At 45.9% G+C, this 70,990-nt stretch overlaps 1 protein-coding gene across 1 annotated transcript; it reads left to right on the forward strand.

The window, feature by feature from the left end:
* Positions 1-19,115: 19,115 nt before the first annotated feature.
* BCAS1 (brain enriched myelin associated protein 1) lies at positions 19,116-54,615 on the forward strand. The gene is made up of 13 exons (XM_062505081.1): positions 19,116-19,187; positions 19,278-19,359; positions 27,268-27,758; positions 32,616-32,768; positions 33,467-33,511; positions 35,179-35,319; positions 39,434-39,469; positions 39,723-39,923; positions 44,299-44,463; positions 47,220-47,288; positions 50,592-50,729; positions 50,849-51,097; positions 54,541-54,615. Exons 1-13 carry the CDS (start codon positions 19,119-19,121, stop codon positions 54,613-54,615), a joined length of 1,914 nt encoding a protein of 637 aa, XP_062361065.1. The 5' UTR covers positions 19,116-19,118.
* Positions 54,616-70,990: the final 16,375 nt, after the last annotated feature.

Raw genomic sequence — 70,990 nt, forward strand, 5'->3', positions numbered from 1 at the left:
TGGTTGGGTTTTAAATGCGTTATCACTTATCGGAAAAGGAGAAAGTTGGGCAATTTTCAGTCCTTTGTGGCATACATCTTGAAAATTCATGGAAGAGTTCTAGATTTAGCAGAAAATGCTGGTTTTGGGCTTCAGATAATTGAAACAAGAGGTTTATTGAGATTGAAGCTACCAGCAGCTCATTAATCCCTTGCCCTGGATGTGTGAATTCCTCTGAGAACTTGAGCATTGATAGCTCAAGGTGTGGGTGGCTGCATTCAAAAATTTTTTTAATGTCTCCTTTCAGGCAAGGCTTGGAGAAAAGTGTGAATATTAATATTATATTATGAAATTGAGCATTGTGCTTATTCACTTATTCTTGGGTATTTTTGAGTATCAGAGTTGAAGAGAGGGAAAACCAGAGAGTTTTTCTTTCTTGTCTGTCTGTTCTCCTAGAACTTCATTAATGCCTCATGCAACTCCTGTATGGATTCGATCCCCTATATTCCCATATGCTTTGCTAGCAGAGGACAGACTACATTGAATTTCAACTCTTGCCCAAGGTTTTTATCTCAGTTCTGTGATCTTTGAGGCTTTGGAACAACCTAACAAGTTAAAGTTCAGCTGTAGGACTCGGATGCAGAAGGAATTTCAGACAACTTTACATTGTAGGGTTTGGATGGAGCTGAGCACTCATGGAGCAATAATTCCTGACAGGAAAAGCAACAACGAGGCCTCTCCATAAAACAAAATATTTTTCTCTGAGAGACAATGTCAAAACAAGTGTGGAATGGAATGCATTTAATAATCAGGGAAAATAATCCGGTGCTTTCTTGGGCATGTTCCTCTCAACAAGTTGGAACTCTTTGCCTCTAATTCTCCATGTGTTGAGTGAACTGCAGGCAGTGGGAAGGGAAGGGAGAAGGGAAGGGAAAGCGCTGGAGTCAGCTGCTGGCAGGGACAACAGCAGGGCAATAAAGGGCAGCCAGGAGTACAAAAATTACCCCAAATTGGAATCTGCGTGTTCGTGGTACTTTACCCTCCACTATCAACTCAGGCGTCCCGAAAGTGGAATGGAAATCAGGTTTTCATCTGATTCATGCTGCTGCTGAACTGTGCTCCACATAAAAACAGGAGATAGGACAGAAGCAGGGGAGTTCTCCAGGTCTTGTTGCATGTGGATGTGCAGCAGTTGGCTCAAGGTGAAGAAAGGCAAAAAGTTCTCCAGATTTAATGGAAATAATGGAAGGTGATGCTTGAGAATCCTCAGGCAGAATGGACTGCACTTATTCAGGATTCCAAGCTCCCTCAAAAAAATCCCTTCTTGTTATCTCAGTTCCACCAGTGGGAACCACAGGGAGTTCTGCAGGTGGGGTCAGTGCCTGATCAGGCTCTGTCCCATTTTTCTCCAGGGCAAAGGTACCCAGATATCTGCTCGGGGGTCAGCCAGGAGCCAGCGGAGCCATGGGCAAAGGCCACCCCCTGCCCAGAGCTGGGAGCTGCTCTGGTGGCTGGCAGGGACATCCAACCTCAGCCTGCAGGCACCAAACACGGTGCTCAGACTGCTGGGGTCAATGTCCGTGCACCAAAAAAGCACAGGAGAAAACCTCAGCTGGGAACCAAATTTTGGCCATTTTGAATGGGAGCAGAAGAACAAGGAAGAGTTTGGGAGCAAGATCCTGGTCAGTACTGCAGGATAATTTGGATCATCCACACCTTTTGCTCTGTTCAGGAGGTGCCAAGTTTTGGTGCTCTGGAAGAATCCTGTGTTCCCTCTGGCTGTGATTGAAAGCCAGAGCAGCAGGAAGGAAAAGCTTTAATGCACGTTGCTCCTTGTAGCATTCAGTATTTCAACACGAGTGAGAAGCTTCAAAGCAGGCTCCACTAAAATAAAATAAATCAACAGAAGAAAACTGGAGATATTTTCTGTGCAGTCAATGACGTAAAGTTCTCAAGTGGTTGGGCACCCTGGACATTGTCATTGGGAGCTTCCACTGGGGGTGGCTCTCAGTGCACTGGTTTAGGTGACAAGGTAGAGATTGGGCAGAGGTTGGAGCCTTGGAGATCTTTTCCAATCTAAATGAATCTGTGTTTCTGGGATTCAAGACATACAAAGGGAAGCTGGCTCCATAAGGGGTCAGGCATTCGGTTTTCCTACGAAAATTTAGTATTTCAAAGTTCACCTCTACGTGCTCACTCCTGGAAGGGCTGATAAGAAGTGCAGACTGAGGGAAACATTTTTAAGGTAGTGAAATATCATTTTATGAGATTTATTAATTCCAGAATGAGTGGTGCATCCTACCTGTCTATCAAATACCTATTTGTGTGCAGCTTGGAAAAGATTTTTGGGGACAGAAAGAGCCATAGAGTTACAAGAAGAATTCAAGCCCATAATTGTAAGGATATTTGATTTATTGACCTCTTTATAGATGATGCTTTCATTCAGACCCCACGGGAAGCAGTCAATGGCAGCTAAATTCTGAACTGGAGAGAACTGGTCCCTGAACTGGAGAGAACTGGTCCCTGAAATGTAGAGAACTGGGGGAGCTGGGGGAATTTTTGAGGTGTGGTTCGCTGCCCTGCAATAAAAGCCCTGTGGAGATTGCACCCCAAGGAACTCTGTGGTTCTCAGAGTGATTATGAGCCCTTGTCCTTCACCCCCTTTCGTGAGCAGGGATCCTGGGACTTTGATCCAGACAAAAACCTTTTTGTGCAGGGTTGGTTTTAGCAGGATCACAGGGCTGCTCTGACTCACCTCTTGGCTGCAGAGCTGCTGGAATCAACAGTGGCACTGGTTTGGATCTGGGATGAGACCCTGGAGCTGCAAAGGGCAAGACCACCTCTGTGTGTAGCCAAAGGAACCAGGAAAATCCCCAAGGTCTCTCTTAAGGTGCTGAATCATTTAGTTTGAGAAAAAGTCCCTCAGGTCCTTAAATATTTAAAGTGAAATTAGGCCACCTAAAACCAGCAGGTTTTAATTTTTTTTTTTTAATGTTCTAAGCACTAAAATTTCACCTTGGATACACAAGAACCTCTCAGGGACTTCTCGTCTTGTTTGGAGGAGAAAAGAGCTAATTCAAAAAGTATTTTTGTTGCTGAACAGTGGCAAAACAACTTCCCAAGCTCTGAGGGAAGCCTGGCAAGGAAAGCAGGGGAAGGTGTGCCCCAAGACATTTTCCAGACAGGACAGAAGTTCCAAATGCAGTTGATTCATAACTCTTGCAAAGTTCTTCTTGCCCAAAGGCAAGAATTGAAAGGGAAACTCATTGCTTAAAGAATCAGAGTCAGCTGAGAGCCAACAGATAAGCACTGCAGTGGGGGAAGTGGATCCAAATGAATGGAATAAAGGTTTAAAAATAGCACATTATGCTGCCTGCAGGAGGAGTTGTTCAGGGAAGGACGTGGCTGGTGCCAAATGTTTGATCCGTGCTTTGATCCAGCAGCAGGGCTCTGGCAGGTGCCCTCAGAAACGCAGAGCACAGAGGGGATTTTTGAATATTCAACATCCCTTGGGGAAGCTGCTGCTTCCTCTGAACCCCTCTGGGGTTGTGCTTGGCACCCAAAGTGTGCCAGACTGGAAAACATTTGGGGTTTTTTTTGTCAAAACATTTGTCAAGGAAAGATTTGTGACTTTTCTATTTATAGAAATCAATAGCACCCAGGGGGGGAAAAAAAAAAAACAACAAAAAAACAACAAACCAACAGTAGGAGCAACTGGAATTTCTGGAGGGAATCAGAGCCCCTGGGCAAACAGAGATGTGGAAATCCCATTTTCCTGAGGAAGGCTAAAGCAGGGGGGTCACACAGTGTCAGAGCCACGTGCCCCACACTGGCCGTGGTGAAGGACAATGACAACCAGGTTTGCCATTTTTCTAAACAATCCTGAAATTTAAAATTCTCCTGCGCTTCAAAACCTGATCGAAGCAAAGGCGTTTCCTTAGAAAAAGTTTGGGAGAGAGAAAACACATCAGCTGGATGCCAACCTTATGGGAAGGAATATTTTGGGAGAGTTGGAGCTGTTTTTAAGATTAGCTGGGCTGTTACAAGATCTTCCTCCAGGACAAAGGTTTTTCTCCCAGTCAAGATCCAAACCCGTAGTTTTCAACATAATTATATCAACAGCTCCTCATTTTCAATTTGAAAGGGCATTTCGTGAAAACCACCGCAGTCTCATGGCATGTTTTGATTTTTAGAAAGCAGCTCCACCCAAACACCTTGAGGCACAGCATCATCAGGCCCATGTCAGCACCATTAAATGGCGTGAAAACCTTGGACAATCTTGGTCTGAGCAGGAAAACTTCACTTCTGCCAAAAGCTGAACCTTTTTGGTGTGTGGATAGCACTTAAATTTTCAGAAATATGCAGCCATTTCTACCTTGCCGTGCAGCCAGAGTCAACTGATTTGTTTTCAGTTGTTGATGCAGAGATAGAGCTTTGCTTGTCTGGCGTGAGAGCCAGACTGTAATCAGGGCAGGGTCAGTCCTGGGGACACCTGCTCCTGAGCCACTCCAGCAGTCTGGGCAGGGCTTTATCATCCTTTCAGAAATCATAAATACTGCATTCATAGTAAAAGCTTTAAAAGTTCATGGAGCAGCACACAACTCAAAGTTAATTCTGTCACTATCAAAAGCAGGGGGACTTCACCTCCTCTGCTTCCTCTCAGAGTTCTCTCATTTCCTGCTGCACCTTTCTGGATTTTCCTGGTACATTGGTTAGGAATTGAGGATCCGTGGGTTCTCACCCTCGGGGCTCATCTCAGCCTGGCAGAATCCTGACCCTTCCCTCCTGGAATCCCCCACCCACCCAATTTCTGTCATTCATTCCCTGGGCTGTTTCCTCAGCCTGCCCCCAGTGCAGATGGACACTGCCCTCCAGCTCGTGTCCATCACCAGCCCACCCTGGATTAGAGTCAATAAAATACATTGAAACATCCTTGAGCTTCATTTCACTTCTTCAGATGAAAAGTAAGGGAAAAAAAATATATATATTAATTTGGAAATACAGCCAAATGAGATTTTGTAAATATAACAGATGATGTGTTTTTAAACTCATTTGTTCCGTGGCTTCTGAGGAATTTGATCGTGAGTGTCAGGGATCAGTTAGTTAGTATAGTATGTGGGTTTTTTACTGAAAGTAGTTAAAGTTTCATCAGGGTTGGACTTTTGTGTGTCTATTTTTGGCATCCTTTGGTAGGAGAATGCACTGGCTGAACCTGCGCTCCCACCCTGTGCTCTGCTATTAATAGCAGGGGGTTTAATGAGTAACCAGTGCCAGGGCATGGGGTGAGGGGGAAACCTTCAACCAGAGACCTTTCCAACACAAAAACCAGCACAGGGCAAGAGGGACATGGCCTGGGCTGGCTGCTCCTGCAGGGGAAATGTCCCCAGCTGGGGACAGAGCAAAGCCAGCCCCAGTGCCAGGACTGTGCTAACACTGGCAATGCCCCCAGCTGTGAGGAAAAGTTGGAAAAAATGGGATTGCTCATCCTGGAGAAGCTTTGGGGTGACCTCATTGTGGCCTGAAGGAGCTGCAGGAAAGATGGAGAGAGACAAACAAATGTGTTCAAAACAAATGTGTTCAAAACAAATGTATTTGAAATATATGGGGATGGAGTGGCAGGACACAGGGAATGGCTTCCCACTGCCAGAGGGCAGGGTTGGATGGGATACTGGGATGAAATTCCTCCCTAGGAGGGTGGGGAGGTGATGCCACAGGGTGCCCAGAGAAGCTGTGGGTGCCCCTGGATCACTGGCAGTGCCCGAGGCCAGGTTGGAGCAGCCTGGGACAGTGGAAGTTGTCCCTGCCCATGGCAGGGGTGCAATGGGATCAGCTTTAAGGTTCCTTCCACCCAAACCATTCTGGGATGAACCGTGGCCAATCTGCCCCCAGATTTCTGCCGCGAGCCTCCAGGGGATGTAGGAAAAGGGCAGCACAGGGCTCAGGGCATCTCCCAGGATGCAGGCTCACAGCTTTTAGCTGCGCTTTTCATTTTCTCACATTTTCCCAGATTTCCCAAATATTACCGTGTAAGGAACTTCTCCAAGTCTGAAAAAGCAGGACAGAATGATGGTGTCAGAAGAAATAAAAGATCCAGGCCATTTTAAGATACTTTGCAAAGATAATGAGGGTCAAGATGTGACCCAAAAATGCCAGCACAGGGCAGGAGGTGGGAGTCAGTGTCAGGGTGGGTAACCAGCACATTTCAGCCTCGGGACCTCAGGACAGAGCAGGAAAAGCAGCAGGGAAAGCAGGAGAGCTGCAGAGCAGCGTGCGACCCTCTCCTGAGCAATAGGACTCTTACTGAGAGGTTAAGTAAGAACCAGAACGGAGTGGTCGTGGCTCTGTTCCAAGGATAATGTTTGAGCTAATGCAGCAGCTTTGATCATCCCACTACACGTCGTGTTTATTGGTGAAAAATGCCGGCTTTTCTCTGAGCTCATGAGGATTTCCTCTCTTTTTGATCTCACAGCACCCTCAGCTTTCCTTCAAGGCTCGAAGGATTAATCCATATTTATGATAACATGAGAAGTAAAGTGTTCTTTGTTTTTACATTTCCCAAACTGGACGGGATTGAGACAAATAACAAAACCAAACTGCTTGCTCTTCCCTGCTGTCACAAGTTAAAGTTTCTTTGCCATGGGCACATTCAGAGCAAGATTTCCACCAGCTCTTAGTTCAGAGCACAGCAATATTTCCTGGTTGGGCAGTGATGGTTTAAATGGCAGAATAATGGCTGGCTGTGCTGGAAATGACCATTTCCATTATCCAGAGAGATCATTAAAGATCCATTAGCCATTACCCCGAGGAGTTTGCTCTAGCAGAGAAGCTGTCATTAGTTTTGTGTGTTAATTGCTGGGTTTTTTTCAGCCAGATCTGTCAATAAGGAAATTTTTTTTCCAGCAGGGCTTGAGTCAAGACCACTTTGCTTGCACAGAAGATAGCGAAAATATTCAGAGGTGTAAAAGTCTTTGTAGCCACTGTTTTTCCTTTGCCATGAAAATGCTTAGAGAAATTATCTCCCAAACCCATTTATTCCCTACAATTTCACAGAAAATTTTCATCTAGAACAGATTCTTTCTGTTTTACTCTCCCTCTCTGTCTCACCCAAAGCAGCAGCATCCTAAATCCCATGCTGCAAACCCTGAGTTTGCTTTTGCACTTTCAGTTATTCCCCCACCCACTCATCCCATCTCCACGTTGCACAAACTTTCAAGCCTGGGTTTGTTGCTGCCAACAAAAACATTGGCCAGCCAGCGGTGTGAAAAAGTCTCATTGAATTTTCTTTCATATTCTTGGGCAACCTGGTAGGAAAAAGCAAAGGATGATTGGCTGGGAGGAACGTATTGCAAAAGGTTGTTCCTCCTTCTTACCAGCAATGAACTGTGTGATCTGGGCTGGAATAAATTCCTCTTGGACAATGGATGAGTGAGTTTGCTGGGATTATCAGGCTTGCCCATGAGTAAGAGCACTGCCCTGGCTTTCAGCAATTGCTGATCTGAAGGAAAACAGTTCCCATCTTTTATCTTTTATTGGACACTATTAAGGGAGGGAAAATCTCCAAGCTACTTCCTTGGTAGCGGTATGACCAATTTTAGCAGCTGGGTGATCCACCAGAGCTGCAGAAAGTTCACAAGGAAGTATAAATATATATATTTTATCATGGTGTGGCTTCTCTAAACACCGTTTTCCGCAGAATTCCCTTTGGGACCAGGCTCAGCCCTGAGGAGTGTCATCAGGACAGCCTTGGGAATGCCTTTCCTGGGGAGCAGGGAATGCACAGGGAGCAGGGAATGAAGCCAGGCTGGACCTGACAGCAGCAGGAGCAGCCCAGTCCTGGCTGTGCCTCCTCCAGCCTTTTCCCAGCCCTGAAGGATTTGCCGAGTGAATGAGCTGCATTTCCAAAAACACCTCCAGCTTTGGGGAAAACACGGAATGCAACCACACAGCGTGTGCAGAGCAAACCCAGCTCACCCCGAGCACGCAGAGCAAAGCTCCAGCAGGAACCCCTCCTGTGATAAGGGAGAGGCCAACGAGTGCAGCCCATCCCAGCCCTGCAGTGCCTGACCCACTCTGAAATCGTGGGGCTCAGACACCCCTGCCCTCCTCCTGGGAGCTCCAGCACCAGCAGCAAAAACACATTTTTCGTGTTTTCCCATGAATTGGAAATTTGGAGAGGAATATATGTAGTAGTGGGGCTTTTTTATCTCCCCTAAGAATGGCCTCGAACTGTGTAAACTTTTAGGTTAAGTGCTCAATTAAAAGGTCAAATTATCCAAATAGAAAACTGAAGTGCCAGGCAATAATTGTCTACTGGACTCCGTTACCTGGGGAGTTCACTGCACACTGACCTCCATTACCTATTACCCAAACCAGAGGTACGTGTGGGACTTCCTAGCAGTTATTTATAACTCCTCCAAATCCAGAGCTACGGAAGAGCCAGGATCGCCCTTCGGAAGTGTTTTCATGGGAAATTTGCAGAATACACGAATACAATAAAGATGATTTTAGAATTCCCAACCAATTTTTTTTTTTTTCCTGGGAGGAGAAAATAAATAGTCCCTATTTCTCACCAGTGTTACGAAAAGTGATATTTAAGTAACAGAATATTTAAGCTGTTACTAATACTTGCTGAAGAAGTCTCATTTTATGGAATGCGCCCACAATTTTCCTTTGGGATTTCTGCTCTGACTCAACACTTCAAGCTCATCAATTTTGACCGAAACCTCAGCTTCTGTTGATGCTGTGTCTGCCTCTAGCAGGGGACAGTGACATGTGGAAATCATTCCCTCTGTGATGCCTGCTCAGCACTATTGGGAAGGAATTCCCTTCTGCGAGGGTGGGGAGGGGCTGGGATGGAATTCCCAGAGAAGCTGCGGCTGCCCCTGGATCCCTGGAAGTGTCCAGGAGCACCCTGGAGAGTGGAAGGTGTCGGTGTCCATGGCAGGGCTGGATGGATGAGCTTTAATGTCCCTGCCTACCCACCCCAGCCCTGCCTCTGGCATTCTGCGCCACGTCCAGTGTTCAATCCCTGCACATTAAAGGTGGATCCCAGAGTGACTAAAATGGGTGGGATCCTCTCCCTGGGCTTTGGACGTGTTCAGATGAGGCCTGGAACGGTTCTGCCTCTCGCACTCAGCAACCCCAGCGGTGCCACATGATGCAGAGATCCCCTTCCCTTGTCCCTCTGTGTCCCCTCTGGAGTCACATGCCAGCTGCACAAACATTAACCACGGTGTCCTCTGTCAACCCAGCCCAGGACCTGCTGCTTTCTGGGGGATGTGGGCTATCCCTGATAAGGGCTATCTAATCCCCTCACAGAGTTACAAACAGATAGTAAGAACACACACAAAAAAGAGCTGATAAAATATCTGTTACTCGTCTTTCTGTTAGAATTCTGTGAGCACACATCATCTCAACAAAATGGCAAAAAAACCCTTCCTGAGTCACTTCTGGGTTTGTTGTGAGGCCTGAGTGAGTGAGCCCTGACAGATGAGTCACCTGCAATCATTAACCACACCCGAAAACACCAGCACGGACTCTCTGACCCCAGGGAACAAATTTAACAACACAAAAAACTTGATCTGATGGAGAAAAAAAAAATAAAGCTAACTTTAGAATGAGAGTGGTTCAGAGCAAACACTCGCAGTCTGAGACACAGCCTGAGTCATGTGCTGGCATTTACCTCCCCCTCCACCTCTGCCAGCACTAGAGGCATCTTCAGAAGGTTTTTCGTGCCCAAATTGGGGTTTTTGTACAAAATGGGAACCAAGGGACGAAGCTGGAGAAGGAGTCAGTCATAGCAGCTGGTTCTCTCTAAAGAGAGAAATTTGATAGTTAAAGAAATGTTACTCCTAATTGCCCGAATATCAGTGTTCAAATCTTGGTTGTACTTCTTTATTTAAAAGTCAGTCACAATGATAACCTCATTTTTAAAGGACCTGTGAGTATATCCTTGACCTGTTGACACCCACATGTTATTTTCACAGCTGGGACTTACGATTTTACTCAAGATGCTAAAAACAAACCTGCCCATGAGTTTGTCATGACAAGAACAGCTCTTGTGCAGCCAAACTCTCCCCTCAGTCACCACACTCTGTCTATTTTAACAACACAAGCGCAACACTTGGTGTTGTAGCAGCATGGAGGAAACCCAGAGGGCTTGAAAAGATTATTTTTTTTCCAGAGCTGGCAATTAAAGACTAGAAATGCCACTTCCAGTTTGAGCTGCACAAACCTGCACAGATGGGTGCAGTTCATCATTCAGGTTTGTCCTTGGCTGAAGGTAGAAGAGAACAGACAGAAAATTCCTCTGCAGGAGAGGGGAAGTGGCTGGAAGTACCTGGAAAGGGTTGGGAAGCACAAGGATGCTTGAGAGAACCTCATTTTGAGTCCCAAATGCTCAGAAAATTAGAGCTGAGGTTGATTATCTTAGCACACATTCTACCAGCGAGGAAAAGGGTCAGAAACTTTAAAAAGAGTTTGGGGCTGAGAGAAGTCAGGAGAGGAGCAGGAACAGGGAAGGGAAGGGAAGGGAAGGGAAGGGAAGGGAAGGGAAGGGAAGGGAAGGGAAGGGAAGGGAAGGGAAGGGAAGGGAAGGGAAGGGAAGGGAAGGGAAGGGAAGGGAAGGGAAGGGAAGGGAAGGGAAGGGAAGGGAAGGGAAGGGAAGGGAAGGGAAGGGAAGGGAAGGGAAGGGAAGGGAAGGGAAGGGAAGGGAAGGGAAGGGAAGGGAAGGGAAGGGAAGGATGCTGGGCTCAGCCGAGCTCACTGAGCATCTCCTCGCCGAGCGCGGCTTAACGCCGCCACCTGCTGACAGACTGCCGGGCATCCCGGAGCTTCCATGGGTACCCCTGAGCTTCCCGGAACATCCCTGAGCATCCCAAAACATCCCTGAGCATCCCAGACCTTTCCTGAGCACCCCGGAGCTTCCATGGGTACCCCTGAGCTTCCTGGAACATCCCTGAGCATCCCAAAACATCCCTGAGCATCCCAGACCTTTCCTGAGCATCCCGGAGCTTCCATGGGTACCCCTGAGCTTCCCGGAATATCCCTGAGCATCCCAAAACAACCCTGAGCATCCAGGAGCATCCCAGAACTTCCCTGAGCATTCTGGAACTTCCCTGAGCATCCCCCAGCATCCCTGGCCATCTCTACCAGCTGATGCTGAGAATGTCAGATTTAAAGCTGTAATTGCTTTTTACAAGTGGGTAAAATAAAGGGGGAAATTAAATGTGATATGGGAAGTGCAATTCCCAAGCCTTGGAGCACAGGTCAGGTCCTGCTCAGGAGTGTCACTGCTGGAGAGCTGCACCCACAGGAGCTGAATCTTCTCCATCTGAAGCTCAAAAAGTGACATCTGGGGTTGAATCCAGGAGAAACTGCTCCAAGCTGCATCAGCCCTAAAAATCTGCTAATATTTGATTTTCTTTTAAACTACTTTGAGTTCAGATGTGATTAGTTAAAATGAGGGGTTTTTCAGCTCTTCACCTTCCTAAGCACAGCTCCTACTTCTGCTTTTGAGGATTTCACTTTTAAATATTTAATTGAGTCGCAAAGTTCCTAGTTGGCAATATTATCCCCTTCAAAACTGGATTTGGGTTTTATTGATTTTAGTGCCACTGAATTAGGCTGTAGATCCTCAAATTGCACTATCAATTCTGAATATTTGATATCTCCTCTTTGCCTCTTTTTTGTAATATTGACAATTTTCTCCCTGATCATTATATTTTTGAACCCAAACCTATCAAAACACTTCTAAATGCATTCAAAGCCAGGCACCACTGAATCAATAAAACAACAGAATTCCCAGGGGTTTTTTTTGTTTGTTTGTTTTCCTAAGTTTTTTTTCTTTTCTTGTGTGTGTGTGTGTGTTTTTTTTTGTTTTGGGGTTTTTTTTTGTTGTTGTTGTTTGCGGTTTTTTTGTTTGGTTGGTTTTTTTTGTTTGGTTTTTTTTTTTATTATTTTTTTTCCATGAAACAAGTGGTTTCACGAGCCAGGAGGATTCCCAAGTCTCCCTGTGCTTTCCCTGTGCCAGGCTGGTGTCACCTGAGGATGTGCTGCTGTAATGTCACTGCCCGCCAGGGAGCTGCGCTGAAGGACAGGGCTGCTCAGCAATCCTGGCATTTTCCTGGAATAAAGCTTTGGCTCTCAGCAATGTGGAATTGCTGAGTAATCCAGCCGAGTTCAGCAAGGGAAAGGGACAGAGCTGGCACAGCTCCTGGCTCATATTCCAGTGGCAGCAATGAAATTATGTCAAATTCTTATCTTATCCCTCACTAAGATTAATGTTCCCTCCCATAGCTTTTATCCCTTCCGTGGACTGGATCAGGGAATCTCGATCCTTGCATTTCCACTCGGCTGAAGTTTAGCAAATCAGATTTTTTCCCGGGAGAAAATTTGGCTCCAGCTGCCCTGATCCTGCAGTGACCTGTGGGGCCTCTCCTGAGCTTTAACCCTGAGCTCCAGGGCACCTGCAGGAATTCACAGCTGGAATTGCAGGGAGACTTGTCCCAGGTGATCCTGGTGAGCAGGAAGCATCAGAATAAGGTGCCCGAGTCCATTGATGTCTTTTCTTGGGAGAAATAAAAAATAAGTAGAATAAAATAAAATAAAATAAAATAAAATAAAATAAATGGAGTTTTCCCTCAGCCCAAAGCCACGTGGGTGGGAAACGATGGTTTCAAAGCAGCACCTGAGAGAAGGGCAGGAGTGTGGTCACAGCTTCAGCCACGTCCAGCTGGCACCAGGGGTTTGCAGGACAAACCTCTGCTATTCCCAGCCCTGCACACCCCATCACAGCAGGCTCAGCCTCGTGCCTGGCTCCTTCTCAGAACAGGAGAACATCCTAGACCTGACCCACATGGTCAAACATCCCTCAAAAATCATCACTTCTCTTCCCCTGCTGCAGGCCCATTCTCATGTACCTGCAAAAATTAAATACAGAGTTTACAAGAAGACTTTTTTCACTTCCTTTTCCTTTTAGCAGCTGCAGCTCCTCAAATTTTCCATATTTCAGGCTTGGGATTGGGAAGAGTGAAGCACTGACAGGGGAAAGCAGAACCAGCTGGGGAAAGTCGTGAGCCAGGCTGTGCAGAAGCTGCAGAAGGAAGTGAATGCTTGACATAGTATTGTTATCATCGCTGCATATTTGATAGAGACTTAAAATGCTCCTACAGGAGAATAATTGTGATTCAAATGCCTGTTCCACCCACTGAGGCACCACGTCTACAATAACTCTCTGTCTCAATGCTGACACAGGAACCTTTTATCTGTTCTAGAAGCTCCCACATGGAGAAATAGCTGGTGTAGAGTCTGTAATTCTCCCTCTTTAAAAATAGAAGAATAGTGGCAGCAGGAACCTGGGGGGGTTTTGTGATGGGGGAAGAGACAACCAGATCAGCAGCTCCCTTCCTACATCAACACCGTGACTCACAGCCTGCAGAAACTCGAGGCTGAAATATCATTTAAAAACGCTGTTCAGGCATCCCTGGGAAGCACAATGAGGGAATGTTTCCCATTGAGCTCCAGCTGGAGTGTGCGAGCCAGAGGCTGCTCCCACCCCAGCGTGGATCTGCAGGGATTCCTCTGGGTTTGGTGGAGCTGCTGCAGATCCAGACCACAGGAACGGAGCTGCAGCCTCACCAGGGCCTGCTGAGAGGCACGGGCAGCGTGGTAATAATTAGGGATGCTGCTGCTTCCCCAGGGCTCCTGCACTGCAGCAATTATTGTCTCCTTTTCATTACCCAGCCAGAGCACATTGGTGAAACACGAGACAGATCCAGCCACGAGTGGGAATTCCGTAAGAGACAGCGGGGAAACCCTGACTTGCTGAAAACATCACTCTGGGGCAATCCCCAGGAACCACCAGCTGTAAAGGAGCCAGATTCCATAAAGCTTAGAACTTCAGCAGAACTTAAGCAGAAACAGCTTTCCCTGGAACTCCAGGGAAAAGTCCAGGCTTTTCAGGCTTGCAGGAACACGAGTTCAGATGTGCTTTCCTTTCTCACCTGCTCCCCCAAACAGGAGGATGGATGTTTGTGGTGCTGGGGATGGCTTTACCTCTGCACCAGCTCGTGGCTGTCCCAAGGATTATGGATTTTGTGATGGATATCAGGAATTTAAGAGTGCCAGTGCCTTACTTTGGGGTCTGTCAGATGGAGAAGCCCCAGCTGTGTAACAGCATCAGTCGCTGCACTGCCTCGGATTTTTTGGAAACCTGCTCTAAGTAGGTTGAGCTGACAGTGTGATCCTCAGAGGTGTCGCTCAGAGTTTTAGGAACACAGGCTCCATGTGAAGAGCCAAACCCTGTGGATCCCAGAGGCCCAGGGGCTGGGCTGGCTCTGGGATTCAGATGGCTCCCACAGCTCTCCCTGCTTGGGATCCAGGATCCATCAATCCACGCAAAAGTTGGGAAAGAATCCGTGATTCACTCCATCCATCCTCTTCAGAGTGAGACATCAAAGCTGAGTCAAAACCTCACTTACATTTTGTTCCAAACCGTCAGAATTCCACTGCAGTGATACCTAATTTTGCTTTTTGCTTTTTGAAGGTTCCTCCTGCCCTCCATTTCTTGTGCTGCCAGGGGGGCTTTGCTGCTCATCCCTCGTGCTCTGCTGAATAAACCTCGACAGCAGCAGCAGCCAGATGGAAACTCTCACCTTCCATCCACACACCAGCCCCTCTCCAGACCACGTGTGGCCAAAGCAGATGCAAATATAGACCAGGAGTCATCTGCTCCTCGATTGTCAATATTTGAATGCTCTTGGCTCTCGTTCTGGACAGAAGTAAAAGAAGCTGGTTAATCATTGATAATTGTTGGGAGCTCCGTGCTGTTAATGAACAGGGAGTTTTATGCAGCTGTCAGATGCACGAGCTGAGCATTTCCTGCAGGGGAGGAAGATTTATTTGGTGACAGCTTCTTTGGAGATTTTTAGAAAGAAAAAATAGCATTTTTAACAATCATGAAAGCAGCAGTTTCCTGTGCTTTGGAGATGATTTTCTGTGGCTACCACCCAGCTAAATAATTCCCAGTTTGGCAAAACAAAACTCACCGTGTGCCACACTGGTCTGTCCCTGATGAAAACATGGGATGGCTTCTAAATTCCTGAAAAAGGAAGAAAGGAGAAAACGAGAAAGATGCTTGACCCAGTGCTGGAAGAAATGAAGGAATCAGGATCTCCCCTCCCTCCCCACGCCCTGCTGAGGTGCTGGATGCAGATTCCTGCTCTGCTCCCACCCTTGCAGGTTCCTCACCATCCCTGAAACACCTGGTGCCCTCCACAGCCAGCACAACCCTTGTGACAGATCTGTTTTCCTTCCTTTGTCATGATTAATAACAGAATTACACCCAAACCCATAAAGCCACTCTGAGATGAAAGTGCCAGCTGGATGGTGCAGTCGGGAAACAGATCCCAGGGATTGCCACGGTGCTCCCTTCAAACCCTAACGTTGGGAATTTTCTCTTGGCATTTTGAGCGCCTGTGGAAACCTCCCTTCCCAAAGCCAGCTTTTATTGACTGAGGTGAAAACAGAACGAAAAGCTCTCCCTGCTGCAGACACCCCCAGTGTGAGCGTGGGCTCTGTGACTCACCTGGGGCAGCAGTAACTCGTGACAACGGCTTGGAAATATCAGCACTTAGTCAGTCTGCACACTCTGCAGGGGCATTAGGAACAATGTGACAACAGCAAACAGTCGTGCCAGTAAAACAACTTCGGGTTTTTTCTGCATTTTGAGAAAACTCCACGTTGGGAAGGGGTTTGTGGGTGTCCAGCACAATGTCACCATCCCCAAATCAGTGTGGTGAGGGGCTGCCTGAGAGCCAGGGGTCCAGAAATGCCTTGGAGCAGGTTGGGGTGGCCAGAGAGCTTGGAACAGAAAACAGCTGGAGAGGGCTGGGGAGGGGCACGGGGCTGCTCCACCCTGGCTGTGTTTGCACCCAGTGTTTGTGAGCACTCCCTGGGCTGGTCGGGGGCCGGGACAGGGACAGGGACAGGACACAGGGACAGGGACAGGGGCAGGGACACAGGGACAGGGACAGGGTCAGGGGCAGGGACAGGGACAGGGACAGGGACAGGGACAGGGACAGGGACAGGGTCAGGGTCAGGGTCAGGGACAGGGATAGGGGAAGGGACAGGGACAGGGACGGGGACAGGGCAGAACTGTCGGGGCTGGGTGAGCAGCACCTCGCCTAGACCAGCCCCTCTCCCCCAGGTAAATCCTTCATATTCTCCATATCCTTCTTCTCCTTGATATCCTTCATCTCCTTCCTTCCCTGATGCGCAGCTCTGCTGCTGCTTTAGCTTTTCCTGGGTTTTGCTTTTGCAAAAGCATTTTTTTGCATTTTTGCTGCTCTGCCTCAGCTGTCCTGCCTGTGCTCTCCTGCTCGAGGATTTTGGGAGCTCCTGCAAGTCTTGTTTTCTTGGTTTGGGCTTTAAAGCACCTGCTCTGCCTTTCCCCCAGCAGTGCCCTGGCTTTTCCTGGGAGAGGACAGCAGAAAGAGAAGCAGAGCTTTGGGGCAGAGCCTTGCCCCCAGCCAGACTGGCACTGATTGTTCACCTGGTGCCATTGTGGAGCTGTCCCCTCCCTGAGAGCCCAGGGCGTGAATGTTTGAACTATTTTGCTTCTCCCACTTGGCTCCAGCGTGGAGTGGCCGAAGGAATTGTACAGAAGTGTCCCAAGAGCCTTAAGGACTGAAAGTCAGCCTGTGCTGTATGCCCAGCCCCTGCCAGGCTGGGTTCGAGGTGCTCTCGGGTGTTTCTTGTTTGCTGTAGGTGACTCATCCCAAGCCTTCCTGCTCCTGTCCCTTCTGCTGTCCCTCGTGTGCCCACTGCTCCTGCTCAGCTGTGCCAGGGCTCGGAGCCGCCCGGCCCTGCTCTCATCATCCCCAGCACGTGGCCCAGGAGCCTCTCCCTGCAGGACAAGGCAGAGCTGTGCTCAAGGTAAGTGGAATTTCTCAACTCTGTCCTTTCAGCAGCCCTTTCTTCGCTCGGCATCAATCAGAGCTGAAAATTCTGCTTTTCCACCTGGACGTGGCCGTGTCCTCAAGCTCACCTTGGGTTCCAAGGGCAGGAAAAGGGATTATTTTCTATGATGTTTAAATACAACCTATGGAAAGTCTTAGTGGGGAATTAATTGCGGATTTTTGGCATCAATAGACGTGAGTGATTGCAATATTCCAGGCTGCTCAATGCATCAGGAAGGTGGGGCTTGGCTGCCTTTAGCAGTACACAGCAGATCATAGATTTTGCTGTAATTTTCTCTCATGTTTTCAAAGCTTTTACCATTCCAAAAACCAGACCAATGATTTTGAGAGAGTGAAAAAGGAGGATTTTCCCAAGCCTTGAACTTTGCACACTACAGTTCACATAGCATTAAAACCAATTAAAAATACATTTATTTTCCTTTTGAATTATTTTCTGCATTACAATGGAAGCAGTGAAGCATAATTTGGGAAAGGGATTGTTCCAGAGCTGTAGAATCTGGTAGTTCTTGTTCCTTTTGGAACCAGTTGGGCTGGATTCCAGCTGGCCTGAGGGAGTCCTCACCAGGACAATATCCTTGGGACTTGGTGAAAATCCTGTACCTAGAAAGGAAACCCAAGGACAGGAATTACCCAGCTCCTCCTGAATTTTAAGGGCTTTCCTTTCTTTTTGAAGAATGTTCTTGTATCAGAATCATCTCTTTCTCCCTCTCAAGTCCTCAAAATTTGTCTTCTCCTCTAGAAGTTGTCAAATTTTCTCTCACAATGTGAGGAAGAACTTCTCACAGAGCCCTGGAGCGGCTCCAGGGAGGGCGTGGATCTCCCTCTCTGGAGACATCCCAAAGGCACCTGGATGAGTTCCTGTGTCACCTGCTCCAGGTGGCCGTGCCAGCCAGGGGCTGGACTGGGTGACCTCCAGAGGGCCCTTCCAACCAAATTCTTCTGCAATCCCGTGATTCTCTAACTCACAAACGCGTGAGAGCTCCTTTGTTTTCCAGAAAACCTCTTTGCCTTCACATCGAACAACTCCAGCTTCAATATCAAATGAGAGAAAAATGGATCTGACCATCCAAACAGAGGCCTGAGCACTCCGGGAACAGCAGTTCCAAGGGAATGCCGGGGCTGCAGCCTCCCACGGGGACAATCAGGACTGATTGTGACATCAGCTGCTGCAAACGCTGCCAGCTCCATTCCCTTCTCTGGGTTCGGATCAGCATCGCTGCTGCTCTGCTCTCATTTGTCTATAGGTGGCAGTGACCTGTCATTTTTCTGTAAAATAGGGCAGAAGTAGCACACGTGGATATTTTCTGTATTATGGAGTGGTTTAGTGTGGAAGGGACCTTAAAGCCCACCCAGTGCCACCCCTGCAGTGGCAGGGACACCTCGCACTGTCCCAGGCTGCTCCAAGCCCCCGTGTCCAACCTGGCCTTGGGCACTGCCAGGGATGGAACAGCCACAGCTGCTCTGTTCCATGTGCACAGCAGAGAGCAGAGTTTGATGTTTGGGGGTCATATTTAGGATTGTGCAGCATTTCCTCATTTTTAGCAAAAAAAAAAAAAAAAAGAAAAGAGAAGAGAAGAGAAGAGAAGAGAAGAGAAGAGAAGAGAAGAGAAGAGAAGAGAAGAGAAGAGAAGAGAAGAGAAGAGAAGAGAAGAGAAGAGAAGCCCTCAAATGTATTTGAAATTAAGAAGAAAGAAAAGGCAAACCAAACAAACCCCCAGAAAATTCATGTGAATTTGTACTCAGGCTGCAGTTCAGAGTTTCTGTGTGTGATGCTTTTCCACGCTGCCTCTTTTCCTTCTCTCTGCCTTTTATTAAATCAAAGCTGCTGAAATTTATGCAGAGATTTTAGGTTTGTTCTGCTGCTAACCCCACGCGGCTCTCCCCTGAGCCCTGAGGAATGCTGCAGGTGTGACTGCAGCCAGTTTGCCTCCACAAACAAGAAAAGTTTGTTGCTTTGTGCCATTTTTGGGGAGCAGCTGGGAGCCCTGAGCACGATGGGTTTGGGTCAGACTGGTTGGAGCAGGTGCCTTGGGAAGGCAGGTGGGATTTTAGGGATTTGAGCAGCCTGGCCCCATTGGCTGCCTCTGAGCTCGAATTAGGCAGTGAATTCCTATGAATGACATTAAAAGGGTGATTTGGGGTTTTTCTCCCACAGGAGCTATGGGGAACACCCCGAGCGTGCCAGAGGAAGCTGAGGATGACAACACCTGCACAGTGAAGAGCTACCAGGTGAGCAACCCCATCCCACCTCCCCTGGCTGCTGCCAGTGCCATTTTCACCCCCTCCATGTCCTAAAAACTTGGTTCTTTGTTATTTCAGCCTCTCCCCGGGTCTCCTGACAGTGTTCAAAATGGATCTGTGGTGTTTGCTCAGAGCCCTCCCCTGGCAGTGAATGGTGAAGGTACGGACTGGGAAGGGGTTGGAAGTGCCCTGGGGCAGGTTTGGACCGAAGGAAAAATAAATATTAATGCATGGCTTTCAATTAGGGGATGAAGCCATGTTTCGGCTCTTACTTGTAAATGTGCTTCTTCAGAAGCTGGGGAGTTTAAACACAACAAAAACAAAAATAAGGAATTCTTCCCAAAGTTCTCTGGACTCCGGTTAATAGTTCTGGGGATTTGGTTTTTCCTTGCCCCCCCCCCAAAAAAAGTGATTTATGGAGGAAAGGGTTTTGTGTAGAGCATCACCAGGCAGGGGTGGTCCCTGCCAGGTTTGTGACAAACCCTGCCCAGGCTCTGGGGGAGTTCCTGGTGGAATTTGTGTCCCCAGCAAGCCTTGGGGGAATTGCTGCTACAAGGACCCCAAATTTAGGCTCTTGGAAAGGACAAAATGCAGCAGTGCAGGAGGGGGATTATGGACTCTTAGGGAGGTTTGGGGTTTCTGGGGGACACCAGGAGATGTTTTACAAGAAGAGAGCAGTTCATGTGTTGGAAAGGGATAAAAAATCCATGTCCTGATTACGTGTTCATATCCACAGGATGATAAAGTCTTAGAAACCACCCCTGAATTTTTCTATATGAACCATATTTCTGATCTTTTCAGCAGCAATTTCCAACTGAAATTATAGAAATGTAGAAATTCATGGTAGAATCCTTATCCATCTGAACATTTCTGTCTTATTCTCTCTTTTCTGGTCCTGTTTTCTCGAGCAGGGGCATTGCTTTTACTTGAAAGATACTGAGCAGTTATTTATTAACAATTAAATATATATATATATATATGGGGAAATTTTTCTGTCTTGAGTTTAATTTAAAAATAGTGATTGGCTGGGAAAAGCACCAGAAAGTGGCAGGCATTAAAGCTGCAGTGAAGTTGTTCAATCAGAATTACATTTGGCCCCTTCTGATCCTGAGCTGGGCCTTAGTGAATATTTAATGTACAGGGAAAATCCTTGCTCTCATTTTGGAGGTTGCAGCCCTTCCTGGAGAGAGCAGGTTCTGTCTCAAATCTCCAGTGAGAGCTTCATAACAAAATTCAGCTGTTTAACAAAATTTAACAAAATTCAGCTCCCCAGCTTGAATTCTAGAGAATTTAGAATAAAGCACAGCGAGTTATTCTTTCCTTGCACACTAACAAAATAAACAATCCAGACATTTCATTGTCGAGTTTAAACTGAGGGTATTTATTGAGTGGGTATTGAGGACGATTATTGAGTATAATTATTGAGGATGAACTGAGTACAGGACACTTGATGGCTGTGATGTTTGTCAGATAATCCCAGTTCAGCCCAGTTTGGGTGGGGTCAGAGGGGACTGGGTTTGCAGGTGACCACCCCAGTGTGCAGCTGCACCCTGAGCCCCACTCCCAGTGCTGCCACCTCCAAATCCAGCTGTCAGCTCCATGGCCTGGCCATTAAAAACTCGTTTCCAAGTAGTTTTGAGAAGTTTTCTCCACAAATTCAAGGGCAAATGCTCTCACCCACAGCCACGTGGCTCTTCTTGCTTTTCAGCACCTCCTGAATTCCCTGTTCACAGCTCTGAAACCCAGCCACTCTCGTGGTCACTGCAGTTTCTTTTATTTCCAGAATAATTCAAACCCAACAATTCCTCTTCGCTCTTAGAAGGAAAGAAAATACTTTATAATTCAACGCTGAGAAAAAGACTTTGTGATTTGTTGTTAAGAGAACCCACTCAGTCTGTCACAGGCACTTGAAAAATCTAAATTTAGATTAAAAGAATGAAAAGCTGGTGTGGGGACATGAAGATGGTTCTGATAACAGCTCAGAATCTCTGTTCCATGGCCCAAATTTCAGTGCCCATCCCACCATAAGTCACTTTAAGCAATTATCTACCAGCAAAACCTCTCTCTTTGTGTTTTGTTTTTTTTTTTTCTGGTGTAAGTCAGCAGAGTTCTGAGGAGGAAATAAAAGCCAGATGATTTACACTGCCTGAAGACCTAGAAAATACATGTACATTTTATTCCTCATATGCAAAATGAAGCATATGGGACTGGTTTACTTAAATAGATTATCTAATTAATGTAATTGCTAAATCAGTTTAAGTAGCAAGTTGAAAAATTAGATGTTTCTGTGTCGATGTTTCTTGGATTTTAACTTTTTTTTCCTGTTTGAAAAGCAGTTTAAATCACTGAGATACAACTGAAATCTCCATGTTTGTGCAATGTAATCCAGGTTTTGGAGAAATAAAAGTGATAGAAATTATTACTATGGAAAACATAGTTGGTAGTATTTCTAAAATGAAATACTGCAGTAAATAGCTTTTTATGGGGGGGGGGGGGTAAAGTGAGGATTTTGGGGGAGCCAGAGCTGAAAAAAAAGAAACTTTTTTGTAGGTTCAGTAATAAAAACACTCAGGTGAAGTTTCATGTCTCTGGTTTGCACTGCACAGAGCAGAAATGCAGCGGGAGAACAAAACAGAGCAGTTCTGTGTTCTGTGCGGGGCTTGGGTGGTAATTCCGTGCAGATTGAAGCAACCACCTGCTCCCAAAAAAAGGAATTACAAAGAACTTAAAAAAGATTACAAAGGAGAAAAGTTGAGTGAAGATGCAGCTCCTTTTTCCCAGAGGGTAAATCCCGTTCTGCAAATCCTGCTAGAACCCAACAGAAATCCTGACTGCAGCAGCCCCTGTGCCTGCAAGGCCTGAAATGTGGAATATTTCAGGGGTGTTTTTAGAGAATGATCATTGCTATTCTTGCTGCTGGCTCCTATCCCCCTATCTCCATTAATTAATTCCTGGAAATCTGTAGGTAAAATTAAATTAGTGAAATGAGATGATTCTTGGAGCAAAAAAATTATTTGCGTGGAATAGTGGAGTAAGATAGCAAGAGGACATTAGTGTGTTCTTTATTTTATTTTTTTTTTAAAGGCAGGGGCAATGTTTTATTTTGGATTAGTATTTGCTGCAATAATTCATTTAGGGCAGTTGTACCCACTGTGCTGGCCCGCACTGCTGGAATTCCTGGTGCCAAAATTTGCCAAAATTATCCACCAGAACCCAACAGAAATCCTGATTGCAGCAGCCCCTGTGCCTGCAAGGCCTGAAATGTGGAATATTTCAGGGGTGTTTTTAGAGAATGATCATTGCTATTCTTGCTGCTGGCTCGATCTCCTTTAATTTCAGGAAGTCTGTAGGTAAATAACAATGAAAGTTAAAGTAGTAAACAAGATGATTCTTGGTGCATAAACTTTATTTGCATGGAATAGTGGAGTAAGATAGCAAAAGGATATTAGTGTGTTCTCTATTTTTTTAAGGAAGAAGGAATGTTTTATTTTGGATTAGTACTTGCTGCAGAAATTCATTCAGGGCTCTTGTACCCTGTGCTGCCCTGCACTGCTGGAATTCCTGGTGCCAAATTTTGCCTCGTAGCCCTTAATGGTTTCTTCATGGCAATTAAAATATTTATAAAATATTTTCTCCATGATTATCTGAACACCAGCAGAGAAAAAAATGCTGTGTGGCTCTAATTCCATGGCTAAGCAAAATATTTATTTGTGGCTGGCTTGTACTCAAAACAGAGGAATGAGATGAGCTTCAAAGTCCCTTCCAACCCAAACCATTCCATGATTCTGTGATATTGCATTAACCATTGATCCTCTCTGTTTTTTTGCTTAAGTCAAGGAAAAAATATTGGTCTAATTTGCCAAATTCGAGGAAAAAGAATCTCCTTGAGTGTGCCCTTACAGGGGAGGGACTCTGTGTAGCCACAATTTCCTTTTTAACACACCCTGATGAAGGAAAGGGGAAAGAGAGACAAATCTGGAGTGTGACTGCCTTTCGTTCAAGAGTTGAAAAGCAAAGGGCCGAGCAGGAGTAGCCTGAAATGCAGCCTGTAAATTGTGTATTGATTTTCATTTCAGAGCAGCTTTTCATCTCAGTCACAGCGAGCAGCTTTGATCTGCTCAAAGACCTGGCCTAGAATTTGGGGGGTGTGCTTATCTTTTATCAATTCTGCTTCTGGATTGAGGAATAAATCTGAAAAAAAAAAAGGCACTTGCATGTCTTTAAAAACAAAAATATCACGGGCTTTTCACCCAGACACTGGAATTTCAAGGCTTTTCTCCCTCGGTTTCTGTGCCTGTTCAGCCCAGCCCAGCACTGGTGGTGGGATCTGCTCTGGCTCTGAGACTTTCCTTGGAGCAGCTGGAGCTGGCACAACACACACACACACACACACACACACAGAACCATGGCAGTGATGCTTTCCAGGGCTTCCATTCCCTCCATGATAATCAGAGATAAAAGGAGCTCCATAGGTTCACGGGCTGCTCCTTGTTCAGCTGGTTTCCTTAATGCTGAGCTTATATCCCTATTTTTATACTGAAGCCAGTTTTCTTGTTGTTCATTTGTTATCTGTTACATAAAGCAGAAGTTCAGCATCTCTTACAATTATTTTCCAGTGGATATTCTTTCTCTTTTCATTAGCTGGGGAAGGGTTTTTGATTTTTGCTTCCTTCCCAAGTTTCCAACTATAATTAGAAGTTCTTTTACAAACATTACTACAGGAGGCTCAGGAAACTACTACTAATCCTTAGTGGCCCCAGCTGAGTATTGAAATAGGTGCTGGAGCAGCTGCAATTTGTACTTTTGCTGTGCCTGTCAGGACATTGAAATTGAAACTGGTGAAACATCATGAAATATCCCAGGACGATATTGCTGGCCAAAGATTTCTGCCAGTGGAGTTACTTCCTTACAGCAGAAGAAGAATCCAGGAAATAACATTTTTATGTATGGCCAGAAACTGGGAATCTCTTTTCCAGGGAGAACAGGTTGTGCTCAGGAGCTCTGGTGCTCAAAACACAACGAGGGAGCAAAAGGCACATTAGAAATGATCCAAGGGGAGGAGTTGGGAGCCAGGTCCTGGCAGCTGTGGGGTACTGGGGACAGCTGTGGGGTGCTGGGGACAGCTGTGGGGTGCTGGGGACAGCTGTGGGATACTGGGAGCAGCTGTGGGATAGTGGGGACAGCTGTGGGGTGCTGGGGACAGCTGTGGGGTGCCAGGGGCAGCTGTGGGGTACTGGGGACAGCTGTGGCTGCTGTCACCACAGCCCTGACAGTGTCAGCTGTGCCTCTGCTGCTGGCAGATGTTGGGGTGAAGTCCCTGCAGGTGATGCTGGCACATCCCAGCACTGCAGTCCCAGCACCGGTAGGAGCTGGAGCTGCTGGAGAGGGTCCAGAGGAGGCTCCAGGATGATCCCAGGTTACTGGAGCAGCTCTGCTGGGAGAGCTGGCATCGTTCACCTGGAGAGGAGAAGCTTTGGGGTGAGCTCAGTGTGGCCTTGCAGGGCCTGAAGGAGCTGCAGGAAAGATGGAGAGAGAGTTTGGACAAGGGATGGAGGGACAGGACACAGGGAATGGCTTCAGACTGACAGAGAATGGGTTTAGATTGGATTGTAGGAAAAAAACCTTTTTTCTTAAAGAGTGCCCAGAGCAGCTGTGGCTGCCCCTGGATCCCTGGCAGTGTCCCAGGCCAGGCTGGACGCTGGGATTTGGAGCAGCCTGGGACAGTGCCATGGCAGGGCTGGGATGGGATGGTCCCCAAAGTCCCTCCCAACCCAAACCACTCCATGATCCTGGGGTTTATGGAAAATCCCACTTCCTGCTCACCAGGACCAACCTGGGCCGTGCTGCAGGGAGCAGTGGGGACACTCAGCCATGGAATTAAGGTTATGGAAAATGGAATCTCCTGGCTGGGCCCTGGGCTCTGTTCTGCTGCTGGTTGTTCCCAGGGATGTGCCCAGGATCCCTGGGTGCTGCCTCGGGAGGACAGAATCTGATGGACACAGACACATCAGCCCAGGACCTGCTGGTGTTTTGTGGGATTATCCAGAATCCGTGGGGAGGTGGGAAGCCAAAGGGTGGCTTTGAAAGCTGGGAGCTAAAATTGTTCTGTTTTCCTAATCTCAAAGAATTTCAAGCTGAAGATCTGTGCTGTGTAGAAGACATGTTTCAGTCAGGATTTTTGGTATCTGGGGTTTTCTTTTTCTTAAAGGAAAATGTGAAAGGCATAATATTGACTAGACTATTACAATTATAATTTGAAATCATTTTAACTTTGCATTGAAACTGACAATTTTCCCCGTTCAAATTCAGCAAGTCGGTTTGAGCCTGTCAGTTTTCCACGGTTATAATTAAATAGATCTAAATTCATCCTTGAAATGTGGTGATGATTGACAGGGAAATCAGATCCATATTCCAGTCCAAGTAGGGAGGAGAAGCTGAAGCTCAGGGGGAGCTGTAAGATTTACCTCTTGACAAGACCCTTTTTTATTGGGGTTTCACACCACATCATCTGTGGTTCTGCCTCCCAGCCACAAAACAGATCCAAGCAAGATTATTTTTCTTTTGTCTCTTGTTTCTTTTGTCTTGTGTAAAGCAGGAGCTGCCTTTTCCTGTCTGTGAATCCCATACCAGGGATTTTCACCTCAACTGTGTTATCAAAGCACCATTGTTTTATAAAATCATAAAATATACATCTAAATCAAAAAGGTTTTTGCACCAAGGTGTGATGGCCACATATGTACACATGGAATGATTTGTGTGAACTTTGAGGGAGGAAATGTGATTCTGAGCCACAGTTTGTGGGTAAAGAGAAGAAATATAAAATGCAAAGAGAAATGTAAGGATAAGAAACCTGGCTCGGATGTCATTTATCAGTATTCAAATCAGGTTTAAAATAATCCACAGGCAAAGGAGAAGTGCAGGTAGGAGCTGCACTGAGGAGAGCAGGCAGCAAGGAGAGGAAAAATGAATGAAATCAGTTCTGACTGCACAGAGTTTGGTGAGCCAGGAAATGGGATCAGTCCTGGTGCTCTGTTCTTTTTGTTCCTTTAGCTCTGACAGGGGGCAGGGTGATAAATTGATATATAAGCACCTCAGGTTTTACTGGGGTGGCTTTTATTGCACATCACTGATTTTAATTTGCTGTCCACTGGGCTGAGCAGTGCCAAACGGGGCTGGTAGCTGACTCTGACACTGAGAGGGGGCTGTGCAGGGGGTAAAACTTGCACTGATTTCAGGGTGCAGGGGAGCAAAATTCAGCTCTGGGGGATGAGCAGGGGGTAAAATTGTACTGATTTCAGTGATGGGTGGCAGGGGGGTAAATCATCTCTGGGGGATGAGCAGCAGCACCAGGGTCCCGAGTGTGCTCTTCCCCATCTCAGAAGCAGCTCAGCGCAGCCTGAGCACCGTGACTGCTGGTGCCCCATGGCTGGGGATCAATCCCTGTGCCCCATGGCTGGGGATCAATCCCTGTGCCCCATTCCTGGGGGATCAATCCCTGTGCCCCATGGCTGGGGGATCAATCCCTGTGCCCCATGGCTGGGGATCAATCCCTGTGCCCCATTCCTGGGGGATCAATCCCTGTGCCCCATGGCTGGGGATCAATCCCTGTGCCCCATGGCTGGGGGATCAATCCCTGTGCCCCATTCCTGGGGGATCAATCCCTGTGCCCCATGGCTGGGGGATCAATCCCTGTGCCCCATGGCTGGGGATCAATCCCTGTGCCCCATTCCTGGGGGATCAATCCCTGTGCCCCATGGCTGGGGGATCAATCCCTGTGCCCCATGGCTGGGGGATCAATCCCTGTGCCCCATTCCTGGGGGATCAATCCCTGTGCCCCATTCCTGGGGGATCAATCCCCGTGCCCCATGGCTGGGGGATCAATCCCTGTGCCCCATGGCTGGGGGATCAATCCCTGTGCCCCATGGCTGGGGGATCATTCCCTGTGCCCCATGGCTGGAGATCATTCCCTGTGCCCCATTCCTGGGGGATCAATCCCTGTGCCCCATGGCTGGAGATCATTCCCTGTGCCCCATTCCTGGGGGATAACTCCTGTCTCCCTCTGTTCCAGCGGATGCCCAGGCTCCTGCTGCCCAGGACAATGCCGCCGTTTCTCCGGCGGAGCCGAGCGGCGGGAGCGCTGCCAGGAGGGCTCTGCCAGCTGCCAGGCCCCGCTCCCTGCTCCCCGTGCCCTGGGCTGTGCCAGGGCGTGCCGAGGGGCCAGCGGCATCTCCAGCCCCTGCAGAGCCCGCTGCCGATGCCGCCGGCCTGAACAAAGCCCCGAGTGAGGCCACGGAGGGGCCCGGGGCGGCCGCGGCCCAGCAGGGCGGCCATAAAACCCCGGGCCGGGCCCCGCCGCGGGACGTGGAGCTGGCGGGGACGCCCGAGGGACGGGATGTGGGCACCCCAAAGGCCAAGCCGGTGACGCTGCTCGACAGGATCTTCAAGCTGGAGAAGGGCAAGGGCAGGACACGAGGTGACCCCCAGGAGGGAAGGCAGGGCGCGGACGTGCCCAACGGGAGCGTCGCGGCCGGCGCGCCCAACGGGGTCCCGCTGGGCAAGGCAAGTGCTTCCATAAATGATCAGTTAAGTTCGTTTTCGCCGATGAAACCGTTTGGGAATGTTGGAAGAGTGGGATGACTCCATGAAGGGTGGGAATGAATCAGTGTTGCCCTTGCAGTGGCCACAGAAACACCCCAGAGGTGTGGAAGATGAACCCGTGGCCAAGGAGTGAAGCTCTGTCTCATCACTAAACCCCCATCTCCAGTTTAATTTAATTTAATTTATAATTCCCGAAAGGTTTGGGCAGCACAGCTGTGACTGCCGGCAGGAACAGCTGCCAGCTGCAAATGAAAACAAAAATACCTGAAACTAAAACAGTTTCTTGTGCTTTAGGACCATGGACTTTGACACTGGATGGTTCTCTAAAAGTTCTTTGGTGTGTTTTGTGCATTTTAAAAATAGCCCTGCTTCTCGAGCAATAGGTGCTGGATACCCCATTCCTCAAAATAAGGAATGTTATGCAGCAATGATTTTTGTACTCCAGTTTGTTGTGATGCTTTAGTCAAGGAAAAGTGATTCATTAGAAATGGTTTTAGAGGATGAGAATGTGATATAAGAAATTATGGATCTTAACAGAATGAGCACTCTGCTCAAAGGAGTTGAAAGTTAACATGAGTTTAGATTGTCACTTCCTACTGAGTCTGATGTAAGCAAGAGTGTTATAAAATTAATTTTCAGGTAATTAATTACAGAAAAAGCCCATCCTCTGGAAGGGGGAGTTCTGTTGGAGATGAATAGGAATTGGTGATCAAATGGAAACCCTGCCTAATGTCAGGAACAGGAGGGAAAAAAACAATGTGCAAATAATTTAATGACTGGTTTTATTGGCCAATTCAGGCTTACAAATAAGATGGTGATCATTGATCCTTTGGGTAGTGTTGTACTTAACTCATGAGATACTCACTACTCACACTGCCAGCATTGCAAGTTGCCCCAAAATTCTTTTATTTTTAATGTTTGTCTTCTCTATCTTAGACCTTTTCAAATTTGAAGATCACATTTCTTGTATAAATTAACGCCTTGTCATATTTTTCTGAGGGTTCATTTTTAAGAAAAAAGAGTTTCATTTTTCAGGAGTGCTCCCACCACTGGTGTTTCAGGCAGCTCAGGATGCACATTTAAAGAATCCATAAAGGCATTCAGCACCTAAGCAGAACAGGGTAGATAATTTGAAATCAATCCTCTGTTCAGGGCACACTGGCACTTCTGTGTTCAGCCTCTTAGAATGAAGCTTTTCAACACCCCCAATTCCTGCAGATATTTTTGACTATCACACACAACAAGTCTTCCCCATGGCTTGCAGGAATTGTCTCTTTTCCCACTAAATGCCAAATTCTTATTTCTTATTTTGCTGTCACTGCAGTGACACTGCTTTCATTGACAGAGTGTGGAAGGTCACAGCTGGTGCTGCTGAAGGAATAGTGTGAAAGTCTAAAGAAAGAATGGTTTGGAGCAGTTTTAGCTAAAATTCAGAGTTAAACATTGCTGGGAGCAAGCAGTGCTGTACGAGCATGATCAGGGAGAGAAGGGAACCTGAATCATTCTCCCAGTTCTAACAGGGAAGCATTGCTCATCCAGATCAAGCTTTATTATATCAGTAACACCTGGATTTCTTATTAATTCCGACTGATTTGCAGTTCTGCTCCAGTCCCCTTGTGCCCATGCACGTCCTGGAGATCCCTGATGGGAATAACGTGAAAATCCCAGGCACTGCTGAGCTGTGGGTGCTCTTGGGTCTGTCTGGGAGTGTCTGCAGGATCCCAGCAGCTTTCTGGAACCCAGGAACATTCCTGAGGACAGGTCTGGTTATCAAAAATCCTCTACATCTCTTAGGTGTGTCCTTAAAGCTGCACCATGGACATCTCTGAGGACTCACAAGATCAGGGATCAGTGTGTAAAAAAGTGACAGATCTGCATCACAGGGAGAGGAATTTTAACCTTATGCTTGAATTTTTGTCTTTTTCTGTACTTTTGTCTTTGGCTCTTCAGATGCGAAAAGGAATATATGGTGGGGGCAGAGAGGAGTTAAGCACCTTTTCTGGGGGAAATGCATCAGCTAAACACTGCAATGTGTTGCCAAATTTAACTCGATCCCTAAAACAAAGGCTGTGGCTCTGCCTTGCGGCACAGTTGCCTTCTGTTCCCTCTGAAGTTCCAATTCTCCTGCTGGATGGGAGAATGACCAAGCCTAATTTAATTACTGTTACTGTAGTAACTACAAACTGTTACCAAATAATCATACTAAAAATCAAGATATTGCTGCCAACAGCTCCTTTTTTCTCTCTCTTTTTTTTTTTCCTTTGTGGATTATGACTTGTAGTATCTGTAAATGCTAAAAGCAAAGTTTCCCTGCACTGAGTGCCAAGACAAAACAAACAGCGTTGCTGGTGAGTAAGAGAGAGGCTCCACAGTTGTAGCTTAAGAGCTGCACAAACATTCTGTGTTTGCTGAGCCACTCTTTATTTTTGTGGTCTACAAAACTACATTCAGAGAGCAGCATAATTAAAACAAGGGCAGAATTCATGAATTCATGAAGCATTTACTATGTAAGCCAAAGAAAAGATAAATTATATGCCTGAAATGTTTCACTGAGCCATGATTCATGCAAACAAAAGTGCTGGCAGGAATACATTCTTTTGATATGTTTGGGATTTTTTTTTCCTGATGACTGAACTGAAACTACAGTATATTTAAGGTGTTTATTACCCCCAAATTTAGCTTTTCAAAGACGTGAATTGAACATTTCCATAGCATCTATTAACTCCTAATACTGATCCTCTGTTATTCCTGGGGTCTCTTTCATTATTTACCCCCAGGGCTTTGAGCAGGGAGCTGCCACAGGAGCTTTTGTGGTGATTCTGTGGTTCTGTAAACGTGATTCTGTAGGGCTGTGCGTTCTGTGTGCCTGATTTCTGTGCTGATGGCCCGAGCCTGGGCTCTTCCTGCAGGAATATTCCCATGGGAGCACAGAATGGATCACAGCCCCTCTCCAAGGGCAGATTTGAGTCCTTCTCTGTAGCCAAGGGCAGCCTCGGCTTGGGAATCACAGAGAGGGATCCTTGAGAAGGACAGGGTCATTTTTAGTGGGGAAAAAATAGAATAAAAGTGTTCTAAAGAACCTTTCCCTGTGCTGGGTGATTTAAACAGCACAATAATTGTACAGTATGGGTTTCTTTATGACACCAGTGGAAGGAATAGACTTTACATGTTTTTGAACTTCAGAGGGATCAGACGGGTGGGCAGTGCCAACAGGACACGGAGTTAAAATATACACTGGAATGGGCACATCTCTGTGAGGCTGGAGTTCAGGGATTTTGGGATGGCCCCAGTTCTCAGGATCTCCAGTGGCTTTCTCTTCAGCGTGACTTTGTCAGGGAGATGTCCTGGATCAGGCAGAGGTGCTGCAAACAGCTGTGTGCAGCTCTCTCCTGAAATGCATCCCAAAGCCAGGGCTTGGGCTCCTCCAGAATTCAAACAAGTTATTAAATCTGTTTATTTTTCTTGATAGCATCCGGCACTGAAGAGTTTGGTGGCACCAAGCACTTGGGCTGTGAAGCTGGTTTTGTTTTGCACCACATCAGCCTCCTCCTTGCCCTGCCTCAGTTGTCCCTTGAACCCCTGGAGCAGAGCCAGCATTTTCCATGGCACCAGAGCTCTGTGGATGCCACCCCTGGGCTGGCATGGCCACGCGTGTCCTGCATGGGACACATTGTTCCTGGGGCCACTCTGGGGCTGGCAGCTGCACAAAGTGCTGTGAGAGACCCTTCAGCAGCCTGCTGGGCATTCCAGCAGTGCTCTGCTGCTTCCTTGGAAAATTTGGTGGGTGGGGAATTGCACAGAAGTCCCCTCTGGCATTCCAGTGTGTGTACTTTAACTCCCTGTGTTCCCAGAGGTGGCAATGCCCACCCCATGCCCAGCTGTCCTGATCCCTCTGAAGTTTTAAAACATGTAAAGTCCATTCCTTCCACTGGTGACATAAAGAAACCCATTCTGTACAATCATTGTGCTACTTTAATCGCCCAGAGCAGGGAAAGGTTCTTTAGAATGCTTTTATTCTAATTTTTCCCACCAAAATAAGCACTGAGCTATAATGGGCTGGTTAGGGAAAAAACTCCTGATGTCACTTAGACACTCTTTGATGTCACTCTCTCCTGCACACTTTTGACTTTTGTTGAGTTTACCTGTGCAGGCACAAGGTAAAAGTGGCCAAAATGGAAGGTAAATTCAGTGTGAGACGTGCCAAACTCTCCAAAACTAATTCAAGAACTTTTTTTATAGAACCAGAACCTTGTCCAGGTGTCTAATCAGAAAACAAGTACTTCAATATTGCATGTGAGCACTGGAAAACTTTCTGGTGCTCTGGGAACTGTAATTCCATGAAGAGAAAAGGCAGCTCCATCTGGCTAAGGGGAATTACTTTGATTTGTTGCCTTTTTCCTTCTTGTAATGTGTGTCATGTTCATGTTTGAGAGATAAAAATGATTCCTGGAGTGGCAAACTAGCCAAAATCAGAAGCCATCTTTGTATGGTGCACTCAGCTGGCAGAGGCCAAAATCTCAGCAATTACTCCCATTTTTCACAAGTTCAGCCTTGAAAAGATAAAAGTGGAGTTTGGGACTCGCCCTGTGCTTGTTGTGGCTGAAAAGAGCGTTCCCCCAAGCAGCAGCAAGTGCTGAATCTCTGAGGAACCAGGGGAAGGAGAGGGATAAATGCTGGATTGTTCTGAGCCCGTGGGCTGGGCAGGAATGGTTGGAATTGCTGTTGTGACTCTGAGCAAGTCACAAAAGTCACTTCTGCATTCCGCTGGCAATCGGGCAAGCTGGCACCGAGCAATCTCTGCCCCCTTGTATTTTTTAGGAGATAGATGAGTGCACCCAAAAGGAGCTCGGGCAGGACTCTGCAGGTGAAGAGGGCCCGGCTGCTGCAGCACCTGGCAGGGCACAGGTAGAGCAGGACAGAGCCCAGGCGGCTGCAGGACAGGGCTCAGTCATGAGCTTCCTCAGAACACTGGTGAGTCCTTTCCTTTCCTTTCCTTTCCTTTCCTTTCCTTTCCTTTCCTTTCCTTTCCTTTCCTTTCCTTTCCTTTCCTTTCCTTTCCTTTCCTTTCCTTTCCTTTCCTTTCCTTTCCTTTCCTTTCCTTTCCTTTCCTTTCCTTTCCTTTCCTTTCCTTTCCTTTCCTTTCCTTTCCTTTCCTTTCCTTTCCTTTCCTTTCCTTTCCTTTCCTTTCCTTTCCTTTCCTTTCCTTTCCTTTCCTTCCCTTCCCTTCCCTTCCCTTCCCTTCCCTTCCCTTCCCTTCCCTTCCCTTCCCTTCCCTTCCCTTCCCTTCCCTTCCCTTCCCTTCCCTTCCCTTCCCTTCCCTTCCCTTCCCTTCCCTTCCCTTCCCTTCCCTTCCCTTCCCTTCCCTTCCCTTCCCTTCCCTTCCCTTCCCCACAGATACTCACAATCTTTAACTGTCTCAAAGATTTTCTATTTAATTTCTATCCTCTAAAAGTTCATTTTTATTAATTGATTATAAGCTTGAATAGTAAATATTCAATCCAAGTGTTTTTCATTTTAGCCATCACGTTGTTCTCAAGGAATATTTGTATTAAAAATTTCCCCACTTGAGGGAAGCAGTATTTGTATTTACCTGCTGATTTCAAACTTATCTTTTGGATCCTTTGAAAGGCTGGGTTCAGTGACTCTTTTTTTTCTCAAATTCTTTTAAGGTCTCCCCAAGCAAAGCTGAAGCCAAAAGTGATTCTGAAGACAAGGTAGGCAGTTCCTGGTTCACTGGTCATTAGGTGTTTTTCACACAGAGATTTCCTCTTCATTTTGTTGGGTTTTTTCCCCGACTGATGCCATTATTTAAAGTTATTTCAAGTATTTTTCCACTGGATAAATTGAAAAGGAAGAGACTAAACAGTGCAGTTCTTAATATCATCTATTACAATCAAAATCTCTGGTGTTTTCTGCGAGCTTGGTGATGATAGGTGACACTTTTGGTTATTTCTCTGACTTGTCCTTGATCTAAAATTTCAGTGAAAACTTTGAGTCCACAAAAATGTTCCGTTTGCTCATAGAACAGTTTTCTTTGTGCCTTGAAAAAATTTTATTAAGAAACAAGGAATAAAACCCTAAGAATGGATGTGCTCTTTCCATGTAGATATTAACCAAAATCACAACATTTTGGGGTTTTCTCCTTTTTTTTATTATTTTGTCCTATTCAGTGGTCAGTCTTTGCAGCACTCTTGGTGAGTACATTGAGGATCAACCTGAAAATTATTCTTAATAATTCTGAATAACTCTGAAAATCATCAGATGGGGTCTCAGGGAGATTTGAGTTCTTCCCAGAGATGGAGAACCATCCGGTTTGGATGGAAATAATCCGGTTTGGATGGAAATTATCCAGTTTGGATGGAAACAATCTGGTTTGGGTGGAACTAACCCCATTTCCATCCCTGACTCTGTCACCTGCCCCTGTGCCAGGTGACTGCTGCTGTAATTGGGACACAAATATTCTGGGTGGGTTTGCTTTGCTGGCACACCTGGCAGGGCAAACAAATCCAGGTGACTTGCAGGATGTGCAAACTGCTTCCAGGAGATTAAGTGGGAGTTCTCTTTACTGGGAATTCCTTTATCTGATATGGCATTTGTACTTGAATAAAAAGGAAATTAGGTGTATCAGCTTCCAGGTAGAAAAACTGCAGATTTTTTTGCTGGTAGGAAATAGTGTTTGGGGTCTTTACCTCAAAAAACAATTTAAGTGTGTTAAAGGTAAAGCTTTGACACGTGAAGTTTTCCCAAGTTCCCAATTTTGCCATGAGAATTAGCAAGGAATAATCCTTCATCCTCCTCCATGCCAGGTAATCAAAGGCATCTTCCTGCTTTAAAGCCTGAGACCTTGAACAGTTAATTAATTAATTAATTTCAAGGACATTAATGCAAGCTTGAAATATTTTAGGCAGTGCATATAATGAATATTCACACTGCCCTTTTCCTAAATAATGCATTATATAAAATGTTTTAAAGTCCCTATTATGCTGCAATAAAAAGACTGAAGGTTCCTCCAAAGATTTATATATTTGTCTGCTTTAAAATTAAAAATCCTAATCACTTCTTCATGAGTTGAAAAGACAGAAGTTTGTGGGATTTAGGTTTCAGTTTAGTGGAGACTTTAGAGGGAAAGTCATGGTTTAATCTGGAATCAGGTGGATTGCCTTGGCTTTTATTTCACTGCTCATGTAAAGAAAACTCTGAGGAGAGCTGAGAAATCACTCAGAAAAACAAACAAACAAACAAAAAAACCCCCACAATTTGTCCAAGGCTAAAAGGGAATATTTTCCTTTAATCCCACGTGTGTGAGTGATTGAATAATGTCTTTGATAACACAAATATCTGATAAATAACACGCTCACCTGCACCTGCTGTTGTGCACAAGGGCTCCAAGGTGGAGAAGGGCCCTGGGGGACAGGCTGGCCCGAAGGCAGCGGCAGAATCCCCCTCCAAAGGAGCCAAGAAAAAGAAGGCAGAGAGCCCCAGGCTGGGCCACAGCACCTTTAGCAAACTCTTTAGGCACAAGGTCGGTATGAAGCTCCAGGAGGAGCAGAACCCTGAGAGATCACAGCTGGCTCCTGGCAGAGAGGGAAAGGGGAGCTCCCCAACATCTGGGCAGATGTGCAGAGCTCTGGAAATCCCTGGAGAGCATTTCTGTGCCAGGGGGGATGGAAACCATCCTGACCTGCAGTGTTCCCCCCCTGCAGGATCTGCACATCCTGACCTGCAGTGTTCTTCTGCAGGATCTGCACATCCTGAACCTGCAGTGTTCTTCCTCTGCAGGATCTGCACATCCTGAACCTGCAGTGTTCTTCCTCTGCAGGATCTGCACATCCTGACCTGCAGTGTTCTTCCCCTGCAGGATCTGCACATCCTGACCTGCAGTGTTCTTCCTCTGCAGGATCTGCACATCCTGACCTGCAGTGTTCCCCTGCAGGATCTGCACATCCTGAACCTGCAGTGTTCCCCTGCAGGATCTGCACATCCTGAACCTGCAGTGATCCCCCCCTGCAGGATCTGCACATCCTGAACCTGCAGTGATCCCCCCCTGCAGGATCTGCACATCCTGAACCTGCAGTGTTCTTCTGCAGGATCTGCACATCCTGAACCTGCAGTGTTCTTCCTCTGCAGGATCTGCACATCCTGAACCTGCAGTGTTCCCCTGCAGGATCTGCACATCCTGACCTGCAGTGTTCCCCTGCAGGATCTGCACATCCTGAACCTGCAGTGATCCCCCCCTGCAGGATCTGCACATCCTGAACCTGCAGTGTTCTTCCTCTGCAGGATCTGCACATCCTGAACCTGCAGTGTTCTTCCTCTGCAGGATCTGCACATCCTGACCTGCAGTGTTCCCCTGCAGGATCTGCACATCCTGACCTGCAGTGTTCCCCTGCAGGATCTGCACATCCTGACCTGCAGTGTTCTTCCTCTGCAGGATCTGGACATCCTGACCTGCAGTGTTCCCCCCCTGCAGGATCTGCACATCCTGACCTGCAGTGTTCTTCCCCTGCAGGATCTGCACATCCTGAACCTGCAGTGTTCTTCTGCAGGATCTGCACATCCTGAACCTGCAGTGTTCTTCCCCTGCAGGATCTGCACATCCTGAACCTGCAGTGTTCTTCCCCTGCAGGATCTGCACATCCTGACCTGCAGTGTTCCCCTGCAGGATCTGCACATCCTGAACCTGCAGTGTTCTTCTGCAGGATCTGCACATCCTGACCTGCAGTGTTCTTCCCCTGCAGGATCTGCACATCCTGAACCTGCAGTGTTCCTCTCGTTGGGCCCTCTGTGAGCTCGGGGTTCTGCAGCAATTCCTGCAACGATCCCTGCAAAGATTCCTGCAACAGTTCCTGCAACCGTTCCTATAACAATTCCTGGAGCAATTCCTGCAGCAGTTCCTATAACAATTCCTGCAGCAGTTCCTATAACAATTCCTGCATCAGTTCTTGCAGCAGTTCCTGCAGCAATCCCTGGAACAATTCCTGGAGCAATTCCTATAACAGTTCCTATAACAATTCCTGTAACGATTCTTGCAGAGATTCCTTCCCCGTTACTAACACGGATTAAACCTCCCCAGCCACTAGAAACCAAACTAAAATCAGAGGTGCTGACAAACAATGAATTGTGTAGAGGTGAGCAGAGCCTGAAAGCAGGGGGGTTTGGGAGCTGAGCCCAGCCACAGTTCAGGTTGATGTCATTAATGTACACCAGAACTTGCCTAAAATTGGCATTTTGGGGCATCTGATAGAGCACAGAGGAGGCTGGAACATGGAATTTCCTGCAGAAATAGGGATTTCTCCCTGCATACAAGAAAATTAATTTATTTTAGTTCTACTTTAGTTTGAAGTGGAAAAAAAGTCTGGATTCGATGAGTAAAAAGTGCTTAAAATGCACAGTCAAGCAAATGGCTGTTTCAGAGGGCATGAGCTTTTATATTAAAACCCAAAAATCACCAAAAGCTTTTGGTCTCAGGCTCTATATTTGGGGATTTCTGCATTCTCTGAAGATAATCATGGCAGGGAAGCAGAGAATTGCAGCCTTTTAGCCCAGAGAATGCAGGAGCAGAGACCCTTCCAGTGGAGGAGGAACATAATTAATCTTTAATTCTCCCTCCAGACACCCACGTGGAATTTCTGGTGAGTAGGGGGCTTTATAATCAAGGCCATAGGTCATTCTGTAATACATTTTAAATCCAATGCCTCATTTTTGAGGGGAAAAAAAAAAGTCATATGCATATTACTGAAGTAAGAATAATATTCCAAATTAATAAAGCGTGCAGTTCTTGCACTTAAATTTGAGATCCCAATGTCATTTCTTAATAAAATTAAAATATTAATTACTTGTTCATAATGAGTTAAGGCTTCCTGGTAAAAACCAAACCTGGCTGGCAATTTTTAAGATTCAGTTCCAACAATTAATCTTGCAATAAGTTGTAGTGAGAAAATTCCCTGGAATATTGACTGGAAGTTTCAGGAGTTTTTTGTCTGGAATGACAACACTTATCTTGAAGGAATGCAACAGCAGTAAATTTTTACACCAGTAAAATCCTTCTTAAAAAATATAATTTTAAAAATATCTTTTTCTTGTTTCTACGTTTATTTTCACAGTTTTCTTCCCACATCCAAAACACAGAAGCAGGAACTGAGATATTATTTATGACCTATTAGAAATCAAGAATAGGGATTAAAATACTGCAAACAATTCGCTTGTAATGCTGATAAAAAGTGGGAATCCAGCTCAGAGCAGGGATGTGACAGGCAGGCCCTGGAGTTACCACTTCTAGTAAAAAAAAAAAAATACAAACAATTTAAAATATCATTTATATCTTTAAATTTGCAATGCTTTCCGTGCTGTATGAATTGGATGAAGAGATGACCAATTCCTTTAGCTGAAACTATTATTTTAATAGATATATTAGTGTTTAAACACTTCTGTCTCCTCTGACAGTGCTTTCTCTGCAAAATACACTTCTCTGCCGAAAACCAGCTTACATTGGCTGTGAGTTAACAAAAACATTGTTTTTCAGGCTCCTGTGTCACAAAATCGTGACTTCAAAGCAGCTTGTGATGCTCTTCCTATCCATGCACATTGGCCCTGCATTCCATGCTAATTTTGCAGTGTAACTCTGCTGATTGATGGGATTTTCCCTTGGAAGAGAAGGGAGAATCCCTCATTTCCAGCACTGATGCTGAAACCAGCCCATGGCATCCTCACCCTTGTTCTCACCTCTTGTTCTGGATGTTGTTTGTCAGAGCTGACCACAAAAAAAAAAAAAAAAAAAAAAAAAAAAAAAAAAAAAAAAAAGTTCTTGGCTCCTGCAAAATAACTCCCCTGCAAAATATTCTGTCAAGAACTTCCCACAGTCTGTGCCAGGCTGCTGGATGATTTTTTTATTTTTATTCAGCTCAGGTAATTCTTAGTGTGAGCTGTGCTGGGTGAGGGGTAACAGATGGGGGGTAACATCCCTGGCCAAGGAGGAATTTAACAGGATCCTCCTGGGTTTGTGATGAAATCAGGAGTCCCATCACAGAATGTTCTTGCAGAAGGAAATCCCACCTCATGCCCAAAAAGAGGAGAGGATGGGTGGAACCAACCTCCTGCCCGAGCTGCACAGCCAGGGCTGTTCCTTGCCTGGGTTTCCAGGATTTCGTGTGCCGGCTGTGTTTTGGATCCCAGAAATCCAAGCCTCCTTCTGGAAGGTGATGGGAACACATCCCTGATGATGGTGTGGGATTCCCATGTGGAAAACACCCAGCTCTGGTGTCCCTGAGCACTGCAAGCTCAGACATGGAAAAATCTGTTCATACCTTTAAATTCTCTGTGCTGGCTTACCTGAGCTGAATGGGAGCGTGAATAGGGGAATACATATATCAATATACATATTTGTAAAGAACAAGTTGAGGACTCCAGGCACGGAGAACGCAGCACCAGGCTGGTGCAGGTACAAGGGTGGGACCTGCCGTTCCCTCCAGCAGCCTCCACTTTCCCAAGGATCAGCTTCCATGGCTGCAGGAGCCAGGGCTTGCACGCACATTCACTAAAAATGAAATAATTGGTGGCACAGACAATTCCTGGCCTGTGGAGCTGCAGTGCTGCCGTTGCCTCAGACAGACTCATCTTTGTGTTTTGTTTCCCTTCAGGCTGCAAAAGAAACCCAGCAGACAACCAACACCAAAGTGAGTAGCGGGGGTGGAATCATCTGCGATGTGGGAAAAGGGGAATTCTCACCGGCACGTTGGGTCTCTGAGCGCTCTCATTTCTTTATCTGTGCTCTGGGTTTGCTGTGTCTTCTGCTTCCTCTGCTCAAGGAAGGGCAGGGACGGAAGGCAGGATGCAGCCGAGTGGGTGGGGTGGTGCTCACCTGCCCCAGGTGATGCCCGAGCGTGCTGGATTTATTCTCCGCAATATCCACGCGGTTTTTATTCCCAGAGCCCTGAGCAGCCTCCTGTCACCTGTGTGAAAGCAGACAGAAATGTCCCTCCCTCCCAAGAGCCACCGGCCAAGCAGAACCCGAAAGCACCCGAGGCCGCGGCCCCTGCACAGGCAGTGACCACCGAATCCCCCCGGGAGGCCACCAAGGACAAGGGCTCGGCCACCCCCCTGCCCCTGAGCAAGCTCTTCTGGAAAAAGGTACTGCAGCTGGGAGCTGGGCAGTCCTGCAGGGACTGGAATTAATTCCAAGGTGCAGCAAAGCAGCCAAGTTCCTGCGCGTTCAACAGCAGCATGAAGTGATCTGTGGTGCTTTCCTGGTTTTTATGGAATCAGGAATGCTGTTTTCTTCTGTTCAGTATGCCCTAGAGATCGCAGTGTTCTTTATCATTAGTAGAGATAAAGCTCTAAAACCTCATTTCGTTTCTTTGCTTTAAATATCTGAAAAGCTGGGATCAGGTGGGTGTGTTCTTGCCAACAGAAAATGTTCTGTGACAGAGCAGAGCAGTCTTTAATTTGGGGTCGAAGTTTGCCTTGGAAGATACATTGTTCCTCAGGTTCAATAGTGATTTTAACTAAATTTAGGGCTAACTCTAAAACCAAAGTTCCTGTTTCCACTGTCTTTATGGTTTAGAAGGTGAAGTTTATTCATTCTTAATTTCATTTCATACCAGGGCTGTATGAAACTGTACTGAGTCACTGGATGCTGAATAACTGCTTTTCTGAGCTTCCTCTCAAACTCAAATCCCAGAAATTTGCTGCTTCCAAACACCCAGATGCCCCTGAGTGGCTGCTGCTCCTGCAGCTTCTTTAGCTGTTTTTTTTTTTCCCACTGGAGCTGCAGTGGGAATATTAGATATTCCAAATATCCAATATTTAAAATAAATTAATTATTTGGATATTTTATTTATGTTAAAAAAAAAAGAAAAGAGAGATGAGATATTTAGATATTTACAGAGCAAACACGCTTGAAAATAATGAAAGCTTCAAGCATTTGCCACTTGGGACTGAATTTCTCAGGGAACTGAATGAATCAGGTGCTTGGAATGAGAGGAAAGTTGGGAAGAGGGAGAGGGAAGTTTTTTTCTGCAACTGTTGTTGTTACAGAAACCTCCTTTTCTGATCTGGCTTATTTGAAAAAGCCAGGATTTAAATTTATTTGGGAAGCAGGATGTGTGCTGAACACATGAAATAAAGGAATGAAGAGGCCTACTGGCAGGCTGCTGGGTGTAGTTTCAGTGTAAAACAGCAATAAATCTGGTCTGAAACCAGAAATTTCATAATGAATTATGAAGGTCTTTGGGAAAAAAAAGATAAAACACGCAAGAAGGGAAAATTTTTCTTGCAGAAAAATAGTGAAGATCACTCCTGTGGGGGAGAATTCAGTGGTGATGGTTAGTTTAAAATACTAATCTGATAAGCTTTTGGTAAGATTTCAAAATTTGATTTTGAAATTTTAACCCAAATTAATAATAGATGTCTTTTACTACTGTATAATGCAGGCTCTGCCCACAGCAGCTCCCCAAACCTCAGAGTTAAAATAGGGCCCCGAGCACCTCAAACCCTGTGAAAATCTTCAGCTCTGGGGTCTCTCACACCTCAGGGTAGCAACCTTGGACCAAAATTATTTTTCACTGCTGTTGGTTGATAATGCTGGGTTTAATTTTCCCTGCATCACCCTCAGCTCTTTATGTCAGGGCATAGAAAGTTTTGTAGGGAGTTCTCTACCACTCCAAGCAGATTTTGTTGCAGAAATATTAAGGGCTGATTAAAGCAGTTACACGAATGCACTGAATTGCAATAGCCTGTGAAATCTGAACTTTGTCAGATGAGCTCCTTTCTGCTTACTTAGAACTTCTTGGGTCTGGGATCATGCTGAGACCAAATGTTTTTGCAGAAATTCCCTCCAGAAAACTGCGGTAGAGAACTCAATTTGGTCCTAAAAATTAAAAAAAAAAAAAAAAAGCTCTGCGTGTTTGAGCATTGAATCCCTTACCTGTAAAAGGTTGATGTTGCTTTACTGAGTTTTCTTGGCAGGGAATAATATTTTATATTTTATTTGGTGAAAGACCCCAGTGATCCAGTCAGCTCAAAACAAAATAAAATGAGGAGAGGCAACAAACCTCAAACTCCTCTTGGTTTGAAGATTCTGTGGGGTGTTCTGTAGTGAATTTATCTTTTTCTGGCACATTCAATGCACTGTCCTGTTGCTAGAAAAGAGAATCCAAGCTCAAATAGGTGGAGAATTCAGAGACAGGAGCAGCTTTGCTTTTGAACTCGCAGACAGCAGCCACAACGCTCACTAGATCCAGGATTCAGCTCCAGCTTCTCTTTGCAGGCAGTCTCTTAAATATCCATCTTCTGATGAGCTTTCACTTCAAAGTGCAGCTAATGAAGTGCCTGTCAGCACGTGGCAGTTAATGCTGCTGCTCTGCCTGCAGATGAATAAATATGGAAAGGGAAAATGAAAAATTCCTTATTCAGCTTCTCAGCTGGCAGCCCCTTTGTATTTGCCCCATTTCCTGATCAGTTTTCATGAGAATTTTCAGAACTGCTACTCAAATATTTGCTGTGCCAGCGTTTTTGGTTTGTTGGGGTTTTTTTATTTTTTTTTTCCCCCCAGAAGGAATACTAATAGGGAATTACAGTGGGCAATTTCCAATATTTGTGTTGGAAAGCTGCTTTCAAGGCCTCGTAGAGATCTGATCAGGGCAGAGAAACATGATGCTTCACATTTATCTGATCAAAGCAGGCCAGGCCAGGGTGGAAGGTGATCAAGGCAGAGTTATTTAGACTGCTCTGGGATCTGTCTTTAAAAGCAGATGTGTTTGCTGAAAAATCTTGAATTTTAAGCAGCTCTCGCCGTGCAACTGCAGGAAAATCATGTTCTTTTTACTGATGTGCAAACAGCAAACTGGTTAATTACTGGGTGAAGCAGAATCCCAGAATGGTTTGGGTTGGAGGGACCTTGGAGAGCCCATGCAGTGTCACCCCTGCCATGGCAGGGACACCTTCCACTAATCCCCAGTGTCCATCCTGGCCTTGGACACTTCCAGGGATCCAGGGGCAGCCACAGCTGCTCTGGGAAACTGTGCCAGGCCTCAGCACCATCACAGGGAAGAATTTCTTGTGTACATCCAACCCAGATTTCCCTTCTTTCAGTGTGAAGCCATTCCCCCTTGTCCTGCAGAAGAATTTCCTGAAGAAATGTGTAAGAAATCCCTGATACTTTACACAGCTCAGACTCTGAATAGCTGACTAAGCCTAATTTAAGTGGGCAGTGCTTTCTGGAGGTTGGCATTTGCTCCAGGGTGCTTTTGTTGGTTGTGCCACCAGTTCCAGTGCAGAGCCAAAACTCCTTTGGGACGCAGCAGCGTGATCCCAACCTGCCCCTCTGGAGCCATGAAATCCCAGGAGCTGAGCTCTGCTTCACTGAGCCACTGCCTCCCCTCTGCTCTGAACCATTTCCTTCCAGCAAATAGATGGGGAATTGATGGCGTGGATGTGTGAACAGGCAGAGATCCAGAGTGAGATTATTATAGATTGATTATCTCAAAGCTGTTCATAAATATAAATTAAATCTACAATTCCATGGGGAAGTGGGATGTGCTGTAGCCATCCCAGGCAGCCAGGGATAAGGAATATTTGTTCCCTCATCATTCTTCTCCCCACTGCCCCACCCCCAAAATGTTGGTTTTTTTCCACAAAAGAGGAGTCAGAAACAAAGCCAAATCTCTCCCACTGCTGTAGGAGTCCGTGGTGAGTCCCCTTCCTGAATGTGGAGTCCCCTGAAACTTAAATATATGACAGAACTAAAAGGTGTAATAGAATACCTAGTAAATATATTGGATGGCTTCTGTATGAAGGACTAAATAAATTGGGATTTTGTTTGCTCAGAAAGGTAGATGACAACAGCACACAGGAAAACTGCTGCAAAGGGGAGCAGGAAATATTGTTCACAATAAAAGTGGCAGAGTCCAAAGAAAAGAATGTGGTGAGAAATAAGAACAAGCAAGTGACAGGACAGGGGGAATGGCTTCAAACTGACACAGAGGAGGTTTAGCTGGGATATTGGGAAGGAAATCTTCCCTGTGAGGGAGGTGAGGTCCTGACACAGATTCCCAGAGAAGCTGTGGCTGCCCCATCTCTGGAAGTGTCCAAGGCCAGGTTTCAGCAATTAATAGTGTCAATATTGTGTTTTAAATAATCATAATTCTGCTTTGGAGTGCAAATTCCTGAGTATTAATTTTCTCATATTTACTGGATTTACTTTAGCCTCATCTCCTCGGGACATGCTTTGCTGTGCATAATTTCATTTTAATTCTTTTTACACTGTAATCAAAGCTAGATTCTTGTCATTGGGAACCAGCAACCAAGTTATTTCTTCAATTTATATAAACTGGAGGGATTTTAACCCTTATTTGCTCTTTTTCATTTGGGATTGATCAAACTCCTGAAGAGAACACTGAAGCTGAGGATGCTTTTATGCCCCATTTGATTATAAAATTTTAAAAAACCGACCAGCTCCTCACGGATTGAGTCTGAATGTTTTGTCTGCTTTCTCCCCCAACCCCAGAACTCCTCGGAAGAAGCAGAGGCTGTGAGCAGTGAGAAGGCAGAGGTGGCTCTCGAGGCCGTGGCTCCCAACAGGGACGAGAGCAAGAGCGCAGAGAGCGCCGAGGTGAAACCTCGAGGGGAGAGCAAAACGCCCAAGGCAAACCTGAGGAAGTTCTTTAAGCTGGTAAGAGCAGCTTTTCCCTTCGGAATCTCGGAGGACTGGGGGGCGAGGCTTGGAAAACACTTGGCCTTCGTCTGGGGGGGGCTCAGGGGTGCTCAGGGATGCTCAGGGATGCTCCGGGATTCTCCAGGATGCTCAGGGATGGGCAGGAATGCTCGGGGATGCTCAGGGATGCTCAGGGGTGCTCAGGAATGCTCCAGGATGCTCAGGGGTGCTCAGGGGTGCTCTGGGATGGGCAGGAATGCTCGGGGATGCTCAGGGGTGCTCCGGGATTCTCCAGGATGCTCAGGGATGCTCAGGGGTGCACCGGGATGCTCAGAGGTGCTCAGGGATGCTCAGGGCTGCTCAGAAATGCTCAGAAATTCTCGGGGGTGCTCAGAAATGCTCAGGGATGCTCAGGGATGCACCGGAATGCTCGGGGGTGCTCAGAAATGCTCGGGGGTGCACCGGGATGCTCAGGGATGCTCAGGGGTACACCGGGATGCTCAGAATTGCTCGGGGGTGCTCAGGGGTGCTCAGAAATGTTCAGGGATGCACCGGAATGCTCAGAGATGCTCAGAATTGCTCGGGGGTGCTCAGGGGTGCGCGGCTGGGACTTCTCCCGCATCCCCCCGCGCATTCCCCGTCCTGCATCTCCCTCTCGCGGCTCCTCCCGGAATGTCCCGAGGGCTCCGGTGGCCCTTTCCCCGCCGAGGTAGCCCAGGGAGCTCCAGGGGGTTCGCGACACCGAGGATGCTCTGCTTCACAAACCGCATCCCCCGGTGGGATGCTCCTGAAGGAATCCATCTCCAAACCTTCCTCCAAATCCATCTCCCGCTGCCCGGGGCACTGGCAGAGCTCCCTGTGTCCTGTCCTGTCCTGCACTGCCTCTGGGCAGTTGGGTTTTTAGTGGCACAACTTTTTCTGGCAGTTTTACGTAGGTTAGGTAAACTGGCACGTGAAAGGAAAGGAGGCAGTCACTCCTGCAAAAACCCGTCAGGTGGGAAAAAGGAAAGGTAGGAAGTGGGATCTAATCCTGCTTCCCAGAGGAAAATAGTTCCCAAATCATCTGCAGTCCCTGTGCTGCCCTACTTCCCCACATAATCAAACTTTCAGGCAATAAAGAGCATTTAGAATCGAGAATAACTGTTTTATGTTGCCACAAATGCAGCAGGGTATTGGCTGTCCCCACCCTCCCCCACTTGAAAACATCCCAATCCACCCTGCTCGCTGCAGAAAACTTTTTGGGAAGCTTTGGCCAGCAGCAAGCCCAAGTGACCAGAGACAAGGATAAGAGGTCAGCAGTGCTCTGGAGAGAAATCCTTGGGATTGTTTCATCCTCGACTCACTGGCAGCAAGAGGGAGCTTTGTCTAGACTTCAAGGTCTTTACTCTGTTATTTTTGGTTAAAAATAATCATAATAAAAATACGAGGTGGATTAGAGAGGTTGGCTAAAGCAGGGCTATTTTTATCTGGGTTTGAAGTGTTCATAGGGGAAAACGTAACACTGATCACTGGTAGGGCAGATTTTTTCTTTTTTCTAAAGACATTTGAGGATTTGCTCAAACACAAATGCAAAGTAGATTTTATCACAACCCATCCTCGTGTGCTCTGGCCCGGGTTTGTCCCCAGCACAGACCACACTGAGCTTCCTCCCCTCCATCTCTGCAGCCTCCTGCACAGATAAGGCACAGACACACTCCAGGCTCAGCAGTGCCACCTTCCAGGCGCAGGATTTTCCCCACAAAAGCCATGAATTGCCACAGGGTGGTTTCATTTTCTCTCCTGCTGCTGCCATGTATTGATTTTTGTGGTTTTATAGGAAAATCAGGGGCTGAGGTGCAGTAACCCCATCTGTGGGATCGGGCTGGTGCTGTTGTGCTTCACGTTACAAATGTAGAGCAGCAGCAAACCACAATTCCGCCCGAGATAAATTTAGAACAAAAGTCACATCCTTTCATTGTTTTCATTGAACTTCTGCAATGAAAAATGACATTTAAATTTGGGCACTCTGAAATCCTGGAGTTTATTTCATGCTTTGCTGCTGGGCTCTGTTGTTTCTGTGGCACCCAGGAGAACACACTGAACCCTCCAACACATTTTTAAACACAAATTCTCATTCCTGTTGTCCCCTTTGTACCCCTAATTGTAAACTGAGCTTAAACAAATTCTCACAAAGCTTTTAATATTTACTCAGTTTGGTCAAATGGGGGTTTCTCACTTTTAAACCTAGATGGAAGCAAGGGATTTTACCTTAAAAAGATATTTCAGAGTCAAGGTTTGCTCTGAGTGACCTTCCAGTGCTGCAGCCTCAGGCTCTGCTTTGATTGTCCTAGCTGGGAAGTGTGGGAAGAAAGGAGAATTATTATTTAGAGATTTAAGGACTGTAGGAATAATGTGGAAATCAAAAATCAGGATTAAATGGATGCTGATGACAAAATATAAAAACATCTCTCTAAAGCTGAGTGGGCTTTAATTATTCACAGCACATGCTCTTAGTAGGGTGGATAAATAGAAAGCAAGGTTTTGTAGGTTTTGTAGGACGGATTTGGCTCTGAAAACCAAGAAAAAGCTCTTTCCTAGAAAATTCCAGCAGCAGGGTTGGCAGCCGGTTCTTGCTTAGTGAGGTGATCCCTGCTCAGGCTTGATGGGAAACCTGACTGGCAAGAAAAGAACCAGCAAAATCCCCCCTGGAATGGGAATATTTCCAAATCAAACCTGGATTCCTGTGAGTTGTCATCCTGACTGAATGCCTCAAACAGGACCTTTTGTTATTTTAGTCAGTCAGGGGTGCTGGAGGGACCCCCAGTTCAGAGGAGGGAGATGCTCCCAGCCCCAGACATCACCATGTAAGTGGAACTTCTTATTTTTGGCCTGAACTTTTTCATCCCCTGGTGATGGGTTCTTGTCACCTCCCTCCACACAGCTCTGCCTCTTGAAATGTAAAAATCACTGAGAGAAAGGTGCTGCAATCACTGAGCTTTGTATATTTACACATAACTTATCTGTTTGTTTTATCTATTCTCATTACATAAGATTTTAAAGAGTCACCATCACACTCAGGAAAAAAAGAAAAAAAATTATTTCCGAGTGTGTTCCTTTTCTTAAAATAATTACTTGGTTTATGTTCAGTCTTCTTCCTCTCTCTTGCTGCTTTTTGACTTTCTGCAAATACCTTGGCTCAGGCAGTGGAACCAAATACACACAGAATTATTTTTACTTTGTTGATTTACTTGTCTTCTGAGGAAAGAATCATTCAGGTGGAAACTCTGCAAAAGAGAAGTGAGAGTGAGAATAAAAACTGTTCACTGCAATGTAACAAAAGCCATGAAAATATTTGTTTCTTGTTCTGTTTTTGTTTCTTTCGTTCTGTGTTCATAAACTCTAAACCCAACCTTTGGGTATGCAATTTGCATTCTATTCTTCATGGCTTTCCAAATGCTTCAGAAAAATCCTATTTTCATCAGAAATACAAATTCTGTTAATTTGAGAGCCAAACCCTTATCTGCTGGAAATGAAGATATCCAGAATTCATCTCTCAGTAATGAGAGGCAAAACAAGGTTCTGTGTATAGACAGTTTCCTTTAAGAGGAAAACTGAAGTTGCATTCAAAAGTGACATTTCAGAATTTCCTTTTTTAAATAACTGTAAAATTATTTCTCTCTCTTCCTATTTTCACAGTGTCAGATGACACCAAGGTTAATTTTTATAAATTATGTGTCTGAGAACATCCTAAATATAGAAGGGTCTTGTCTTGTGACACTCAATCCTTATTTCATACAAGAGTTTTGTGATCTGGGTAAGACACCAAAAGCTTCAGCCCTGGATCTATTTTATTATTTTAATGAGCAGCCAGCTTCATTCCATCTTTGTAAATCAGTTTATTGTTCTTCCTCCTCCTCTCCCTTGCCCTGGTGTAAAGTAGAACAGTTTTATTCCACTGAGGAGCCCAAGGAAAACTGGGTCTGCTGCTGACTTCTTCCTTTTTTGGGGATTTCTTTGAAAGGATTTCCTTAAATCATGCCCTAATGTCTCTGGAATGCTGTGATTCTTCTCCCCTTCCCATCCCTGCCCCTCTGCACCCTCCAGAAATTTCAGCACTGCTCCAAAACTCCCAGGCTTAAAAATCAACCTTGGACCAAGGTCTCCTGTAAGATGTCAGGGGAAATGCTGTCCATTTGTCTTTTTTTATTTCAGTGGCACTGCTCATGTTGAGGGAGGCAAAGCAAACTGCCAGGAGCAGCTCTCCTTTGGAATAAGGAGCATTAACATCTTTCATTCCACATTTCCTGAGCTGCTCCCATCAATATCAAATATGCCAATTTCCTGCCTTTCAAGGTTAATATGAAACACCTCAAAGAGATTATCTGATAGGGTTTGAGTCGGGTATTTTTTAATTTTTTTTTTTCCTTGAAAATGTATTATGGATATTTTTTAAGAAGTGCTTTGTCTGCCTGACATCAAAGGCCCCACCTGCTCTCAGCCATGGAGACTGCTCTGCTTTGGCTGCAGCGCTGTCTCAGGCACGTGTGGGGAGGAAAAACTCTAATTTTACACCCACAGAGCAAAGCCACAGATTTCACAGAGTGTTTCTGGGGGTTCCAGGCTCTTCTGGCCCCTTTGAACTCAGCTGTGTCTGGGCTCAGTCCCAGGGCTGTGGTTGTTGCTGCAGTGGAGGTGAACATTTACAGCTTCACCAGAGAATCATTTCAAAGGTGAGCTGAGGCAAATTCCAGTGAGAATTTGGGAGCCAACTGCAGCTCAGAGCTTCCAGAGTTTAACTGAGCCAGAGACAACATTAAACTGGTTTTGTGTCCATCCTTGTGCTGGGATTGCTCCTGCATGCAAATGCAAAATGTCATTTTCCAGGTGAGGTGAGAGGACACGGTGGAGTCCTGTGCTCTCCTGTGACCCCACTGAATCTGCTTTGCTGAGCTATAAACAAGTGATCCCCTCCTCACCTTCTCTGCACAAACACAAGCTGCTGACTGAGAGCAGAGCAATCCAGGCGGGAGGAAATATTTACCTGCATATATCCATCTTTGGAAAAATAAATCATCCCAAAAGCTCGAATTTAGTGGAGTCTCCTGATCAAGCCTGAATGTATTAAATGGGTTCTGTGATTTAAACATGCGACGTTTTTTAAGTTTGGGTAGCAAGAATTTTCTTGAATTCAATTTCTTGAGTTGAGTGAAAAAGGCAGGCAGCAGGATTGTTGTGCCATCCCATTCTTGTTTCCCCAAAATTAGACAGGCTTGAACATTTATTTTTTTATTATTATTTTTAAATACAAGAGGTGTATTTGCATTCTGTTTCCCTAGAGTTTCTGTGTTCAGGTTTTTCTCTGAAACAGTGATATCTAAAAATGTTTTTGTTTTGAATGAAAGCTAAGCCTGGCGTGTGAGCACATAACCCCAGGCCTTCAGAAGAACACCAAATATTTCAAGACTAATGGTAAAATTCCCAAAGCTGGAAAAATACACAGCATTAAGCTTGGGCCATGGCCTGAGGGCAGATGTGAGATTTCCAGCTTTTCAACATGGCAAATTTGTGCTGTTTTAATGATGGTAATAAATAAAGCCATATGGGGGGGGGGGGGGGGGGGGGGTTGGAGTTTTTTTTTGCATAAGAGAAAAAGAAAATCCTATTTGCAAGCAGATTTCCTGGCAAAAACACCCTCGTTTACAATGACAATTGTAAAGTGACAATTTCATTGTCTGATCCTTTGTGTGCCACATACCATTTTTCTTGTGTGAATTTCAAATATATCCTGAACTTCTCTGAGTTCCAGAATCTTTCCCTTTACTCTAGACAGGTGCCTTGTGACTGTGTTTTTTTGGAAGATTTCCCGTCTCTCCTTTTCCACTTGTACATGAAATTTTCTATGATGTTCTGGCCTTCCACAGCCAAACCCTGTGGTGTTAATTTTTAGGTGGAGTGTTGCTCATTCACAGGGAATTTGTTTTCATCCTTTGCTTTGTGGGGTCTTTTGGCTTTTGTCCTCTCTCAGATATTTTCCTTGCACTTTCTGGGTGCTCTCCCTTCTTGGGGTGCAAACACTGGGGGTGTTTCAGCGGGCAGTGACTCTCTGTGCTCGTTCTTTGCTCCTCGAGCAGCTCCAGCAGACACATCAGTGCAGTTGCTCCACGCAGGGATGGTTTGATCTGGCAGTCTTTGCTCATGGAATTCCAGCAGCTCCCTGGGAGCCCTTCCCTGAGCCAGCGCTGCAGGACTCCATCCCAACCTCTGTCAATGAAAACCTGCTGGGCAGCAGGATTCCTCCCTGCCAGGTGGCCTTTCACTTTTTAAAAAAATCTTATTTTTTTTTTCTCCCTAACATATTTACGGATCTCCTTCTGAACTCTTTCAACACCCCGCTACAAACCACCCCTGTTTGAAACCGCCGCAGACTTTAAACGCCACAGAGAAGCCTCTTGCCCCGTCTGACAGCGACCCTGGGGGCCAAAGGAGCAAGGAGGGCTCCAAAGACAAGAAGTCCACGCTGGAGCTGGGCAAGCAGAAGGGCAAGGAGCAGCCAGAGCCCCAGGAGGGGCCAGCAGCCGACCCCGACTCCATCCAGAACGGCGGCGACGCCAAGGAACCCCCCTACAAGAAGACAGAGAAGAGGCAGTCCCTGGGAGGGTTTTTTAAAGGCCTTGTACGTTCTTTCCTCTTCTTTTTTTTTTTTTGCTATTTCCCAGCTGCGTGCAGGCTCTGATCTGTGGGGGATTTGTGCATCGGCTTCACCAGCTTTGGGCCAAAGAACAGCAAGATTTTGGGAAAGGAAGGAAAGCTCAGGCCTCGGGGTGCTGGTTGAGGCAGGGATGAGATGGAATTGTTGGCGCAGTGCTGGGTTTGGGGTTCATGCCTTGGCTATGGGGATGACTCAGTGTTCCTACAAATTACAGGGTGTTAATTAAGGGAAAGTAGAGGTGGAGCTGGTTTGCCAGAGGAACCCGTGGGGGTGCAGCTGGGACGTCCCTTGCCAAACAAAATCCCTGCAAAACAAAATCCCTGCAAGGTCAAAATAGAGGGAGGCGATCAAAATCAAAACTCCTTTGTGGAGTTGAACAAAAGACACAAATTTAGAATTCTTCCAGAAAGGGAGATCTGAAGGAGTGAGGCAACACCTTGAAAATTCATGAAAGACACAGAGAGACTCAGGAAAGGTGGCTCAGATTGAAAGGGCAAGAAAAGCTTTTAGATCAAGGAAGGAGAGAGGTAAAAATCAGAGGAATTAAACAGAATCAGTGTGGAGGAAGATGTTCTGTAGGATTTGATTTTTAGCTGCTTGTCTCAGTTTGGCTGTTCAGTCCCTTATCTTCTGCTGCAATTATACAGAGTGCTCCTGCAGCTTCCCTCTCCCATTAAGTCTTTAAAAAAAGAAATTTTTGACAACAGTAACGTTGATTTGGTCAGTTTATTGTGCTCCAAAGTGGCAGCAAACCACATAACAATGAGGTCTGCATATAGGAAAACTCTCATGGAAAATTATTACCTGTCTTTGAATATCCCCAAGATTACCAAGAGCTAAGAAATTCATTCTGCAATGCTAAAAAAATAATCTCCTCATCTCCTAGGTGATCAGAAGGTGTAATCATTGATCTAAAGGTATTAGATCACATACACCAACCAATGCCAACATTGTCAGTTCAAGATAACAGCTCGATTGTCTGGGAAGAACTCAGCAGAAAAATTCAGGTTTTTGTTGATGAACGGGAGCAGGAGATACTGAAGAGTGGATCCAGCAGCTCTCCCAGCCTGTGCTCACTGAGCAGCTCCTATTCTGTATTTTCACACCACCCTCTCCTGGATCCTGGCTCCCCTGGGAATGGCTCAGAGCAGGAGGATGTCACAGTGCAGGAATGCAGATTAGAGCACTGCAGCTCCAGCTTCTGCTTCCAGCTGGGTTAAAAATGCTGGAATTTTGGCTACAAATGCTGACATTTTGGCTACAACCGCAGCCATTTATGCAAGCAAACAGCGTCACTGCCCAGCTGCAGGGCTTGAGCACAGATAAGGTTGTTCCTATGGTAAAAGAGATTAATTTGTAAGCTGTAGCAAATGTATTTAGGGAGTCTTTGAAAGGTTAGATTAGAAAGGAAAAGAAAGGGAGAAAAAATATTAATAACATTGTTTCCTGAGCTGGAATAACTCACAGTCCAGTTGTCAGGAGCTGGGAGTGCTCAGCACGTGGAAAATACTCGGATTCATTCCCATCAGAGTATGTGCTGCACTAACCCAGGTTTCTCCTGAGCAAAATCTGGGGGGAAAAAACACTCCAGCACCACGATTTTGCTGTGTGTGCTTTTTAAAATGCTCTGCCCAAACCAGCACGTTCCAGCTTCACTGTCACAAAGCTGTGAGCTGGGGGTACCTGAGCTCCTGAATTCAAAAACAGCTCCTGAATCCCAGGGCAGAGCTGGAATTTGTCCGTTTAAAAAAGCAGAACAAAGTTCTTTCGTTTGTTTCCTTGGGCTTGGAAATTCCAGTTCAACAAGAATCATCAACCAGTCTGATGTTCCTGCTTTAATCAGCAACCACCTTGAAAATGGGTGCAGCAGGAGACTGCAGTGAGCAAATAACAGTGACCTCTGCAAAATGAGTGCTAAATGAGGCAAAATGGGGATTATCTCCAAGGAGCCGCCTCTCCTGCCTGCTCCCTCCACCCTTTTATAGGAAGAAAGGCAAAGTGTATCATCTTATTCCCTTGATCAGTTTAGGAGCGACTTCATCTTGCTCAGCCAGGAGCTGGAGCTGGCAGACCCCATTACTGCTGTGATGTGGGAAATCTTTACCTGATGGGAAGGTTTTTAAGGTTCCTGGGTGGATTTGGACCGAGTAGCTCCCTTGATACTGGCTGATGGATAAAGGATGGATTTGCTCCTACCTGTAAATGGCCAAACCCTTTTTATTCTGCTCCAGAGCATCCTCCAAACTCAACATGAGGGGAAGCAGAGGCGAAACCACTGCAGCCAGCTGAGCTGCACAAGGTTACAATCAGTTTTAGATAGGATTTGCCAGTCCACTGTGATTTTTTGGCTGCTCTTTTTCATACTTAGATCCTCCAAGGTGAAACACTAAAAGAAGATCAGTGAGGTGGAGCCCTATCAGTGTAAAAAACTTGCTGGTTTTACTTCCCTGAAGGGGATGAGGAACTCGAGCCCTTTCACTCTCCACGTGTGACACAGAACTGTCCTGAAGTGGCGACTCAGATTTCCAGGAAAGGACAATTCACACATTTTTCTGCCCAGTTCCTATCCTAGGGAAAGCACAGGGTCACCTTTAGCTTTGTCATGCTGGATTTTCTGCCCATCAAGGCATGATTTGGGCTACAAACAGCACTGACACCCCACAGTGGTAACAGTGAGCTCAAACATTGTTTGTGGGTCCATGCTGTTGAAATTTTGGCAGCTCCAAGGCCAGCAAAATTAGGCCAAGCACCTTAAACCAGAGCCAAGTTTTTATCAGTTAGTGAAAAATGTAGCTGGTATAGTTAGAGCTATACATTTCCTTCATCTAAGGTGGATTAGTGTCTTGGAGCAGTTCCAAACCCAGAATTAGGTTTGCAGTGTAAAAAAAAGCTTTATCACTCAAACATTGTCGAATATCTGTCATGCATAAAAGTATTTAATGTTCCTTTAACCTAGAGCAGAGCAGGGCTGGCTATAATACACCATTCATCATGCTCGAAGGACTCTTAGCAGGGCTGCAGTGAAGCGTTTAGGGCAGGGAAATTTTAGAGAAAGTCATGCCAAAACTCCAATACTACAGGCACACAGCAGCCTGGCTCTGATATGTGACTCCAGTTCCTGAAAACAATTGTTTCCGTGCCAGTTGAGACAATTATATTAAAATAACCCCCACATTTAGGCAGAGTCAAAGGCAGGAGCTCTGTGTGGTTCTCATGATGCAGATGGTGCTCATGTATTCGTGCATATTAAATAAAGGGTAAACAAAGAGAAGCAGGGAGATTGAATCAGTGGGAAATATTTAAATGAGTGGGAAATCAGTGGTAGAAAAAGTCTATGGAGCCACTGGAGACCTGACCATTCTGAACCCCTTGGGAATGTTTCTAAAGGTGTCTCTCCTGTTCCACAGGGCTCCAAAAGGATGTCAGATGCAGAAGTGCAGACAGATCCCGTGTCCATCCTCCCTGCTGGGAAACCCAAGTAGTGCCCAGCCCAGCCTGCTGAAGGGAGGCTCAGCAGCTCTCTGGGAGCTCCTGGCAGCAGAAATGACTCCTTTTCCTTGCCATGGCTGTCAGCAAACACCGGGGTGTCATTGCAGGTTGTCACTGGCACGGTTTGTTCCTCACCTGTAGGAAGCAGCTCTGAAGATCCCCAAGAAACGCGTTTAAAGGAAGGTGGTGTGGATGGTTTGAAGTGTGGAGAGGGGACGAGGGTGGCGGAGAACTCAATAAATGGCAGAAAAAAAACAAAGCACGTGTAGAGGAGGGCAGCGAGGCACGGGCAGCTTTGGAGAGCTTGAAAGCAGCCAGGAAAACCAGAGATCCCCTGGGATAAACGTTCTGCTTAATGCCAAAACAGCCGAGTCACTTCTGGTGGGGTTTCGATAGAGCTGAAATCCGAGCTGAGCCCTTCAGCCTGGTAGAACCCGTGGTGATCAGCTCCTGCTTCCCGTTGGTTATTAATGTAAATTAAAACGCTAAAATGCAAAGGCTTGACGTGATCGAGGCAGCTCCTCTCTTGGCCCGGCGGGGTGGGATAACAAATTAAAAACTATTTAAGGTTCTAATAGGACACAAGAGGGCACCCACGTCCCCTAACGCCGGGAATTAATGTTCCTTAGATCATAGGAAACTTACTTGTTCATCCTGATACTTGTTTATATCCGTACTTGTAATTAATCCTAATAAAAACCAAAATCAAAGCTGCCCAGGCAGCTCTCTGCTTCACAACACTCCTGTAATAACTGCAGTTAATAAACTTTACAGAAAATGAAGATTTCTGTTTGTTCAGTCCTAGCCTGTACAGGGAACCAGGGGCCTGACATTTTAATCCACGCTGATCTTAATGATACAACACTGTATATTTTGACATCCTTATCCTTAAATAAACTAATACTTATCATTTGAAACAATCAATTGCTGCTTCAATTTTGAAACAAAGTCTGTTATTTACATTTATTCACATTCCTGTGCTCTGGTGATTGATGTGACATTAAGGCATAAATCAGACAAACCTTGCCTGTGGAGGGAATAATTGCTGTTTTTGAGTGAAAATGGCACCTGTAAAGAAAGGGAGAATTCTCTAAATTCTGCAGAATTATGTTTCTAACTAATCAGAGAGGACAGAGGTGAAAAGCCCCTGCAGTTCTGTGGGATTTTTGCTCTGGGTTCTGCAAACCTGCAGGTTTGGGGTGCCCAACCACAACCTGCCTGAGCTCATGGTGAGGCTGGAGGGGGAATAGCTCTGAATTCTGCACAGTCACACACTCTTTGAGAATATCAGTGAAGAATCTGGATTTGTCATAGACTCCACCTCTTCTGGATAACACACCCTGGGCTTTACTGGCAACTTGAGCAGCTCAGCACTTCTGAGAACACAAAAACAGGAAATTCTGCAGCAGCCCTGGCGGAGGCTGAAGATGCATAAGGATTCCTTAAAGAAGTGTCATCTTCTGAAAACGAATTATCAAAAGCCTCGAAGAAGAATAAACCTCTTATCAGCACTCTTTGCTTTTACTTCATCATTTCCTATTAAAGGTGTCACCTGCTGGAGGGCAGAGGAAAGAACCTCCTGCACAGGAAGCACCGGGAGATTTGACTTTAAATGGGAAAGGGATAAAGTCCAAATTCCTTCTTTATCGCAGCCCCGAGTGAGCAGGTGATGCAGAATCCAGCACTGCCCCTTCACCCACCTTTACACACAGCAATGGTTTTTATTCTTATCACAGGGCGAAGGGAATGATAAGGACAGACCCTGAACACAATGACATTTAAAACAGAATCAGGATTTTGCATACTCATCTCTGTTCTCCAATTTCAGGGGTGTTTCTGATGACTTCATTGGAGCTGTTTGGAAAACACAAGGGAAGTGGGGATTAAGCTGTAGAGTTTTCACTTTTTTTTTTTTCTTTTTTTTTTTTTTTTTTTTTTTTTTTTTTTTTTTTTGCTGTCAGCAGTTTCGAGTCCATTGGAGAAATGGATTCTGAGCTGGTATAGGCTGAAATTTTATTACTTCTGTAAATGACACTGAAGTAGCACAGAATGCTAGGACTCTATCATCACAGGAAGTTTTTCCTCTGCAGCTTTTGAGCCCTGGCAATGGCTGCCATGGGTGAAGGAAAATAATTTCTTGCAAAAATTTGCTTGTAAAATTGAGCTGAAGCAATTTTTTTTCTATTTTTTTTTTTTAACCACTGTTTCACATATTGAAAATGCACATAATTATCAAACGCCCCGTTCAGGAACCCTTCATCAAATTCAGTAATCAGGGCTGGATAACTTTATTACTCCCTGCTTATTGCCACAAAATGCTGTGTCAATATTCACAACCCCAGTCACGGAGCAGAACCAGTCTTAGATGTTATAGAAAAAATTCTCTTTACCCCAAGGACCCAGGATTGGGCCACACCAGAAGGATTTTGGAGCTTCCAGCAGTGAGTGGAGCACACTGCCAGAGACACAACCACACTAATTTAATTCCAGTGAGACTAAACCCGTACAAAGGCTTTTATTACCATTGTGACTACACTTGAAAATCTTTTTTTTTTTTTTTGCGCTTTTCTCCCACTTTGTTGCCTGCACACAGTCCTACCACAGTAAAACTGCCAAGTAAAGGTGAGGTTTTACCTGTGCCAGTGTGCTGAGGGGGCTGTGCAGGTGCCACGGGGCCCAGAAGGGGTTAAGGACTGCACTGGGGTCAGCCCAGTTGGGTTCACCTGGGAGGCGATGAGAAGGTTTTATCCTCTGCAAGGGACGGGGAAGGGAGGCCGAGCTCGGGAGCTCTGGTTTTTCACAGGAGCAGGTAAGGGCTGTGCCCAAGCATCTCTGGGCTAGGTTTGTGTGTTTGGTGCCTTCTCAGCCTCTCTGTGGCTCCCCAGCGGGGCTCGGGAAGGGTTTCTGGTCCCAGCTTCCTCTGGACGTGCAGGGTGATTGCCCTGTGGTTTGTGGGGTGAATCCTCTGAAGTCTGTGGGGTGATTGCCCTGTGGTTTGTGGGGTGCTTTCCCTGGATTTTGTGGGGTGGTTATCCTGTGGTTTTGTGGGGTGGTTCCCCCGGATTTTGTGGGGTGGTTCCCCCGGATTTTGTGGGATGGTTCCCCTGGATTTTGTGGGGTGGTTCCCCTGGATTTTGTGGGGTGGTTCCCCTGGATCTTGTGGGATGATTCCCCTGGATCTTGTGGGGTGGTTCCCCTGGATCTTGTGGGATGATTCCCCTGGATCTTGTGGGGTGGTTCCCCTGGATTTTGTGGGGTGGTTCCCCTGGATTTTGTGGGGTGGTTCCCCTGGATCTTGTGGGATGATTCCCCTGGATCTTGTGGGATGATTCCCCTGGATTTTGTGGGATGATTCCCCTGGATTTTGTGGGGTGATTCCCCTGGATCTTGTGGGATGATTCCCCTGGATTTTGTGGGGTGGTTCCCCTGGATTTTGTGGGGTGATTCCCCTGGATCTTGTGGGGTGGTTCCCCTGGATCTTGTGGGATGATTCCCCTGGATTTTGTGGGGTGGTTCCCCTGGATTTTGTGGGGTGGTTCCCCTGGATCTTGTGGGGTGGTTCCCCTGGATTTTGTGGGGTGGTTCCCCTGGATTTTGTGGGGTGGTTCCCCTGGATCTTGTGGGATGATTCCCCTGGATCTTGTGGGATGATTCCCCTGGATCTTGTGGGATGATTCCCCTGGATTTTGTGGGGTGGTTCCCCTGGCAGCGCTGTGCAGTTCCTCAGCTCCATCCCCACCAGTCCCCCCCTTTGGGAAGTGCTGCCCACCTGTACCCCAGCACATCCCTCTGCTCTCCTCTCTGCTCTCTTTTTGCTGGAAGCCAAAACGTGGCCTTGGCCACCTAATTCAACCCTGAAAGCAAAAATAACTCCGACCTCCTTAAATATCTATTTAAAGGTGAATGGCAGTGCTAAAATATGAATTTTAGTACAGGGGAACATTTATCACAGAAATAACAAGTTTTTAAAGTTGCCTTTCCCTGTAAAATGTGCTGGGAAGGAGGGGATGTGACACTAAAGCCTCTGAGAGACCCAGACAGGGCTGGTACTCAGAGTTTTGATGTGAAAAAATGGATTTTTTGGATTTTGGTGCACCAGCATCAGAAAATGCATCCTTTCTTGGTGAAGGAAATTGTGAAATATTCTTTCTTGGGTTAATCTTGGTGGGAGATTGTCTCTGTTTTATTAATTCTCAACAAACAAAATTCCCAGCATCTCTTAATTTTGCGACTGCCTTGGTGAGTGCAAAGATATCAAGAAATGGTGTAAGAGGAACCTGAATTCTGCATTCAGAGCAGAGCACACAGGGCTGTGGCAAGGCGAGGGTTAAGGGAAATCTCCCTTTTTTTCCCCTGGTTCTCTGAGTCAGTCACAGAGCTGACCCGCAGTGATGTAACATAATATGGACATCGAGGCTTTTACAAACGTCACTTTGAAACAAAGCATGTGCTTTTAGAGAAAGTTGTTTGTTTTAACTGAGCTCAAAATCAAGCATTCATCATCTTGTCTCCTGTACAGCATATTGTTCTAGCTCGGAAAAAAAAAAAAAAAAAAAAACTGAAACTAAACCATATGCTGAAAGGGGAAGAATTCAGAAAAATGTCCTCACTTTCCATCCAGTCTGTGCCTCGTTTTTTTGAGCTTCAAGGAGGGGGAAATGTAATTGCTGCAGACAGGGTAAAGATGGTAGTTGCTATTCCCAGTCCTTTACACAGAGTAGGTGCTTTCAAGAACTTGGAAACAAACATTGCACTAAAATTACTGCTGGTTACTGGCAGAATTGCTTGTAAATGTCTGTATTCGAGGCTGGAAATAGAATTTAGGGGTTTGCAGAACGTGTTCCTCAGGCTTGTTGTTCACAGATGTAGCTTTGTTCTGACGGGCACACGGCTGCCAAGAATTTCCTGAGCAACTGCTGATTATGCAGGCTTCAAATTTGGGGGGTTCTGCTTGCAATTGCTCCAAGAAGTGAGTATTTTATAAATGCTGATTCTTTGGCACTGAGATGTTGTGGAGGTCACCCCAAATTGACATTGTTAGCTTGTTTTCAACTTCTTTACCTTGAATTTACTCCTGACTGACTCTTCATAGGATTGTACTGTCAGTTCCTATAAAAGGTGAAAAATCCAACTGGATTTGGAAGTTTGGGGGACAAATAATTGTTTTTGTGGAATACTGTCTGTTTTCAATTTATTGTTGGACTCCACATATCAACCGCATTTATCTAAGTACTTTTCCGTATCTGACTTCTTAATACATTGAGTTGATCTCTGTCCTGCCAACAAGAGAACACAAAATACTCCTGAAAGACCTCAATTTGCAATCCAAGATAGTTAAAACTAATGTAGCGGCCTAGTTGTTATCAGCAACAACCATCTCAGATATTTAAGGATTTTTACTCCAGTTGTTAGCCTGAATTTAAAGTTTGCTGTTAAATGTCTATAGAAAAAAATAAAATAAAATAAATCAGCAGTTTTTGCAAGTTAATGCAGTGTTGACTACAAATCAGACACCTGCAGGAGGAGAATGCTTTACTTTTCCTGCACTTATTTATCCTTCTTGGATGTCTTGGAGTTTTTTTTCATATTGAAGGCAGAGATATTTTGACAATAAGAGAGCTACATGCATTGTTTAATTTCTTTTTTCCCAGAGTTTATTACACCTGAGCCAGGTTTGGTACCAGAGCCCTGATTCCCCCGTGGCCATTCAGGTGAGAGATGCCCACATTTAGGCAAGACAGGCTTTTCCTTTTTTCCTTTTTCTTTTCTTGCTGCACATTTAACTTGCCTTCTCAGAAGCAGTCCTGAGCTGTTTCTGATTTAATATCCGGCCCACGAGGAGGTTTAGGCTGGGCCAGCGTGGAAAAGCTCAGCTCAGGTGGGAGAGCAAAGGTGCCAAAGGAGGTGCCCACCCTGAGCTGGCCTGCACACAAGCTGCTGCAGAACCATCTGCAGGACCTGTTGTCAGCAGTGAAATATTAGAGATTCAGCAGAGGAAACAATCCTGGCTATGGAAAATCAGATTACTGCTGTCGTGAGTGTGCACTGGCAGGGCAGCCCTGCCACACATGGACACCATTAAAGGCAGTAATCAAACACCAGCATGTGTTTCAGGCTGAAAGAGACCCCGAGCTCACCGCTGAGCAGGGCAACTCTTGGATTTATTTTTATATCAGGAAGGTGAACAAGATTTGAAGCTTTTTTCAGGCCGCTCCAGCGCTGATTACCTGGAATTCTGCCTGATTCTCACAAATTCCAGTCTAACAAATGCAAAATAGAGTTGTCTCTTTTTCTTCATGAAAAAGTCTAATGCACGAACGTGATCTTGTCACTCTTTCAGGCAGGTTTCAGTGTGTGGCAGGATAATTTAGATGTCAAAAGTGCCTTGCTTTTACCATCATTAACAACCAGAACTCCCCAAACTGAATTCAGCAGAATCACAGAGCGCAGAACAGAAGCAGTGCTGCAATCTCTCCCAGGATGATAAAACACCGCAGACACTTCCTGAAATACTTGGGGTATGACAATTCTGGAAGTGATTCTGGGCAGAGCAGGGGAAAGGAGCCAGTCCCAGACCTGCAGTGGATAATCCCAATCCCAATCCCAAACCCAATCCCAGTCCCATGCAGGCTCAGCAGGGCAGGCTCCTCCTTTCCTTGCTGCCACAAACCCAGGCAATATTGTCACTTCCAGCTCTTCCTCAGCAGCTGAATCCCATCCCCTGCAGCTCTCCGGGCACTCCCCCAGCTCCTTTGTCTTGGGACTGTTTGGGCTCTGTCCCATTACACCATTGGGGAATTTTTCCCCCGGAATTGTATGTATTTTTAACCCCCAGTTTATCAAAGTTTGCTGCTTTTTATTATTTTTTTTTTTTTTACCACAGCCCTGCAGTTAATCTATAATAATGTTAGTTTGGTTGAAGTTTTATGAAGGCAATTGAGAGCGTCCTGTGAATTACTGAGCTCAATAACATCTCGGTTCCCTACAATTCTGTTCGACACAGAACTTCTTCATCCTGCAAACTCAATCTCAGCAAGAAAATCATGGATGCTGCTTTTCTAACAGGGCAGGAATGGGTTGTTCTATGCAGAAATGTCTGCCTGAAACAGATTTTCCATGAAGTGTTTTGTCAGTGTGTGCACACACTCACCATCCCGGCATTCCTGGGACCTCAGGGATTAAGTTCCCATAAGGACAGATGATATAATTTCTTCCAGGACCACATTCATGTGGTAATGTCATTGTTACACAACTCAGCTTTAAAATAACGACACAAATTGCTACATAATCAAAAAGGTTTCTTCTTCCTTGCCTCCACCACTATTTTTTTCCGACGAGAAATTGAAAAGGCAAAAATAATTTTTATATATGTAAGAAAATGAAGTGATATTCTGCCCTAACACAGACATGACATCAAAAAAAAGTTTTGTTATCTCCCCCGCACCCTAACCAGTTCCCACACCCTGCCTGGCCCTGCTCTCACAAAGCAAAATATTCTTTAATATGTTCTTATGTCCTGAGCTTTACAGCAGCAGCCCAGCCTTTAACAGCTCTGCAGGCTGGTCAGAGTTTTCAGTTATCCCACTTCACTGAGTTTCCTTTGAATATTGCCTCACATCACTTCCCTCCTCCCTTTTCCCCGGTCTCAGCCCCACCTCTCTCTCCAGTGCCAGTAGAGGGCACTTGGATTTAATTTCTTGCACGGTTCAGCCTCTAAAACTATTCCAGCAGTTGCACTTCCAGTTTTTTGGGGGGTTATTGTCCTGTTGTTCCATTCACAGAAACGTGGAGAGAAAACCCAAACCCCAAGCAAGCCAATAATGCCAAGCTGCATGATCCCAGTTTGGGATCCAGGATCCCAGTTTAGGATCAGGATCCCATTTGGAGCCCAGGGAGGAGCTGGGGGATGGCACTGCAGGGTTCACCTCAGCTGTGGTGAATTCCAGCTCTTGAGGAGGATCTTTCTCGTCGTGGGGGGAGGATAATGAAAGGCTCCTCAGAGATGTTTTCAGAGCAATTTCTGCACAGCTCTGGGTAAATAAACTTCTGCAACCTCAGCAAAACCAGGGCTTATCCCAGATCAGCACCCCCCAAACCTCCCTGTTCATGCTCTGTTTGCTCTTTTGGGGTGTCCTGATGTTTTCCAGGATTTGCAGGTCAGGCTGGAGCTTGTGTCTGGCAATCTCTGTTCGGGTTTCCTGTTCATCCTCCCCTCCCTGATGAAGAATAAAGCAAAGCCCCTGGCTGGTTTCATCCCAATACCTGGCCCAGAGAGCTCCTGTTTGGCCCTGATGGGGCCTCACTGGGGTTCCCTTTGGTGCCTTTGTTGGGATCCCACTGGTTAAAGGCTGATGTGGGGCAAACAAAAGCCAAGGGGTGATGGCAAAGGGGAAATGAGAGACTGATCCTCGCAAAAACTGATGTGCTTAGGGCAGAAAAAAACATAATGCAACTAAAACTGAAAATGTAACTCTGCACAGTGTGAGGAGAATGCTAAGCAAGCACCACAGAAGTGGTTATAAACTAAAACGAGAGAGGATAAATAAATGCCTGATGTATATAAAAAAGTTATATTCTCTGCCCCATTCTCCCTTTGTCTTTCAAATGCAGAAGAAACAAAAAGGTCAGGAGAGATTTGGTCGATACCATAACACGGAAGTCACTTTTTGTGCTGCTGTGAATGTGGTATTGTTCTTCTCTCACTGTCCCGTTCCGAGTCAGAATGAAATTAAAACAATGCTGTGATGAGAGGGACAAAGCCCGTGGTGGAGAGGAAACGTGCTTACCTGAGAGTCTCAGCACCAGGTTTTGAAGAAAAACTGCTGCTGGTTCTCACCAGAAGCTCCTCAGGAAGCAGCTTGCACTCTGCCTGAGCCCTGCAATCTCTGAGTTGTTTAAGATTCCCTCCAGCACTGCCATCCACCTGGGAAAGCTGGAAATGACTGAAGGGTGTTTAATGCAAAACAGAAATCGTGTGGATGGCTGACAATGGTACATGGTGAAGCAAAGACAGCTATTTGTGATTTACATGTAATTTACAGGTCATAAATGTATTTATTTCCATTTGTACAGTCAGGTGTGTGCTTTCAGCTCAGGTAGCAGTCAGGGAACTGCATGGCTGCCATGGGAGATCCATAATTGCCTGGTTATGGCCATAATTAATTAGGAATTGGTGCAATCATAGCTGCCCGAGTAAAGCAGGAGTGCAGCCACAGCTGTCAGCATCAGCTGAGTTATGGATGTGGGTACACTGGGATAACTGGGATCCTTGAGTTATTAATGTGGGGTACACTGGGATAACTGGGATCCTTGAGTTATTAATGTGGGGTCACTGGGATAACTGGGATCCTTGAGTTGTAAATGTGGGGTCACTGGGATAACTGGGATACTTGAGTTATGGATGTGGGGTACACTGGGATAACTGGGATCCTTTACTCATTGTCTGTAACTTCAGCAGAATAACTCCCATGGAATCAGTGTCTTTTAAAAAGAAGTTTTCTTCTCCTTCAGGCTGCACTGGACCAAAGTCTTCATAGCCCCACCCTAAACTGCAGCTGAGAAATCATTTTCTGGCATTATTTCCAGTGCAAACTCACCTGGGTTTGAGAAGCACACTCTGCATTAGCAGTTGTTCACTTCCAGCATAAAGCAAAACTTTTCATCTCCCACATTCCATAAACTGGAGAAGGAATTTCCTTCTGAAGCATCTTCTGCCCAGCAGTTCACACATCAGGGCTGTAGTTTGAGGCTGTGGTTTGGAGGTTCTCTGAGATTTCCTGACACTGAAAATGGTGAAACACTTCTGCACCTGACTAGTTTATATTTCAATTTATAATGGAAAATGTGTATTTGGAGCTGTCCCTTTAGAGGAGAGGATTATTCCTACTCCACTGCTGGCTGGAGTTCCTGCTACCAGTGGCAGCATTCTGGTTCAGGCAGAGATGAGTCAGGGATCCGGATCAAATTTCGTGTAAATGAGGCAAACCTGCAGGTTTTTTACTGGTTCTGGCAGGCACATCACTGCTCTGAGATTTCTCTGGTGCTAAGAATAAGAGGCTCAAAATTTAGCTCTTCTTCACCTTAAATCTCACTCAGTGTGTCTCACTTTACTCAGTGTGTCTCTCTCTTTATTTAATACTTAAATCAGTTGAACTTAGGCACTGGTTAGTTTAGATGAAAAATGCTATTTTATGGAATAACACTTAGAATTGACCACAGCCATCATGAATACTCTAATTTAATCCTTTTTTCATTTTAAATCACCTGATTCTAATTGATTTATTCACAATGATTTGTTTAATAATTTGTGCAAACGAGCCCTGTCCTGTGATTTTTCTGTAGATGGTCCAGGAGCAGCTTCACATTGTTCAATTTTTTGTCACATGATCAGCCACGAGTCACATTCTGTTATTTCTGTTTCCTGTTTGATGACAGAAATAAGAGATTTGCAGGTCTGGCATATTATCTGATCTATTATGCAAATAAACCCCAGCTTCTGAGAACTGACCCAAGAGCACTTTCTCTGCTGTCTGTTCCACCCAAAACGAGTTTGGCTTCAGGAGCTCCTGCTGGAGCTGCTTTCCCTCAGTGTCCTGGAGAACAGCACTGCACATTTTTTTTTTTTAATTATTATTTTATTATTTATGCACCCTTGGCTTAAAGCTCCATCTGAGCAGTTGTTAATTTGATTTATCGTGTTCATTTCATGTACCATGGGCCAGTTTCTTTTGTGTCCCTGTGCAAAAGCAGTTTGAGGAGTCCTTGGAGCAGCTCCATGTACATTTGGGGCTGTTTTGCCCCTAAATTCACACACCAGTGTGGAATCATGGAACGGGTTGGGTGGGAAGGGACCTTAAAGATCTTCTCATCCCACCCCTGAACCTGTGACATTATTTATATGTGAAAATCAACTCCTGGAAAATATTTATTTAATAATTCTGCTGGAATAACTCCTCTTTTGGAGTGAGGAGTTTTGCTCCGAGGTGGCAGCAGCAGAGCCTGCAGTGGATTTCACAGGGCTCGGATCATTTCTGCATTTCAGGATCAAAGCTGTGCTGGGATAAGATCTTTATGGCCAAGCTGGGTCCGTGATGTGTTTGGGTGTTGTTTTCTCATTTCTCTCCCTCTTTGGAGTGAGCTGGCTGCACTTTGAGAGCAGAAGGAACTGTCAGCATCTCCCTCATCTCCTACTGGAGCCACTTCTGGGAACTTTGGGAGGCTGTGTTGTCGCCCAGCCTTATTTCATACTGTGCCAGTCTCTAGAGCTTACACACAGCAAATATTTTAGGTTGTTGTCATACAACCTCCCTTAGTCATGATCTGGTTAAATCACACTCACTCAACCTTTCTCTTGTTGTCTGCTTTTTTGCTTTTTAATAGCTGAATTTACTTTCTATTCCCTGAATTACCAATAGGGCTCTATTAAGAGGGGGGAAGGAGGAATTTTAAAAATCAAATTGAGTTCATATTGAAAGTATTTTTAATTGAAAGCATTAAGACTGGGGCTTTTTAATTCTGTCTAAAGACTGCAACAGTTGTGCAAATTAATCCCAGGAGGGGTTTAAGTGTGATTTTGTTTGTTCGTTTTGTGTTTTTTTGACAATCCTCTCCAGCCAGTTCAGACTCCTGAACAGTTCTAAATTAGTCAGTGACTTATGTTAACTTTTTTCCTCGGGCTCCCCGACGGTGATTTAATTTGAACACACATGATTTATGTGAGACAATAAATTGCCCCTATCAAACAATAGCTTGGCTTTGGGACAGCAGCGAGCAGATGATGCTGGAGGGGCTGCCTGGAATTTTGGGATGGTTTTGGGGCAGGCAGGGATGCTGCCCTGCATCCCCTCCGTGTCCGGGTGCAGGGACGGGGTTTCCTGGAATTTCACTGGGAATTGTTTAGCAGCTGATCGCTCCAGAAATAGCCGGGAATAGGAAATTCCTGCCGCAAGGAAGACGCAAAAAGCTCAGAGGCCTCCAGATGAGGGAGATGGAGCTGCGGTGGCTTCTGTCCCTTCCCAGTGATTTGGGGTGTCCCCGCTGGGAGTGATGCGGGTCCCGCTCCCCATCACATGTGAAAACAAAACAAAACAAACAAACAAAAACCCAAATAAACCACAACAACAAAAACTCATCCTTTCTCTCACAAAATCTCCCTGCTTTCCCGTCTCTTTTTCAAACATCTTGTCAATTAAAAATCGCAGCAGTGGGGGAAATGCAGTTTTCCAGGGGGAAATGCGGTTTTCCAGGGGGAAATGCAGTTTTTTCATGGGGATACGAGAGGCAAACTTTACAGGCAGGGGGAGGGGAACAACAACAAAGCACTTTATTCTTCCCTTTCCCCTCCCCCAGGAGAAGGAGGAAGCAGAGGAGTGGTGGTAGAAGTAGGGAAGAAGAAAGGAATCAAAAAGTAGAGAAAACTCGAAAGTGGAGTAAGGGGAGGAATTTAAAGGGGAGCTAGTTTTAGCAAGAGGGCAGAATTCCGGGAGGTAATGACTGCTCCGCGTTTAGTTACTTTAATTTTAATTGACTTTGATTTTATTGTCCTGCTGATAGCAGCTTGGTTCCCGTGACTGATGGCGAGGGAAGGTGTGGCCAGAAGGTCCGGGATAAAGCAGAGAGGAGGTGGTTTGTGCGACATCCCCCCTGTGACATCCCCCCTGTGACATTCCCTCTATAACACCCCTATATGACACCCCCTATATGACACCCCCTATGTGACATCCCATATGTGACATCCCATATGTGACACCCCCTCTATAACACCCCCTATGTGACACCCCCTGCATGACACCCCCTATGTGACACCCCCTGTGTGACACCCCATATGTGACACCCCCTATTATGACATCCCTTATATGACATCCTCTATGTGACATCCCGCCTGTGACACCCTTTATGTGACACCCCCTGTGTGACACACCCTGTGACATTCCCTATGTGACATCCCTTATGTGACATCCTGTATGTGAAACCCCCTATATGACATCCCCTGTGTGACACCCCCTATATGACACCCCCTGTGACACCCCGTGTGACACCCCCTATATGACACCCCCTATATGACATCCCCTGTGTGACACCCCCTATATGACATCCCCTATATGACACCCCCTATATGACACCCCCTATATGACACCCCCTGTGACACCCCCCGTGACAGCCCCCGTGACACCCCCTGTGACATCCCTGCTGTCACACGCGGGGCACAGCCAGCTCAGCAGAGTTTTCACGTCCTTTAAGCTGGGTGAGCGCTCAGAACCAGCCTGGCTTTGTGTGGTTCTGGGGATTAACCCAAGCACCTGGTCCTAAAACATGAAACTCCTGTTCCTGAAATAATGAAACCCAGGCTGCAAAACAACGCTGTGCCTTTGTGGAGCGCACCTTGGGGGGAAGGATGGAGGGAATGTTTCTGTAAAGGACCAAAGCTTTTGTTTCTCAGCGTGAAACTTTTCCACCGCTGTCCCCAGCTTCGCAGTTTCTGATTTTTGTGCCCTGCCTTGGTGCACACGCACGTGTGAGGATGCATGAGCACACGCACTGGGGCTCAACCCACTGCTCCCTGAGTCTTCTGAGCTGCTTCATTTGTGCTGCTCAGGATGTTGATAAGCCAAGTTTGTGTTCTGCGCTTGAAATCACGTGCTTTTCCAGTTGGGGAAGTAAATGCACCTTAGGAAAAATAGATACAATATTGACCAACATGCTGACCTGGGCCAGAATCTCTCCTGACCGATTTTTCTCTTAAATCCTGGTTTTAAACACAGAGCTCTTGTTTTGTTTGGTTATAATCACTCCTGAGCACAGCTGCCTTGAAAAGAGGGGTTTACAATTCACAAGTTTTCCTTTCCCTTTTTTGTTTGCTTGCTCATTTCCAGCTCGCTTTGGGTCCTGGGAAGATGAGGTTTTTTAATTTGGCTGTCAAGCAGCTCCACAGAGCTCCAGGAATATTGACAAGGACAGCAGGGAAAAGGCAGGAATTGGAAAAGCAGCTGCCCCAGCCCTGGGTTGGACCTGCCCCAGCCTCGGTGCCTGCTCGTCAAACCCAGGATGTTTTAAATAACACATCCCAAGCAAATTGTGACTGCCCAACAAAACCTTGCTTTGTCAGAATCTTTCTGCCCAGATTTACTTTCGAGTAACGTGCTCCATCTGACCCAAGAGAGTAAAATCCTCTTTCTTGGGGCAGGGAGTGTATGAATAACTGATAGTGCACGCCCAAAGTTCTCCCACTGCGATTAGTAGCAGCCCATAAAAGTCGTTTCCTTGAATTAGATCTGGCCATCATCCAGTTCTGAATAGAATCAAAACCTGCTTCTACCACATTTGTATTTGGGCCTGAATTTCTGTTCTGGGAGCTCTTCAAGCAGAGGCTGGTTGACACCACTGCTGAAAACTAAAACCAGGAGGTTTCCTCATTCCTTGCTCCTCCCTGCAGGGCAGAGCGCTTGGTTTTTGACAATGACCTGTACAGGCATACCTGCCTGTTTACTAGCTGTTGGAAACCGGTTGTAGAGCCTTTGTACATGGACTTAGCAGCTGTAACAAGAGCTAGGGGTGTGTGGAAGCTCAGCCTCCTCGTTCCCTGGCAAAGCTGTGCCAGGACACACTTGGCAGCACGGAGTTGTCGCTGCCTGTGCAGCCTCAGGTTGGCTTTTTCCCATTTCCTTCACAGCCAGGTTTTGGCTTAAAAGAGGAAATAAAAATGTGCAGCTATTCCTATCTGAAAAGCAGACCTTAGCTCCTGGTGGTTCTTTTCCTTTCAAAACATGAGCAAGATTAAAAATAAAGAAGTGTCAGTGTGCTAATGTTTCAGTTTCTAATCAGTTCACAAATGGCAGGAAATTAACTGGCTTTTCATGAACATCTGTTCCACTTCTGGCTTGAAAGGTTGGAGGCAAATGCTATCTGTCAAATCTCATAGTGAGAATCAGCAATAAATACACTTTTCATTTTCCACCCCCACTTCTCTATTACCCATTCGAAACAGTACATTGTAGCCAAATGCACGGGTTTCTTTTCTTCTTGTATTTTTTTTAGGGGGTGGTTAGTAATGGAGAGGATGATGAGCTGCCCCAGAATAAGGATCAGGAAAAGGTGATGATTACAGCCCTGCAGTGCTGTACACCTGCTGGATATGTACAACAACACTCACCCCGAGTTCTTCTCAGGTGAAATGTGCTTTTTTTTGAACATTTCACATGGGCTTGGGAAGCAGAATCTCTTTTTCCTGGTATTATTTATCTTTAAGTGACTCGAGGAACTAAAGGTCTTGTTGCTGCAGCAACAGTCTCTATGGGGATGTCACATCTAAGTGACTTTATTGAATCACCTTTCCACGCCTGGTGTGCCCAGGTTCTCCAGGCTCCAGCAGCAGTGCTCCACAGGACAGGTGGAACTCACTTTGCGCTGAGCTGATTTTCCTCAGGCTGTAGGGAATTGATGAATATCCAACCACTCTGGGAATGCCTTTGTCCCCCAGGAGAGACTTTGCTGCCATCCTGCCTCGCACTGGAACTGGAATGCTGGCACAGAATTCTCCTTTCAGTGTTGAGTGCTGGGTGCTGTCTCCTTTTAAAACTGGACAAACATCCCAGTTTTCCTGTTCACTACTCCGAGGCTGATAGGGAATTCACGAGCCCAAATTATCTGGAGTTTGCTTTTCTTGGTTCCCTGCACCTACAGGGCTTGAGATCCTTGGCTGGAGAGGCACTGGGATGTCTCCATTAAACTCTTGTAACAGCTGATTACTCCTGAAATTGCTTTCAGTGGCAATTCAAAGAAGAGCTGCTCTGGAGAACAGAGAAGCTGAGCAAAACCTTAAGCAATGCACAGACCGCTGGGTTTTGAGCAATCCAGAGCTGAAATAGAGAATGACAGCCCAATAATGCAACAAATGGCCTAAAAAGCACCAAAAGCTTCCCAGATTCCCTCATGGGGTCCGGAGAGGAGGACATTAATCAGGCCAGACAGAGGAATCTGTAACCAAACAGGTTTGGCCATTACACAAGAATACCACGCAAACATGAAACTGGAGGAAAAGATCTTTATCAGCCCCTCGCATGCAAAACCAAACAGGGAAATTCAGTGTTCTGTGCAGTGATCCAGCTGCAGAGGGAGGTGAGACCTTGTTTTCTCTCCCTCCTGGCAACAAATCCTGGTCCCACATGGAACACTCAGTAAAAGTTCCCCTGTCTCAGCACCAGCACTGCTTTTCCCACCATTCTGGTTGCCCAGATTGAAAAAGGACTGGGGTTTTATGGGGCAGACAGGCTCAAAGGGTTTCAGAACTGCAAATTTGTCTTAAGTAGAATGATAAGGTTTTGGAAAAATCGGTGCACGCTGTCTTTAATTGTAGGATGGAGTTACTGCAGA

This window comes from Cinclus cinclus, chromosome 18, assembly GCF_963662255.1.
Source record: "Cinclus cinclus chromosome 18, bCinCin1.1, whole genome shotgun sequence".
NCBI classification, from domain to species: domain Eukaryota; kingdom Metazoa; phylum Chordata; class Aves; order Passeriformes; family Cinclidae; genus Cinclus; species Cinclus cinclus.

What these genes read in the sequence shown, in the direction of transcription:
- BCAS1 (XM_062505081.1), top strand. Translation starts at nt 19,119, where the DNA reads ATGGGGAACACCCCGAGCGTGCCAGAGGAAGCTGAGGATGACAACACC. An exon ending in AAAGTGATTCTGAAGACAAG is followed by an intron (nt 33,512 to 35,178) that starts GTAGGCAGTTCC and finishes GTTGTGCACAAG; the next exon opens with GGCTCCAAGGTGGAGAAGGG. An exon ending in TGAGGAAGTTCTTTAAGCTG is followed by an intron (nt 44,464 to 47,219) that starts GTAAGAGCAGCT and finishes TTGTTATTTTAG; the next exon opens with TCAGTCAGGGGTGCTGGAGG.